Consider the following 72089-nt stretch of genomic DNA (forward strand, 5'->3'; position numbering starts at 1 on the left):
GAAGTTGCCTATCGGAATCAATTCATGAACTACCTACCCAAAAACCAGAATCATTAGCCCTCAACTGTGCAACTGTGCAAGATCAAGGCTCTATTTGCCAAATTCTGTGTCATATAGCCTTCACGTCAACACCCCCATTTATATAAAGGGGTCTGAAAGTCGTCATTTGGGTGGGCTTGGGCCTTGTAAATCCCAACTCAACGTAAGTTTTAGGTTGGGCTCGTAATAATTTGTAAATCGGATAAAGTATAAAAGGCCTGAAATTTTGCTGCCAAAAGAGAATAATATTTCCGAACATGGTTGCATGGCAAACAACCGTAATGAATGGTGATTGGTGACATAATTGTTCCTCCCCCTCTATTCATTTTCCTTGTTCTGCCAGCTCCTTCGCCCATAGACATGGGCCCTGAAGGTCCAAAGGTTAAGAATTTATTATTGTTTCTTCACTAGACGGAAACATCAATATTGATAAGATGACACGTGACTACTGATTTTGAATTGAAAGTAAATAAATAATCTAGGAATGTGCACAGAGAGAACTATTATTTTTCTCACAAAGATTCGAGGGGAGATTAGAATTAGCATGAGCATATGGGCCAGGCTCCAAGCCTTGATTTGTCCAGATTAGTGAAAAGCTCTATGATCTGTATTTCAGTTGAGCCTCACAGGCAGGGCAACTTTTCTGATTAGAGTGGAACTTATGGAATTTCCATTTATTTAACCTCAACTGCATTGGTACAAATCCCATCTCAAGGGACACAAACTGAACCAGAATCCAAAGGCGATTGAGAACCCTAAACGATCCCTTTGCTTTTTCAGGTTGGGTGGTTTTGGTTTGTAAGGAATGCCAACTTGGCAACTTCCATCGTCATCATCATCTGGGCCTTATGAGGTTGGCTTTAGCGCTATGTCCATTCCATTGCCCAACTTCCACCAATCCAATGTATAAAAGTAATATTTTCGTTGAGGACTCCTTAGACATGGTACCTTTTGATGCTATTCTTTCACCTTATACATCGACATTCACGTACTCACTTGATTGGCTCTTCTCCTTGATAGAACCATGCTTTGACACCATATGAAACCTCTCCTCCGAGTTTCTTTTTGAGAGGTTTCATAAAACCAAAAAGAAGTTAGAAAGATGAGTATAATGTATGTACTAGAGAAATCATTAGAAATTAGAAACTTAGGTAAATAATTGATCTGAAAATACCTGGTTGAATTAGGATGCTAGAACTATCTTGGATCTGGACACAATGTTGACATAATGAGGACCTATCAGTATGTACTATGTGGGAACCTCACAGAAAATTAGCCATGTTATCTACATGTTTCTTTTGCAGATTTGGTTACAAGAAACTACTAATATCAAAATTGAATGTTTTAAGAACATTTGTCTAGTAACATATTCTGACCATGTAGACCTGTTAGACAGAACAAAGGCACTAGGGCATAAGACCAGTTAACATGGGTTGTGTTTGGTACCATTGATGTTTCTACCTTAAGTGTTTTGGATTGATTAATGCAAATTGGTATGAAAATGTGTTGTCATATCACATATGAGAGTCACTTCAACTAGAAACATGCATGTGTGGGACTGATCATTGATGTTTATAGTTAAGACATCAAATTTGATGTTTCAAGTAGAAATAACAATTTGTATTGATCAACCCAAAACAATTCAGGTAGAAAAAATCTCTCCCACAATCAACCCAAAACGTTTCAAGTAGAAACAGCAATCCTACCAAATACAACCATGGTCCAGCATCACAAGTGCAATAAGCCCACATGATCAGGTCCCAGCAGTGGCCAGCACTGAATTCCGACCTCAAGGATTAATTGGAATGAAAAAAGGCTAAAATCTATTTTTTTTTTATGCAAATATTTGGAACTTTAGGTGGGGAAAAGTTCTAGAACTCTTTGATCACTCTGAAAATAAATGCAAAAATCAAATGGTTTAAAGGCACAGGTAAGACCATGTTGATTTTTGGTGGTCTTCTCTTGGATGGGATCCACCTAATGTGTAGAACAGTGTATGCCAACTTTCATAATGGTCAGCCTTGATCATATACTGGATTAATAATGGGTAGATCTAGCAGAATTTCCCCAACCCACAGGTCCCATACCAATCATCCTCTCAACATTCCAAACATTCCAGAGATACTTGCAATCTAAGGGAGATCCAAACCAATCAAAGGGATCATCATATGTCTGACCATGTTCAAATATGTAGCTTCCATGTTTTCAAACCAAATATCTGAATGCTGTAAACTAGGATTTGCTCTGCCATTTTTTCATCCCGTAAGATCCACAAGGGTAAATGGATACTCCCTCAAAGGTCATTTTTTTCAAAATAATTGCATGCCATTGATAGTGGTCACTAATGTTTTCTGAGAGATCAAAATAAACCAAGTAAAGAAAACAATGCATAATGCAAAGTACAGTACATGAAGGGTTTCTTTCTTTATCAGTAGTTGTGATACAGAAGCAATAGGTCCAGCTTCATAGGAAGTGTGCGAATGCAAATGGAATGAAGAATGAGGCCCCTTTATTATAGATAATAGATCAACTGAAAAAAAAATACTAAAGATGACGATGAAAATCAGTATATTAGTGACCATAAAAAAAATTAGTATAATTGTCAATTCACATAAAACAGAGGGAAAGACCAAAACAAAAACTTACGCATGGATGTAATAAATTATCAATCATATAAATGCATGGTAAGATTAGATGCAGGCACAAGTAGGATGAATTTGTACATCTGTTCCCAGGGATGTGAAATTAATTTCTCTTATCTATATATAGGAATAATTAGGTATGTTATTATATTGTTGGTGACAATATTAGTTCTGGTTTTTTAGTTATTTTAGGATTCAGTACAGCTGTACCAAATTCATAGCAACACGTACAAACACTACTGAGAGCCTCAAATAGAAAAGCCTCCCTACAAGACTTGCTCCCTCCTAATTATGAAATATGAAATGTCTGAACTTCGGAAGAGTGAGAGACGAGAAACAAAGAAGAGACAAAGACTGTTCGGTTGGTCTCAATGGACCCAACCCAGAAACAACATTTATATTAAAAGAATAAAATGACAAAACGTCAAGATAAACTACAGTGAGGTACAATGGTGTCTAGTGTATACACTACAATAATAGTATACAATAGAACACATAAAAACAAAACAACCCCTTCTTTCTACGTTACCCCTCAAACTGATGTTGGGGAACACGCTTCAGTTTGTCTATAAGAAACGTATGTCTGGCCCAAGTTATACCTTTGGTAAATAGATCTATGAGCTGCAAGCCAAAAGAAACGTGGGGAAGAGAAATATGGCTAGCAAGGAAAAGAGCTGTGATGAAATGACAATCCATTTCTATATGCTTGGTACATTCATGAAAAACCAGATTGTTTGCTATCTTGATTGCACTCATATTGTCAACAAAGAGAGGAATGGAGGAGGAATGATCAATGTCCATATCAGGGAGCAGAGCTTTGAGCCAAACTATTCGACTGCAGACAAAGACATTGTTTGATAGTCTACTTCAGTGGATGCCTTGGACACTGTTTGTTGCTTCTTACATTTTTTTTATTAATAACTGCATCAATTCAATTTATTAATGAATTAAAAAGTGTACAATATATAAGAATTACAAGAGAAATCAGTAAATGAGAGATAAAACCACTTATCTCTCCCCTGGCTTTCCTTCAATTACAGAGTGCCCAAAATAAAGATTCTCCCCCACCCCTTGTTTTGCTAATACATCAACTAATGAGTTGGCACAATGTTTTAACCAATTGAAAGAAATTTTCATATCTCTTATCAACCACCTTATTTTCTTCTTTTCATTGTTATAGATCCAGAACTTTGAATCTTCTCCTTGTAACCAGCATACTACCAGTTTGGAATTTCTCTCAACAATCAGCTTCCTAATGTCCAAGGGAGTCCCCCTCCCCAGCTGGTCCCGAGTAAAGAGTTAGAATTTTGCCCTCCTCATCTCTAAAAACCCCACCAATACCTGAAACTGAAATACCTAGGTTTCCCAAGCTTCTGCCATCAAAGTTAAGTTTAATAAACCCTCTTCCCAGAGGAGACCAGTAGTAATTGGTGATGGGCATAGTTGAGCAGGAATCAGCTACTTCCTTCCACTTTCTAAAGAACACATCCATTAACACATTAGAAAAATTATTCTAGAAATTCAGTGAATATACTACTTTGAAAATGATTATTTCCATTAATTCTTCCTTGCTTCTCTCCTTCTCTAACAAAAATTCTAGAGTTCCTTTCTTCCCAAATTGTCCATAGTATTGCTGCTCTTAAGCATCTATCTCCACATAATTCTTCTCCTTTTCTTTGGCCAAATAAAGAAAGGAGCAAGTAAGCTTTGAACATTCATTGGAAGGATCCACCTGCACCCAAACAAGGCAAGAGACCACTCCCAAATAAAAGAAGTAAATGAACAAGAGATAAGTAAGTGATAGCAGTTCTCACCATTGGCCTTGCACAAGGTACACCAATGAGGGGATAAACACCAATCTGATCATTTTCTTTGGAATAAGTCACAAGTATTAATCTTTTCATGAGCAACTTCCCAACAGAAAGCGCCAATCCTAGGAGGTACAGGCTTAGACCAAACCTCCTTAACTGGAAAAGAAGGCAAAGAGCTAGAGGAGGGTTAGGACAAAGCTTTGAAGGAGGAACAAGAGAAGGAACCTGAAGGGGTACAAGTCCAAATTCGGTTATCTAGTTTAGAGGGATCAACAAATACATTTTCCAACATCTGTAGTAAGGTGAGTATGCTTTGGAGTTCAGAGTCTCTTACACCCCTCTGGAATCCCAAATCCCAACTGAATCAATTACTCAAATTTGAAGGAACCAGGAATCTAGAAATGGTTTCATTTTTGGAGCAAGAAAGAGTAAATAATGATGGAAATTATTCCTTCAATGATGAGGACCCAACCAAATATGTCCCCCAAATTTAATTTTGTTACCACCACAAAGATTGTATTTGATAAAAAAGAGTGGTAGTACCACATTGATGGCTTTCCAACATCCTAGCCGTTGTCCAAGACCCCTAAATTCTCACTATCACTTTTGCCCACAATTTATCCTTATCTTGTAGCATTCTCCACAACCATTTCTCCAAGAGAGTTGTGTTCCTCCTTTGTACATTACCTATTCCCAGCCTCCTTCCTCTTTTCCTCTACTAACCACCTCCCAGCTAATCCTATGGTCCCTCTTCCCTTCCCTTGATACCATAAAAAATCCCTCATTAGCTTCTGTTTACTCACTCCTAATAGGATTTTGAAGACAGACAAAAAGTAAATTGGTAGGTTGGAAAGGGTCGATCTAATCAGCATTATTCTTCCACCTAGGGAAAGATACCCCTTTTTCCAATTTGCTAATCTCTTAGAGAATCTTTCTACAACTAGGCTCTAGAACCCTGCTTCTTTTGGATTCGCTCCTAGAGTTAATCCTAAATAAGTCAAAGGCCATTGAACAACATTGCACCCTAAAATGTTAGCACACTCTTCAATCTCCCCATCATCCATATTTATCCCAGCTATGCAACTCTTATCAAAGTTGATTTTAAGATTTGACATTCTCTCAAAATGTTGCACCAAACATTTTAGGTTCTTACCCCAATCTAACTCATCTCCCTCCTAAAACAGAATGGTATCATCTGCAAACTGCAAATTAGTTATTGGCATATCGATTCTTGGGGATTCCGATTCCGATCCTAGACGTGAACCAAACAAACTTTAAATAGTACAAACATCAGTGTATAAGATGAAAAGGAACAAAAGCATGTTCAAAAGAAGTTGGAAAAGGAAAAACATGACTTTTACTATAGCACCAAGTCAAACAGAATTTATCAACATTCTTAAATGAAGAGCTAGTAACAGGTAAATGGCTAGAAAAAAGCATATAATTCAAGCTTTTAGCATGAGTTTGACCCAAACATCTATGCTAAAGATCCACACGTTATTACAAGAAACAAAGGGAGAACTATTAAAATTCCAAAGCAAACAAACGTTCCAGCCTATACCCCTTCCCCTTCAACTTTCCAGTGTGTTGGTCCTAGATAAAACAACCCTCACGAGAAAAAAGAACATTGTTACTATCATCGACACTTTGCTCAACAGAAATTAAATTAGTCAACTTAAAAAACAAAGTGTTTTAGGAAGATGAAAGGGATTAGATGGGGAGGTGGACAAATATAAATCATCATAACCACAGATTGGAAGAGTTTTACCATTAGCAATAACAATGTGATTATCAGTAAGACATGGTTTGGGAGATTGACCAAAGGAAGCCCCAGTCATGTAATTTGAGGCTCCAAAGTCAATTATCCACAAATGAGATGGAGAAGAACATAAGTAGATTTACCAACCAGACCAATAGCATAAAAGGTAGAAATAGTTGACATCAGTTGTCGAATATTATATTCAGTAAGAGAACCTTGAGAATCTACCTTGGGAGTTGAAATGGAGGAAAAAGAAGCATTTTGATGGTTCAACCGAAACTTGGAAGGCTTTATGTTGTCCTTTCTTGGGAGGCTAAGTGATGCATTTAGCAATAATGTGCCACTGTTGTTTGCAATATGTGCAAAAGTTCCTTTTTCTTTTTTTTTTCTGATAAGTAGGTGCAAAAGCTTTTCTTCCAGTGAGATGCCACAGGTCCAAATTCTTTACACTCATAGCATTGAATCTTCGAAAAATCTTTTTTCCCCTTTTCTTTGGTAGCCAGAAAAACTCCATCCATGCCATGCTCCTTAGTATCAAGAGAGGACTGGGTAAGAAGTTGGGTTTCCTCTCTTAATAACTCACCAAGAATGGCATCCAAATCTGGCATTTTCTCCCTACCGAGAATGTTTGGTCATATTGTCTCATAATCAAGTCGGATGTGTATCAAAAAATGCATAACTTTCCTCTTATCAAAATATTTCTTCATAGTCTTCACACAACAATTCGTAGATAAATCCCCTAGGCGAACCAACTCATATATATCAGCAAAAGGATTTCACTAATACAATTGTTGGAAGAGATTCCAACACCCATCAGTAACACCATTTACAAGTTTGCTCAAAAAAGACTTGGCCTATCTACTCTCTTTTTAGCTAATGCATCTGCTACCCTGTTTACAGTTCTCACCCAGCTGAAGTTTTTTTTTTTTTTTTATCAGTATGAAAGGAATTTAATAATTTTAAAAGAAAGCAGAGAAACAAAACATTGTAGAAGAAACAGAAGACATCAGATGTCTAAACACCCCAAACATTACAGTTGAGCCCAACTCACCCAGCTGAAGTTTGAATTTAATTTCTTTTTAATCACATCAATCTCCCTAAACGCATGTCTGTATTTCCAAGGTGCTTCTTTGAGTTGCTTTTCCCAATGAATTACCAGTTGCGTATCACCTTCAACTTCCAAATCTCCAAGACCAAGCTGTGGTGCTAATCTCAAACCTTGTAGAAGTGCCATGGTTTCTACCTTGACTGAATCTCCCAAGTCTGATGGAACTGAATACATCACAGCCACCAAACCTTTACGCTCCCTCATTGACTCAGCCATCCACATCCCCAACTTCAATGCTTTCCCCTTCCCTGCTTGCAATAACTATGGATATATCTTCTTCATAATCACCCAAATGTAAATAATTAGCAAGAACTTCAGAAACATCATCCATCCTTCCTAGTGAATGACGAATAACACAAAGTCTACCCTTTAAGCCTTTCCTTTTGTAGACCCTTTTTAGAAGGACCAGCCCCCTACATAGGCAGATACCACTTTTTAGTCTAGAGAATACTTTGGTAATATGGACCAAAAGATGGCTTTAGAGCTCTTAACCCTTCTAACTTCATTAACACTCTTATCTTTCAACACAATTCATCATTAGTTGAAACCTAAATGCCACCATTAACAACATTTGACACAAGCATGGTTTAAAATGTCCCTAATTTCCCTAATATTTCCACGACATATTTCCATTTCCATGGGTAGCGACATAAATTTTACTGGAATCAACATTTCCCCAATAAACACTATTAGCACTATATGGAGTACAAGAGATAGTTTCCACAACATATTTCCATTTCTACTTCAATGGGTAACAACATGAAATTTTTCTAGAATTGACATATTCCCCAGTGGACACTACCAATACTATGTGGAGTCTAAGAGATAGTATTATAACATTAGTTGGGGACAATACTTTAGGTATGTGAATTGACAATGTTATTTTCCGCCTAACTTACATGATTACCACTTTGGGCTAGCTCAATATTCTTTTCAAACATGAAGTATTGATTTTTTTGTTGGTGTAATAGATTATTTGGTTGATCTATTACAACCATTTACATTTTCTATGAGTTAAAGTTTTGCTTTAATTCATTCTATCATGAAGTTCTAAATCTTAAGGTTTACAGGGCAACTTTAGAATGCATTCTTTTGTCTATAACCTTAGGCCATGTTTGGTTCATTGCTCTGGGCCTCATTCTTTTAATTCTTGTTCATTCTAGGCAAGAATGAATAACATTAGAGTGTTTGGTTACAAAATTCTTGCCATGGGCTACATTCTTTTTAGAATGAAAAATCAGCCCCATAGCACAAAAATTGAGTAGCTTGCAACATGAAAAATAATCATGCCCCATCTTTCTCATTTTCATTCTTTGAGGAAACTCTGCCCATAAAACTGTTGCCATAGATGTTTACTTTTGCGAAAGCACTTTTACAAAAGTACTTTTATGAAAGTACTTTTACGAAAACATTTTTATAAAAGTACTTTTACATTAAAGCACTTTTATAAAAGTACTTTTATGAAAGCACTTTAATAAAAACACTTTTACAAAAGTACTTTTATAAAAGCACTTTATGGAAATACTTTTACGAAAGCACTTTTATGAAAATACTTTTATAAAAACACTTTTTTGGATGAGCACTTTTACGAAAAGTACTTATATAAAAGCACTTTTAAGAAAGTGCTTTTACAAAACATCTATGTCAACTCATAAACATTGACTATTGGAGACCTAGGTTGGCTGTTTATGAATACTGGCAATTTTTTTTGAAGAATAAAAATGAGCAACATAGGACACGTTAGTTTGAAAAGAATTCATTTTTAGGAAAAAAAAGCATTTGGTTCATAGCAATATTTTCTCATTCTGCCTATTTTTACCCATTCTTGTCTATTTTAGAATTTCATCTTGGGTAAGAATGAGAATTGAACCAAACATGGCCTTAGTTTCTTAGCTTTGTTTAATGATTTGAAACAAGTAACAATTTAAAAAGGTGTGCCCATGCTTCTTTTATCATTTCATACAATATCGTTCTATATTTTGCATATTTTACAATGTTTCCACCATGTCTATAATTTTTACAATATTTCCAACATTGCCAACATGTTTCTTATATTTTGGTGACCAACATTTCCACCAACATTGACATTTTAAACCTTGAACACAATTCATTATGACCTATTCCATTACCTTAGTTCAATAATCCATAACAAAGGAGAGATTTAGGAAGATGTCACCCATATGATAAGAGCAAGATAAGCAAAAAGGATTTGGAGGGGTGTATCAAGTCCTTTATGATAGGTGAATACCAGTATACCACTCAGGCTAAAAGGAAAATTTTATAAAATGGTTGCAGGGCCAACAGTGTTGTATGGAACAAAGTGTTGAGCAGTCTAGTGCAGTCTTGGGGTTTCCTAAGAAATCCAGATGGACAAGCAAGCTCAATGTAGTTCATGTCATGGTCTTTTCAAGGCTGAAGTGGGAGCAAGGCCGACCAACAAGTATAAAAGAATCTATAAAAGAAGGGGAGTAAAATTTAAAACCCAGAGTCTTGTGAATCCTAGCTAGGAACTTCCTTCATCTTCCGGAGAGGCTGATGGTTTGATTGTTCCAGGGGCTCCTTAATGGGAGAAGTCGAGAAAGGGTGATTATTCAGGGATTTCTTGCAGAGTTGAAACTGATGTAGATGAGGCATTTGGTAAGTTGGTGCTGGAGGAAAAGGAAATGAAGATAGGAAGTGTGGACTTGAAGACTCTAATTGATAGGGAGGTAGAAGTCGACAAGACTTTGGGCCTGTTCTTCCTAGGAGGTGAAAGTTTTGCCAGGAAAGCTTTTGAATGGTTCGAAAGAAAGAGAAAGTAGGAGAGTATGAGAAAGTTTCCTGAAGCCTTAGGGGGAGAAACCTAGGATGAGGAGGGAGGTGTAGAAGAATTCGATGAGGAGGGAGATTGATCTGCTCCCAGTAGTTGTTGCTTGGTGATGGTGCTTCGGTGTTGCATCTGTGGCTTCTTTTCTATTTTTATTTCTTTGTGTTGGTTTGGAGAGTAGTTGGATCATTGATGGTTTAGGGGGTCTTGTCTTAACACCTGCCTTTAGGATTATATCCATTTTTTATTTTTAATAAATTTTTTTTGCTACTTATCAAAAAAACATAACATGATTGATGTAGCTGATCCTATATAGTTGGGACAAGGCTTAGATGATGATTAGACCCACAACACAATCAGTTAGTTCCAATAACAATTAACAAAATATCAACTTGTGCATTTACCACAACACTTGTCATAACCTTAACACACCCACTTCTTTGAATAGCTATATTGCCCTTTACGTCTAGGCCACCATGAAGGAGTCAAAGAGCTAACTTTGGAAACTTTTGAATTTTTTATGTTTTTTTTTTAAATAGGGTATTTGGTCAACTAAAATAATATATACGAGTCTGGTCTAATAGTTTGATTTGTTGTCTAGTTTCTTTTTTTTTTATGATAGTGGCAATTCTATAATTTCAGTTTGTCCTGGTCCTAGTAGGGTTTATCATCCCTATAGTGTATATATATGTATGTGGAGTTACAAAATCATGGCTAATGAATTATGGGGAATATTTTCTGCTTATATGATGGTAAGTGATTTCCAAAGCATAAGAGTAACTCTAGAAACCTTAGGAGTGATTCCTACTCTTGTCTTCTCTTTCAAGTTTTTTTGAGTTCAACCACCAACAGCCATCAAATACCTAGAAATAAACAATCATAAGCCATCATTGAACATCATACACACACATTGACAATTTCCAGTGTTGATTTGACATAACGTAAATATATAGGCACCAAAAAACAAGAAACAATAAGGATAATCAGATATTCTGGAACCTTAGTATCAATAGAAGGTTAATGCTACCTGGATGATCCAAAGATGAAATCATTCCTATATATGTAGTATATGGTCCTGATGCAAAAGGGTATACATTCACAGAGGAAGGTCCTATGCAGGTGCTTTTCATGCTATATCCAGTGTAAAGTTGGTTAGACATATGTTATAAAATGTGCCCCCGATGTAATAATACTCTTGAAAGACGAACACTCTTGAACAAACCAACAAACACAGTATACGCGTATCACTTGCTTCCACACGCCAAAGCAGTACACAGAGAGATACAGTAGATTGGCCAATTATCTAATAAATCTTCATATTCCTTTGTGCGCTTTTCAGATAAGATAAGAATGCCCAGAAAGAGTACTGAGGTATCAACACAGTTAAAGGATAGATGCAACTTCTCAGAGAAAAGAAATTATACAAAGAGATACAATTTTTTTCTCGATCAGGGTTTCATAAATATAACCATGATGCAAATTGCTGTGCATACAACAATGCGATTGATTAAGTCAAATGAACCCGTTTCAAATGTAAGAGAGAATCCACTAACCCAACAAATCAGAGGTGCTTATTCTTATCAACTTCTTTTCCCTTCTTAGCCAACTTCGGCCTTGGTTTCAGAGGCTTCAAATAACCAGCCTGGAACTTAACCATAGCCCTCAAAACCGAAATCAATCTCTGCTCAATCTCAACCCCACGAGGCTCGAGAACCCGCAAAGACCGAGCAACGGCCTCCATCGTACTCATACACCCATGAAATGGCTCCTTTCTAAGAACCAAGTCGGAATCAAATATAGTTCCACCCTCCACGCCAGTATCATAATTCAAAGAAACTTGAGTCGCAAACATTGACAAGAACGGAAGACTCGCACTTACCATCTCCTTAGCATGCTTCCAAGTACCATCAAACACAATCAAAACCAAATCACTTATTCCATCTTCTTTTGAAGAGTTTAACGAAACCCAATCGTTCAGTTCAACCGAGGGCGACGAATCGGTACCTGGAAAGAGATATATCGCTCGACGAGGTCGACTGGGGTTGTCAACAGAGGCTCTGTAGAGGGAGTCGAGGAGAGGGGAAGAGCCAAGACGGAGGCGGCGGCCGACGATGGTTTGGCAGTTCCGGAGGCATTTGGAGAGTACGGGGACGGTGGCGAGCTTGTGGCGGAGCTCGTGAGGATGGTGTAGGATAAGGATTTGGGTGGAAGTTAAGAGGGGTTCAGAAGGGAGTTCAGAGCAGAGGCACACGTTAGTAGGACGGCCACAGCCATTCAAGCATATTTCCCGCCTTTCCTGATGACTGGTAATACCTTCGTTCTTCCCGCCCGTTTCTTCGAATACAAAACATGTCAACATTCCTTCTTCTTCTTCTTCCACTCTTCCGCCATGATCCATCATCCATGTAAAGAGTTTCTGCTCGCCCTCACCAGGGTGAACTCCTGGTTCGAGTTACGTGGTCGCAGTGCTCCCTCTGCGACCTTCCAATGAAACACGTTGACGCTGTAGTGGCTGTTGGAGAATTCCAAATTTTCAACCGCTGCTCAAAAGACCGCCATGCCCTAAGCCCCTAACCAAGGCGGGGGTCCATCCGAGTATTACGAGTAGAACTGTAGATGGTTCGAACTCGTCAACTCGGACGCTCCCCTCTCTCTTTCTCACGAGGAGTCGAGGACAATTAAAAAAAGGTCAGATGGGGCATGGAAGGAGAAAGCTCCAAAAAGTTTGAGCAGAGAAAGACAGAAAACCAAAAGCATGACGAGCTCCACTTCGGCCCTCCCTTCAGCCATCGATGTCTCCACTTTCGATCACACCCCTTCATATTGGTACTCTCTCTCTCTCTCTCTCTCCACTTATAAAGAGCAGCACAGACATTACTAGTTATAAGGAATTTGGTTTAGCACATCCTAATCGAAGCAAGATTTGTAGTATGATTACATGTATTTAGTGGAATTGTTCTGGTTCTGGATTGAGATGTCCTAATTCTTATTATTGTTGTCTTGTCGAGCAATCCATTATTGCATATGCTGAACTTGTATTTTAGCCAAGCTAGTTTTTGGGTTTCGACGCTCAATCTCGGGAATCTTCTCAAATCTCCATGCTCAATTTCAGGTGTTAGATGTATATATGCTGCTTTATTTCCGGAATGGTTTCAAATGAGGAAGGCTCTTTACAGCCATCAAAAAATAAGAAGATTATTTACTGAAACGGTTCATACATAATTATTTTTTTTAAAACAAAGAACATATATGTTAAAATCTTTTGAGAGGGCAAAGTAATTCCTTCCAATGTTTAGTGCTTCTGAAATGGAATCTCTGTTTTGATCAGGAGAAGATGCTTAAAAATTAAACCATCTGATGTAGAGAAATTTCATATACCCACGATTTTGAAGATCAGAATAATAAGTAGTTTCATTTCGATTTTTGGATTTTGGTGTCAAAATATTTTATTTGTCTGTACATTTGTTTGGCTTAATTCTGTATAGTGACTGGGTTATCTTTTAGTTATTACTTTGTTTGTTAATGTTGTATTGTTGCATTGGTTATCACTTGTGAATTTGACATTTTCCTTGATTTTTTTCATATTCTTCACATGTTTAAGTGCTGTACCTTTTTCTTACAGTGAAGAGAATGTATACTACCTTTGCAAGAAGTTGTGCATGATTGGGGCTGCAGAGACAAATGGTTCTGATCTTTTTGTTGTGTTCATTTCCAACGAGAAGAAACAGGCATGCATGTCTTGATTTCCTTACATGAAATTACCTTTCCAGGTAGTTTGTTTCAAGTTGAGTTTTATTTAATTAATTAAAATAAACTTTATATTCAACTTACCAGAATACATAACACAGATGCAAATGCACTCCCCACAAATTCTAAGTTTGGTTAATTTTCATGTGTCGTTAATAGAACTAAAGATATTCAAGTTGCAGGCAACATTTGATTTAGTCATATGGTTTGTTAAATTGACTAAAAGTGTCTTATGACTTAGCTTAAGTATTTTGTGCTCTTTTCTTCTTGGGTTGCATATTGTGTTCAACTGACAAGTTTTTATAACACAAATGCATTAGGTCATCAATTTCTGAATAGGACAATGACAGAAGGGAGGTAAATGCATGATTTTTCAAAACTACAGGGGAGGATTTTGTTAAAGTGAAAAGACGGGAGGGTTTTATGATTGTCAGAAAACTTGGGGGAGGTTTTTATATTTTACTCTAAATTTAATAATAATAGGAGTGCAAATTAGGGTTCACATAGGATTGGAGACTAAGAGATAATTCAATGTGACTTTTTTCTGGTACCTTGGTTTGATAATCATAACAAGGGAAAGATTGAAGATGTTGCCCATAGAATTAGAGCAAGATGAGCAAAATAGAGGGGTGCATCCAGAGTGTTATATGATAGGCAAAAACCATTTAGATTAAAAGGAAAATTCTATGAAACAGTTACAAGGCTAACTATGCTTTATGGCACAAAGTTTTGGGTAGTCAAGAAATAACATGCCCATAAAATGAATGTGGCAGAAATGTTGTATGTTGAGATGGATGAGTGGAATAACTAGAAAGGATAGGGTCAGAAATGAAGTCATTCAAAAGAATGTAGATGTAGCTCAAATAGGTGATGAAATGAGAGGAAGTAGACTAAGATGGTTAGCACATGCATAGAAGACACATAAAACCTGTAAAAACAAGTTATCCGTTACAAGTTGAAGGGGCTAGAAGTAGATGTGTCAATGGGTCGGGCCTGGTTTGGGACAGGGGTGCACCAGTCCCGAACAGATTAATAATTGGTTCCATATGATAGACCTAGAACCATCCCAATTATTAATCGGGACAATTGGTCTGACCCGATTAGACCCAATTATATATAATTACCTATGATAATAACAACTTAAAACTTTATTTTTGATAATATAACCTTAATAAAATGATAGTAAAATAGTTAACTGTTTATATGTTGATAAAACAAGTGTTAACCAAAATTATCCCATATACTATCTATGAAATTTACCCTTTTAGACATTAAATACAACAAAAGTTACAAGAAAAACAGGAGGCCTTTATGTATTATTAACTACACAATTAGTTCGGATCTGAACTGGTTTGGAGAAGCAAGAGCCGCTCCCAACCCAATTATTAATTGGGACAAAATCATAAAATCAGAACTGACATACTGTTTTGGTTAGTTCAGTTCTGTTGAATAGACCCAACACCCAACCCATTAACAGCCCTAGGTACAAAGGGCTAGGGGCAAAACCAAAAAGGACATATGACTAATCAAAAAAAACAAAAAGGACATGGGTTAAGGTGGTTGACAATGATTTAAGTTCTCATAATTTAACAATGGATTAAAGGACTTTCAGTCAATGATATTAGCAGAAATATTCACCCCTTTCTGTTTCTGCCTCATCCTCAGCAAACTCCCTTGAGGCATCCCATATCCATCAGTGAAGGTGTGATAACCCTTAATTTTGACAGTTGTGCCTTAGGCAATCCGGGCTTTGCAGGTATTGGTGGTACAGTAAGGGACAAAAGGGGCAATATCTGCTGGACTTTTAGTGGTCCAATCGGTTGGGCCGACTCCACAAAGGCTGAAGTGATGGCTGCTCTCACTGGAATCAGGATAATAAAGAATTTGGGAATTCAGAATTTAATCATTGCAGGTGATTCAGCAAATAAGCTAAAATGGTTAAGAGACAAAGGGGGCCCTTGGAGACTATATCACTATCTGACTGAAGCTTGGGATTCTTTGGATGGTTTGAATGTTAACGTAGTTTGGATTCCTAGGGAACACAATCATACTGCAGATGACCTAGTTAAATTTGGTGTGTATTTGGAGCATCTATATAGCGACAAGCTTCCTCCTTTGTAACTTGCAGGGGTTCCCCCCCCCCTCTGCTTTGTATATCTCCTCTTGTTCCCCCCCCCCCCCTTTTTTCTCAATAAATTCTGGTTAAATTTTCTCAAAAAAAATTTAACAATGGATATGTCATTAAACTGGAAAACAGGATTCATGTAACCAATCGATATAGTTGGGATAAGGCTTAGATGATGATGCTCTTCAGAAATGCTCATAAAAATTTTGAGCCAGAAGATAATTTTATAGAAGCAATGTTGGCTTATGCATAATTTTATTGATGCTTCTATCAGTCATTTGATACCAGAGTGGTTATGCCTTTTCTGATCAAGCCCCAAACTAAACTTCAGTGAGATTATTTGTTTAGGGATTCGGCCTACTTGGACATGAACTGTATACAAATCGAATTTATTTAAGCCCTATCTAATGCTATTCTCCATTTCTGTTAAGATTGCCAGTGTCACCTTTTTCTATTGAGTTCTTCTCTCCTGGATTGGCCCAAGTATTGATGTGTTTGCAACCATATTGTTGTCATAATAATCTTATAAGCATGGCTTCTTATGGCAGCTATTAGTTTGAAGACTATCAAAAATGAAGGAAATCACTGTTAAAGGGGATTTTATGCTGAAATCAAACGAAAGATCAACCTTGCCATGTTTTACTGAACAAACATTTAATCCTTGTTCAATAAATCATCATAATTTAGATTTCTTTTTGGTCATTGAGGCAATTAATCTGAAAGCTGGAATATGCTATCTAGATTCCACTGTGGCATCAGAAAGCTAGTGCAAGAGCTGATGGAATTATTCTATGGGATTATCATGTCATCTGCATCCAGGTCAGAGCCAAATTTGTTTAATCTACTGATAATTGGTGCATCAACAGACAGTAAAATCAGGTTTACTTGGACAGTTAGATGGTTTAAATGCGTCTAATTCAGTTACATTCTTTTGTGGTATGTGATGTGATCTTAAAATCATAATGGAACTCACAGAGAAGTGGAGAAGGCAATGCACCCCATAAGGTGTGGGATCTGGATTCGTCTCTTACTTTTCCTACTCCTCTGGATCAATATGTCTCAGAAGCTATCCGTCCATCATTTCAGCTATTTCCTGAGTATAAGAGGTAATTTCTAATCTTTGCACCTTTAATCTTGGTGACTACCTAGCACCTAGAAGAACCATGAAAATACACTTCATTTTGTTATATTTGTAATCACTACCATCTAAAGTTTCTTATATAATCTTCAAGATATGCACCAACTCTTACATAATGCTATGACGGAAGTATAATTTTTAAGTAGCATAGGTCTCCTATGTCTTGTATTCTGACTGTTAGGAGACTTAGAAATTCATCTGCTATCATGGAGATTTATTTCTCATTTTTCAAGAACACTTTCATTTTTATTTGATAAGTTCATTTTTAGAAAGTTTTTAGAGAATTTGTTTGTATTTATTGCTGATTTTGATCATATCCTTTCTATTGGGATTTACAAGTGGTCCAAATTTTAGGCCCTAACGAGGTTGACAACATGCATTTGATTAAAATATTTAGTGGTTAGGATTTTTTGGACCAGATGAAGCCAGTTTTAGAGTTTTTGTTTTTCTAAGTCATCTTTGTAGAGCAGATGGAGGGTAGTTCTGTAATTTTACTCTCTTTATTGTAAACTAGTAGGCATGTATATTAGTGTACAGCCCTGTACTGATCAACCCTAACAGATCTGAAGTCTCTTGGCTTTCTCCTTGTCTTCTCTTTCTCAGACAGATTAACATGGTATCAGAGCGGGTTGTTCTCTGATTCATCTCTTTTTTTTACTGTTTGAGGTTTCTTCACTTCTGCGTTTGATTCTGGACTGTTTTGATGAATCCAAGAACTAGTCTTCTCTATTCTGCACAAGCAACAACAGAAATCTTACTGGATCTCTCTTGAAAGGCCTCCATTTGTGGTAAAACTTGAAAGGAAGTGTTGTCTGGCCCTATTCTGCATATTCTGAAAGTTACATCAAGTTTGGACAAACACTGAGAGAGATCTATACATCTCTTCTAAGCGGCAGCAGGTAGTCTTTCCTTTTTTGGACTGTGTTCTTAGATCCCAGTCTTGTTGTGCTTTGGACACTTTTACTCAACTGTAAGAGGTTTCTTGTCTTCCCTTTTTGACTCTCTTGGATTGGTTCTCAGTTTATATTGCTTGCTTCGGCTATTTTTGTTCTGTGTTTTACTCGACATGGGTCTTGAAAAGAGTAAAATTACAGAACTACCCTCCATCTTCTCTACAATCTTTTCTAATGTTTTGGGACTTGGGAGTTTGATTTATTTTGCTGACCCATCCCCATATGGTTGGGATAAGGGAGTTTAATTCATTACTTATTTAAACACTTTTTTTAATCATTATTGGATTACATTTTCCTCTCATTTTTGAATACATCATACTTCTATTATATTAGCCTCATTTGTCATGTTGCACCTTATAAAAGCCCCTAATATAGATCTAGTATTGTTCCACACACTCATATATGCTTCGTTAGATTACATCTTTCAATTAATTATGAGAACCATTAACTGCATATAAATCTACTTGTATGATGTTACATAAATATTTCTTATTCAGTACGTGTTTAAGATTTTCCACTGAACAGTTTTTAGTTTTCGTTGTTCTTCATGAAGAAGATTCTTTTTCTTCTAACTTTTAATGATCTCATATCATGGAGCCCATGGTGCCTAAGCTGATACCCAAGTGACAAGTTTACATGCATGTTCAGTGCCTTCTTAGGCAAGGGAGAGGGCAAGGTGGAAACCTTATCATATATTGTGTACCATGTATTTTATATGTGCTCTATGACACAAAATCATATAGTATATATGTGATCTGTTAATTTTTTAATTTGCATGGATTAAATGTTTTATTGTGGTACTTGTTTGGTTGGATTAACTATTCTATGACTCGTTGCATTGCTTATATGTTTGGATTCTTGTTATATGAAAATTCATTATTCTAAAATATGTCTTTCTACTTTGTTAAATGGATTTAGAAGAAAAACAGTTTCAAAAGAAATAAGATATCAGATTAGAAAGAAGAAACAAAAAAGTGACACCAAGAAGAGAAGAAGAGAAAGGGAACAATTGAGAAGAAAAGGGTGAAAGAGAAGTCTTGTTTGTACCTCTCATCCTTTCCCTAATCCTTTTCATTAAAGAATAATCACTAATGATCAGAAATTACAAGTAAATCCTCAGTAATTACAAGTAGGTCCTTAGTGGGGCAGCTAGCTAATTAAACATAAGAAAACTAAAGTTAACAGGACCATAAGAAAAAGGCCCATTAACAAAAGATGACATAAACATTAAATTAAAATACAATTGTGGACTACGGGCCATTCGGCCCATCTTCTCTACAGATTTGATTATATTATTTACATAATATTGAAGTTTATGTATAACAATTGAAAATATAGCACATGTCAACATGAATCATACCCTAGTAATCTTACAAATTATGTCCCATTTCTTTAAAAGCCACCACCTAACTGGCATCTAGGTAGCATTTAATTGACTAAGTCCTTAAGCAACAAGACATTATTCTGTTGCCCAGTCTCGCCTTGCCACCTTGATGACTATGATGGACCACATAATGGATTCTGAATGTCCTTTGGGGTTTTCCTGATTTACTCAACTAAATACAACCCCAACCGTATGGGGTCAGCTACAAGAATCTTGTAAAGCCATAAAGCCATTTTTCTCTATTAAGAGCCATATTTATTTGTCAAATCATACGTCATTAATTCATTTCTTACCACTTCGACCCATTTGCTCTAATTTAGCAATCTACAATTTTGCGGAAGTTTAACCTATTTGTACTCTATCACAGCATGGACTACTGCATTTATTGACTCTATTGTCAAAATTTCTGACACTTTTTAGTATCTTTTGGCCTTCCATCTTCCTGATTTCAACATCTTTGAATTTAGAGATTTTTGTAATTTTTTATTGGTAAAAATATTTGCAGTTTTTAGTATCAAATTCTTTTTGGTTCCTATTCAGATGTGTAGGTTGTACTGTTTACCTTTTAAATGAGTTATATGCAAGAGTTGTATATTTTGGTAAAGGGTTTGCTTTTTAGCACCTCATTTCTTTTATTTGCTTCATTTTACAGCCTGGAATTATTTGTCAACTCTATTAAGTTTTTTAATATCACTGCAAGAAACCTCTTCTGTGATGTCCAGGCTTTTTAGGGTGGTGCATGCTCCAATTTTCCTTCGCTTCTTTGCATCTGATAGACGACACATGAGGGATGCTGTTGGAAATTGGATATCTCAACCTCCTACTTGGGAACCCATAGTTGCTGAAGGTGAATTCCAGGATCCATCTTTGCTAGAATTTTTCTCTCCAACTTTATCTCTTCCTTTTTGTAGTTAAGTTGACATATCTATTGGGAGAATTGCTTAGCAGGTTTTGCCCTTGTTACTGTTGAATATCATGTGCTAAAGATTATCGGAATTATGCAATATTGGGTAGTATTCAGTTGAAAGATAAGTGTGGAAGTATGTTTCTTAAACAAGAACTCCAATTGCATGCCCCCTCTATTGACCAATTTAATCCTACAATATCTTATTCTGTTAACTCAAAATCCTATCTAATGCCACCAAAATCATGCAAAACTGACAAGTTTGGACTCTTTAAAAATAGGCTGAGAGAAATGACGTGATTACAACTTTAACTTGTCAAAAATCTAAAAACTCTAGAGATTGCCTATGCTACTGGGACCATAGGAGCCTATTGGGTACCATGCGTGAAATCCCAGCTTTCCATTTTCTTTTCTTTTTCTTGGTTTGCATCAGATTGCTTTTGAAAGGTGCTTTCTGTTATTGTTAGTTTACTGACTGCTTCTGTTGCTAAGGATTAAAATATCAATATGATATGCCCATACTGGAGTGTATGATATCCATATCACTGTACCTAGATACACTTGGGTACACCAATACAGAGGTAACCGTAACTTTTATTTATTTATTTTTTATTTGTAACCGTAACTTTGATGAGATAAATAGATCACAAATGTACAAGAATGCAAGAACATAAATAGGCCAGTCAAATACTTAACAGTTCAACTTTTGCAATTGTTCCCAGAAAGTTTCTTACCTGTTAATCCCATTTTTGGTCGATACATCTGCCAATGGTTGTCCTTGGGACCCAACTGAATCTGCACACCATTCCATTACAGACTCCTAAGTTCACTTATTATATATCTATACTGCCACGGTTCTTCTTTGCTCCCTTGCAGCCATCCCACCACTACCCATGGGTCCCCCTCAACCAACACACTGCTGTAGTTTAGAGATCTTCCTAATTGGAGGCCTTGTAGAATTTCCAGCAGCTCAGCTTTTATAAAGTTCCTTCCTATCCCCTGTTGGACCTGAAAAAATGGCTTAGTATTCTCCCAAGTCTGCCCCCAAAAGTCACCCCTATACTTGACGGGCCAGCATTTCCCAAACTACAGCCATCAAAATTTAGTTTTAGTTGATCTCTGTTTGGTGGTTGCCAAGAGAATGTAATGGCAAATCTCATTAAATAGAAACTGCCAAATGCAAGTTTAAGCTTTATTGGACATATAGATTGGCAAATGTGGTGGAAGATGTAATGCCAGACAAGGGGTGAATTGGAGACAACTGTTTTCTGTAAGGGAAGAGGCAAGAGCCAGCCATCATCAAAGATTGTGGGGCATTCTTTTATCATATGTAGTTAAACCATTCTTTGCACTTAATGAAATAAAATTACAGTTTCTGATAAAAAAATAAATTAAAATAGAATAAAGCAGCCAAAAGTCTTCACCCAATGCATCACTTGAATAGAAATATTTTCAGTGATATTCTCCGTTGGCCACACCTTCCTTAGGAAGATTCTATCATTTCTTTCCTTCCAAACATTCCAAAGTATTGCAGCTGTCATGCAACTCCATAGGTTCGCCCCCTCATTCTAAGAAAGGTGAGGAAAGAGGCTGAAAATAGGCTTCCCAAGCTTGTTGGCAGAGTTCACCTGCAAGCCAAGAGAGATAGAAACCTGTCCCAAATACTAGCCACAAACACACAAGCAGTTAGTAAGTAGAAAGTGGCTTTGTCACCTATATTGCAAAGGAAACAAATATGTGGTAAAATAAACCAATTGGGCTTTCTTTTTGAATATTTTCACAAGTATTAACTTTTCTAAAAACAAGTATTGATTTTAGAGTGATAGACCTCCCAACAGAAAGTCTAATTTTTAGGTGGTATTGTTCTACTCCAAATTTCCTTAACGGAAATGTTTGCAAGGATGAGGAAGAGGAGTGCATAAATTTGTTTGCAAGGACGAGGAAGCAAACGTACATATCTAAAATCAAGAGGCTTGAGCTTGGCGAATAGGTGCTGTCTTTGTGAGGAACAAGAAGAGAATGTCAGACATTTGTTTATCAGATAGTATGCTGATTTCCTATGGAGACCGTTCACCAAGATGTTTGGGGCACATTTCTGCCAAATTCTGCTTCAGAAATCTTTTCAGCTTGGCCAAAGTTAAGAGGACCCAAGAAGGCTAAGGTGTTTTGGAGCTGCATACCTTTTGCAATATGTTGGAACTTGTGGAAGGAAGAAGAGGCATAGAAGAATTTTTAAGCCAAATTCTATAACATGGATAGGATTGTGGCTGCTGTAAACAAGTCAGTTTCTGATTTGGGTTATGGTTCTTCCAGAGTTCAGACATTGGTAGAAGGGATCTGGGGGAAATTTTAGGGGAAGTGCTGGAATTTCAGATCTGTAATCTGGAAAATTTGTATTGAGTCTGGATTCTACATTCTTGATTGTAAGGGGTGATGCCTCATCACCTTCTTCTTGTATCCTCTTTTATTTTAATAAAATCTTCGTTTTTTACCTATCAAAAAAAAAAAAAAAAAAACAAAGGAAGCAGCCTAGAAATAGCTTTCCAAGGAGATGCAAACATTGCTTTTGAGGGCAGACTGGCATCCCACCCACTATTTTTTTTAATCAGCATTTAATTTAGTCTCCAAACACTGTTCAACTTCAACCTTGGGTTGGTGGGTAAACTCAATATCTGCTACATGCTTTTGTGAAAAAGGTTGAAGATTGAAAATTCTATGGTGGGTTATGCCCCAAAGATCAAAAGTAGAGAAAGAATAATAATGAAACCCTGGATAGAAGAATACTTTATTTCTTATCAAAATCTAACCCTATGGCCAATCTTTACATCTATCTTATAGACTTCTTTTACCATTTAATTAGAATCCCAATAGGAAAGAAACAAAATATGTTGAAAAGCCTTAGCTCACTTCGTTAGAGCATTTTGCTATTAATATGAAGGCTTTGATCTTGTAGGTTTAATCAGTCATATTATATTGGCCAAATTGTGTAAATTAGATAATCAAAATCAAATTCAAGGTAATTTCATTAATACATGGTTAGAAGCCAGGTAAGATGCATTGTACAAAGCAAGCCTCTCTTGTGACCAATTGGATTGACCACAAGATTTCTTCATGTGAGTAAAAGAGACTAAGAGAGTACCTAGTATAGTGAAGCTCTGACCCGATTAGGGAACCTTTTTCCTATTCTATTATATTATATTATTCAATATTCCTATTCATTGTATAAAAGTTGCCTATATCTTAATTGTTTGGGAGTAAACCAGATGAATTGTCTATATTAATCTTCTTCCTCCATTTTATTCCATCTGGAATCATACCTTTGTTAAAAAATGAATTGTTAAATCTTCTTCCTACCACCTGAATCTGTCCTTTACTCCTTTTTGATTTCCACTTGCATAGATGAACAAAAATGGCATCTTTTTCTAAGTTGGCCTCTTGGATTGCCGTCCAAATATTATGCACCAGTCAGCTAGTCCTAAACCATGACGGTTGCACAAGTTTCACAGTACAATATAATGTTCAACTAGAACACTCAGCTGGTGTATAAGCATGAAAATACTATCAGGCTATTACCACCCCATCTACTCACCTCTCTCTGAATTTTGATTCTTCTTATGCATACTGAAAGAAATAAAAGAAAATTAATTTTTAGAATTATATGTATCATTGAAGTTCTTCTGTTTCCTCTCTTGAATGTTTTAGATGGAACTGTACACAACCTGGATGAGTATATTCGAGTTAGTACCACGGATGTGTTGACAGATATTGAAGATGATTCAATCCAATCACTGTTCTCTCAAAAATTTGGTTTGGTAGCAAGTGAAAGTCAGTTGGAGGACTTGTTTTCTTTTATTTCTTGATGGTTACCAACAAATCAAATGGAGGCTCAAACAAAATCTAGATACTGGTTTATTCTTGAATGTGCCACTGTAAATACGTTTTTAACTGGTTGCCCTTATATCTTGTTTGATAAATGGATTGATTTTGTGGAATGATCAGCATTTAGGGTTTGTAAACTACTAAACTATATTGTTAATGGATTCTTTTAGATGGTTCAAGTCTTATTAACTGCAAGATGGATTCTTTAACAAGTAGAGAGAGAGAGAGAGAGAGAGCAAGATTTGAAATTCCATAATTAATGGTGTTAATGCCTTGATGGTAGTATTAATGCCTTTAATTTTGAAATTTGAAATTTGAATTCTAAGATCATAATTAATAAGCTAGAAAGTTAACACTTTTAATGGCATAATTAATTTTGCACAAGTTATATTAAAAAAAAAAAGTGGTTTGCATCTAGGGATGTCAAATGTGCTGGATTTGGTCCAATCCGATCCAGTCTAATGCGAGTCCATTACAAATGGACCAGGTCCAATCCAATCCAATGAATATTTTTGGACTGGTCCAATTCAATGTCTGGACCGTCCAATCTGTTCAAATTTGTTTTAATTTAGATTAATTCTAACTCAAACCTGGTCCATTAACACCTATATTCCTATCTTCTATCAATGGACCAGATATTGGTTGAATCCAACCCAATCCAATATAAATTCATTATGGATGGACCAGGTCCAACCCAAATTTGATACTTTGGACCATTAAGTTTGGATTGTTCAATCTGTCCAAATTGATTTTGGTTCAGACATGATTTAATCCAAAACTAGTCCATTGGCACCCCTATTTGTATCTCTGTGGCAATAGTGGCATTATTATTAGCTTTGGATTGGTCCATGTCAATTTGTGAGAAATAAATGTTCTCACGTCGTGTCTGAATATTATTTTAACTAGAAAAACCCATGTGATGCACGGGATTATTTAACCAAATTGTAAATTAGAGTTAATGAGCTTTTAAACAGCCCTATATACTTACAAACACTTTATCACGAAATTTCATCATAGATATCCCCCATTTAACCCTTTATCACATTAAGATTTTAATTTGGGTTATCTCATTGGCCAAGATATTCATTTCTTAAATGCCCTTGATCATATCATTATGGAACAATCAAATCCCACCAAATGATCTAAGAGATCAATACCTCTACAAACTCCATTGTCAGCACTTGATTTTTGCTCAATTCGTCATTGAAACCCCAATTTACCTCGAACACCCAATTAAACCGCTCTGATCCTTTTGAAGTACCTAAAATCCCCAAACACCATCATCAGACCTAGGACCTCCTAAAATATCTACCCCTGAAATTTCAATCCAAGATTCCCTTTTGTTTATTCTTTTATCAAACCAAGATTTCCTTTCAAACCCTTTCGTTAGCCTGAAGCATACAACCCAAATCTCCTTGATCCTAACACCTCTGAATCAATTAGACCATACAATTGAACCCTATACACACCAAAAACATCTGCACATAAATTTTCAACGTAAAATTCTCTCATCTGCCCTATCATCGAACAAATATTCCATTTCATATGCTCTCATTGACCCAAATTTTCATGATTCTGGCCCTCCAAAACCAATCATATGTTTCAATAAGATCCTAGGCACCCTAAAAACTCTACCCACAAAAATTCAGCCCAAAATACCTTTGTTTGTTCCTCTATTACAACAAGATTCTGTTTCAAAGCTTTGCATTAACTGGATCAAGTCCTTTTTTGAATTGCCTAATCTTAGCATAATTAGGCTTATTTGACCCTACCAATCAATGCATAATCCTCAACACCACACTTCCAAATTTCAACAAAAAATCCCCTCATTTTCCCCTCCATCACACCGAGATTCTATTTCTAAGTTAATAAATTAAACGAATCACTATTCCTCTAGATCTGCCTAGTCCAAGCCTAATTAGAACAATCTGGCCCCACTAATCGGTTCAAAACGCCTAAAAACCCACCCTGTAACCGCTACGTGATACCCACAATTACTCATGCCTATATAAAGGCACTTCTTTAACTAGAAGGTACGTGTGATTGTGCATTCAGACTCTCTAGCTTTCTTGTTCTCTTATATTTTTCACACTTATCGCTAACTTAAGCATTAGATTGTCCACCCCGGATATTTTGACTGCTCTCTTGCAGCTCAACTAGCCGACCTCCTCGGCCCGATGTCCAAACTGTCCTCTAGTAAAGAGCTACCAGATCTTACTCCATCAGTCCTCATTTACCAACTCAGAGGTGCGTTAAGCAAGAAATTGGGAGTTTGGGACTGGGGGAATTGGTGGAATTCTCTGATACCACTCTCTGGGCCGTTAATGGTCTGGGTCAATCCAAAAGATCCGACCCATACCTTCTACACAAGGTCGGGGTTTGCATTTTGAGTCCCCCAACCCAACTTTTTTTATGTCTTAAATTATTATGTTTATTTGATAATTGAATCTTATTAGGTTGAAGCCGGTAGGTTACACACTGTATATAGTACGTACAGACCCTATAGCTATAGGGTGGTCCGAGTATGTTTTGTTCAACACCCTATCTATAGCCGTAGGGTTTGAGCTTGTTGAATATGTTTTAGCATATGTGTTTTTAAATGGCTAATGCACTTCTGCATCTCAATTCCCTACCCAATAGTTTTTTAAGTGTAAAATATTCCCAAATTGAACTTTTTGTTAAAAATTCAATGGCCTAGCCTAAAAGTTTGGGTTCGATGCAAGGTAAAATCTTCAAATCAAGTACCCGATTTGCACCCCTAGCTAACGTCAATTCCAACATCGGTGCTATTGTATTACAATTGGGTTTGCCAATCATCAAGGCCAAAAAAGTCAAAGTGAAAAGGGGTTTAAGAGGATTCGACCATTTTAATAAACTAGTAATGGGTACATGCGTTGTACATAAAATTTTAATATTATAATTGTAATTACATATCAGGGGGTGGATTTGAGCTGAGCCGAGCCAAATATTTGGTTATTCGAGCTTGAATAGTATTAGGTTTAAGTTTGAGCTTGAGTTCGATTCGAGTTAGAGACTTGAGCTCAAGTTTGGCTTGGTTCATAGTTCGCAAGTTCAAGTTTGGCTTGACTCGAGCTCGACTACAAGTCAAGTTTTGAAAAATAAAAATTATTTTTTATTTTTTAAACAAAAATTAAAAATTATTTACTATTATACATGAAAAATAAAAATATTATTATATATAATAAAATAATTTATTATATATATTTATATGCATGTTATGTATGTATGTATGTATGTATAATAAAAATTATTTATTTAATACTAAGCTCACAAGCCTCACAAGCCAAGCTTCACTAGGTTCAAGCTCGGCTTGATTAGCAAACGAGCCTATATATCTAGCTCGTGAAAGGCTCGGCTTGTGGCCACCTCTACATATCATACTTATATTTGCTTAGTATAACCAATATATATTATCAAAGATATGCCTAATCTTTTTATTTTCTTGTATCTTTATATTTTATCTCTCTTTCTCTCTCTCTCTCTCTCTCTCTCTCTCTCTCTCTATATATATATATATATATATATATATATATTTAAATTTTATTATTAACCCATTTAACCTAAAATGATTGAATTGTTCATCCACCACTGAGTAGGAAGAAAATGGTTTTTATAGATTAATTACTTTTCTATTAAAACTAATATTGTAGATTTAATTAGTAGAGTTTCATAGTGAGAAACAAGTATATCTTAAATATAGGATTTAATGAGAGAATGAGAGTTAATATCTTATACGTGGGACTTTATGAGAGAGAAGTTGAAAATTGTTTCATTTCTAGTGGGTTTTAAATTTAATATTTCATCTCCCTCATTAATAAAAATCTTTTTTTTATCATCAATGTGCCCAAAATTTTATATAATTTCTTTATATTTTATTTATTTTTGAATTTTATTGTTTAATTATGGCATTGTGGGCTGGCCCATTTGACTCAAAATGTTTAAACTTCTTATCACCATTTAAACAAAATACAATTTTGCTTCCTTATTAAAATATAAAATTTTATATTATTAAATTATTATCTATTGATTTAATTAATAGAACTTAGTGATGAGGAACAAAAATGCCTTAAATATATTCAGTGAGAGAAAATGGGAGTTAATACTTTAAATTTGGAACTTAATGAAATGGAATTGAATGAACTTAATAATAATATTTAAATTACTTGTAACAAAAAGAGACTATATTTCAAAAATAGGGGTATTTTAGTCAAGAAAAAAACTAAAAATGTAAGACTCTATTTGTACTTTTTATAAAAAACAACTAACTCGGTAATTACTTTCCTTCAATCCATCAGTTTAGTATTTCAATTTGAGTGCAAGGGTATTTAATTGAGTGTATGAGAGAGATTGACTACTATTGTGATGAAAATGGTTAAGGGTTAGGGTATTTATAAGGGCAAATTTCTTAAAATATGCTTACTATTTAGCTAATTGACTAACTCTACCCTTACCATTTACATATTATCTTTGAATATCCTTAAGTTTTCTGACAATTTACTAAAACCTCCCTTGCCATTAACTTTCTGTCACAGTGTGACCGATACTTTTTCCAAAAATTCCAAACGATTTGATGATTGTCACACTCTCTCTCAATTGCTGAAGGTACAACGAGAGAGAGAGAGAGAGCAAGAACACTGACGAGGAGGATGGCTGAGGCAGATATTAAGGTTTTTCTTTTTTATTAAATCTGGTAGAGGATTCAGATGGGGATTTAGTGGAGAGTAAGAAGGAAAGGGGTGGTGCTGGAGGTACATGTCGAGGGAGAGGGAGAGGGAGGGATTGTGTACGGTGGAACAAGGAAGAGCAAGGCAAGGAGAGAACGAGAGAGGCGTAACATCCAGGAGCAAGAGGTCCTGAACCTTCTCATTACCCTCACCACTCAAGATAGCAGCGCCATAAGCAATGGCTTCATCAGGGTTGATACTCTTGCAGAGCTCCTTCCCATTAAAATAGTCCTACAACAGTTATAAGGATCTCAATGAAGGAGACAATTGAGGTGGGAAACTGAGGAAGGTCGATTTCTCCAACTTTCTCACTGATGTCAAGAGTGACATAGACAATCAGATGGATGGATTTTCATCGAACAACTAATGGAGATATCTACTGTATCGAATGTTGTAAACAGAGTGAGAAAGTAATAGACTTCCCTCGTGTAAATACTGAGAAAGTAACAAAGGACGAGGCTGTTTAATGTTGGTCCCATGTCTGTTGTAGACAGACTTCCCTCGCGTTCCGATCGAGGTGGCTTCTTTATCCTCTCTCATCTTCTCAGGACGAGGCTAAAAGATTCTCAGATGTAACATCGAGCGAGCTTCTCTATCCACTCTCATTTCTTCAAATCCTAAACCCTAGTTCAGATCAGGTTAGGTCAAGGTTGAAAGTATTGATACGTATCGGCCAATACGTATTGTTTTTGGACCTTTCCAGTATGCCCTTACACTGGATGTATCGGAGGTTCTGACCGATTTAAGGGGTGGAGAATTCCTAAACCGGCCCCCCTAAATCGATTTTGAAAAAAATAAATAAATAATAAAAAAACAGTATAGATATCACCCGCATATCAGGCATATCAATATTTTGAACTTTGGATTGGATATCCACATGAATTCCCAAATTTAGAAATCCAGTCGAATGAATGAACAAAATTAGCAGCGGCAACAACCACCACCCTGGAAGCAATGGTCTTTGCAAGATTTTGATATCAGAAGGCCTCTTGAAAAAGGGAAGTTTGGGAGAGTCTATCTTCCCAGAGAAAAGAAGGTACTCACGATTCAATTTTCCAACATTTCCATTTAGATTTCTAATTGTAAACGCAACGTAGGAAGTAGGGCTGCAAATAAGTCGGATCAGATCCGATTTGAATCCGATACCGATTCGTTAAGAGGGATATTCTTGATCCTAATAAATCGGATCGAATTGAAAAAGTTGATCCGTTTAACTTAATGATCGAATTTGGATATTGGCTTATCAGATCCGATCCATTAATTATGAAATATTATATATTATATATGCATATTCTATATATTATTTATATAATTATATTTTATACTTTAATATATTACTATATTATATAAATAACATAATATATTATTTATATTATATAATATAAATATAATTCTTAACGAATCGGATCGGATATACCCTTACCGAATCCAATCTCATCCGATCCATTTGCAGCCCTAATACGATAGAGTAGTCGTGTTTCCTTATCATTGGCTATAGTTGATCGTGTTGCCATACCCTAACACAGGAATATGTTGTACCAAGATCGATTAAAATCGTTGGACCTTCACCGTTACTACCATTCTTTAAGAACCGATTAAGGAACGGGAAAAACAAATTACAGACTACACATAAAAGAAAAATTGAAGATTGCACTATGGTCAGACGATTCCGTTCAGTGACGGTGATTATTCAGATTCAAGTACATGATTCCAGTCTTTGCTCAATGAATGTAACTGGTGGCAACTGCAGCAACGATTCCGTCGGTTGATGTTGTCAAATCACTGGTTGTTTGGATCGGACAATGTTTTATTTTGAAAACTTGAAGGAGAATAATGGGTAAAGTAGTCTTTTTCGTCTTTCCATTTTGTATAGGTCTCCTTACCTTTGCCTTCCTTTCCTTTTTCCTTCAAACCAAACATAACCTTAAGGGTAGAGTTAGTCAATTAGCTAAATAGTAAGAATAACTTCAAAAATTTGCCCTATTTATAGAAATTGAAAATGATTGAATTGATCAAAGTACTCCTACTAAAGACTAAACTAATTGTTTATAATTGTTGGAAAGATTTTTTGATTATTGATAAAATTTATTAATCATTTAACTTATACTTGAACTACCCCTAAATTGGTTGTTTATATGCACTGCCTTTGGCAAAATACATAAAATACCCCTAAATTGGTTGTTTATAAGTGTTAGAGGGTGTTTTTGGCATTCAATCCCCCTTTTAACAGCTATATAACAGTTGCAACAGTTGTTTATAGCTGTTATATGCACCGTCCAGTCCGTTTTACACACTACAGGAAAAACCATCTAAGGTGGCGTTTTAGAAAGACCGCCACCACAGCGAGAACTAAAGTGGCATTCTCAACAAGACGGTTGTACATTTGAACTGGATTTTGATCCGACCTAAACCCCATTAAAATCCAGGAACGCCCCTTAAATGGATCTGCCTAGAAAACCTATTTGCATCATATTTCTCCTATTGAACAAACATGTTTCCATTCCACTGATTGTCCTCATTTACCAATATTGAATTGAACCACCATTTTTTCATAGAGCCTTCATGCCCCCTATTTGAATTTGAAGGTAAATACAATAGATGGATAGTCATTTGATGAAAAATAATTTGAATATTTCATTTCCTATAACAATAAGCATATAGATCCAATCATTAAGGATCATTAACTAATAACAAGTGAGTGTTGAAAGAAATGATTCTATTTTGTGGGAATGTGGGGTACCACGGTTTTGTCTTTTTCGTTTAATTGGAGGAAAACTAGCCATTGATTTGAGATTATTTTGAGAGGTTTGAAATTGAGTTTTTCGTCCTTTTTCATCTCATCTTTGTGCAAAAAGACACACTTCCAACCAAATGGTTGTTAGATCTTTATATGAAAGCCCACTACGTCTTTTGCTTGTTAGATCTTTCAAAAAGCACTTGCCCAATGGCACCTTGATGGTGTGATGACCATTGGACAAAGTAAAAAATTGGCACTCAATTATCAATAAATAAATAAATAAAATTAAGTAGTGTAAGAAATTGAAACCATGGGAATTGGTGCAATTCTCTTAACTCGATTTGGGGCTATCAACAGTCTAGGTCAATTAGACAAATCACAAGACTGGGTTTGCATTTTGTGTCACAACACAGGACTAGGTTTGCATTTTGAGTCATGACATTTTTTAAAGGGAAAATCCCCGATTAGTACGATGTACTTTGGGCTTAATGTTACTTTGATCCCCAAACTTTAAAATGCGACAATTCAGTACTCAAACTTTCAAAATGTAACAATCCAATACCTGTCATTAACCAGCTATTTACATGTCGTTAAGTGACATTTGAAAAAGATGCAAATACCCTTCAAAGTGTTATCTAATTTTTATCAACCATCCAAACATTGACAAAAAATTAATAGTCCCAAATCCTTGCCTCTTCTATTCAAGAAAGTTGCGGTCATTCTGGTGACCCCAACTTTCTTGAATAGAAGAGGCAAGGGTTTGAGACTATTAATTTTTTAAATGGTTGATAAAGAAAATTAGATGACACTTGAAGGGAATTTGTATCTTTTTCAAATGTCACTTAGGTTCAATTTGGAAGGAGTACAAATACAAATTCGTAGAGTGCATAACCTTGTATTTTGTATTATTTTGTATGTATTTACATTGTACATATTTGTATTTGTACTCCTTCCAAACTGAGCCTTAAATAATACAAAATACATAGTTTTGCACTCTACATATTTTCATTTGTACTCCTTCCAAATTGAGCCTTAGGATGTGTTTGGAAACAGTGCAAATGGAGTGTAGATCTCGGTTCAGGGTAAATTTGCATTTTGTTTCACTTTTGTCTATGTTTGGCAACATTACATTTATGCATTGACAAATGACAAGCCAATGCATATTTACATTGATAATAAGATGTAGGGTTCAGTTTTGAAGCAGTACAAAAGCAAATATGTACAATGTAAATACATACAAAATAATACAATATATAAGGTTTTGCACTCTACATATTTGCATCTGTTCTCCTTCCAAACTCAGCCAAAAGTACAAGAAGTAAATTTGCATTCAAATGGGATTTTGATAAAAAAAAAACATATTTTATATTGGAATTCATATTTGCATCCATTACAACTAAAAGTTTATTTTATAAGAAGGTAAATTTATCAATGCAAAACTAACCCAATTTTACAATTTATATAAACCATTTTACACTACATATTTACATTCACACTTATTTGCATTATTCCTAAATATAATCTTAATCGACAGATTAACAAATACTAAATTATCACATTTTAAAAATTCAGATACTAAATTATTGTATTTTAAAATTCGAAGAGCAAAATGGCAGTAGCTCCAAATTACAGGATACTAATTGTAGATGTATCGTTTAATCAAATTGTCATGCATATTTGATAATTGGATGTTATTATGCCCGAGTATGCTTTCTTATCAGTACGGACTATCCATACCCTTCCTAGCCCAAACCCGACCCATTAACATCGCTAACTATAACTGACTCGTTCCACCCCAACGGGCCAGATATTCGACGTGCTAGTTCAGGACTTTTCCAAGTCAAATTTGAATTTCGAAACTCAAAACCCTAGCAAGGGTATAATCGTCAAACCAATATCCTAATGGACAGTTCAGTTTCCTATAAAAGGGCATTTGTCGATCTCAATGTCATGCCTTGATCTAGAAACCCTAGTGCATCGTGGTTGAGAGGAGCTAACGATAAGGTAGCGAAAAGGAAATCATAGCTTCCAACTTTCTCACTGTTTTCATTTCCTCCATTTGATGTTTTCAAAGGAGAAACCAGGTGATGAATTTGGATTCAAAATCTCACGACGGTCGTCTGAGACGCTACCGCGTCGATTTTGATGCAGATGTTCCAAAATTTCTGATGGTTTTGTTTCTTTTACTTGCTATTGATTTTATTGCTTTTTTGGCTTTTTCTTTTTATTTTCAGCAATATTAATCGATGGAGCGTGATGAGGATGATTCTAAATTTTCAGATTTTAATGATCGGAAATCAATACTTACCTCCTACTCATTCTGAGCGCTCGCTTAGAGAAAATTCGATTTTCTCTGTGTTGTAGTGTTTTAAGCTTTAATTTCGGCACTGAAGAGTTTATTTTGCAACTTGGCACATTGAGGAATTATGTCTGAACTAATGTGCCGAGTTCGACAGATCTGTGAGGTTTGTTAGTTAGATAAAGTCCTTTTCATTCTGAGTGCCGCTTGTGTTATTGGCCTGTTTGGGACTTATACGTCACTCCTTTTGGCTTGCTTCCTTTTGATGCCCTAGGGATGAACGAGTCCCTGATATTCTTCCATCCTATTTTCTTTTTCACTTGGTCAGACGATTATGTTGATCATCTTTTAGGGATGGGAAATTATTTTCTGTTTCTTTTATTCTTTTTATCTAGGGTTGCTGGAAGCCTTATTTTTTCTTCTTTTATCTTGAATTCATGGCCGATGATGACAAATGGAAAGGCTTGTTTCTCAAAACATTCGCAGTGGCCGCCTGAGAGCTTTCGCCTTCGCCGGGCTTGAGAGCTTCTGCTGTTTCAATCCTTCCTTGGATGTCTGAGGCTTAAGTAATAACCCTATCATAAGTTCTTTTAGTCTTTCTTATTTTTGTACTCTAGCCACAATCCAAAATTTTGTTTCTCGTAACGGTTTTACCTCTTTTGGTCCCTGGTTCGAATTAAACTAAGTAGCCTAGAGAAACAAGGAAAGCAATAATCTTTCATTCTTTTGTTTAGGAAAGGATATGTGTAATAGATTAATGTTCTGAAGCGAAACAAAAAAAAATGAGATTTACGTTGTTGCTTTACGGGTACAGAACATTGATATGTTAATTCTTCAGCATCTATATCCAAGACTGAAATTAGGTTCAGTTGCAGAATACCTAGCGTTCTCTGTTACCCCCTTTAATCGTCCCAAGTTTGGAACCTATGGTTCTCCAACTCCTTGGGAGCAAGAAAGCAGTTATAAACTTGTAATTTTAAAACAGATAAAATCGTTAGAACCATGAAAACAACCCCAGCAGTTAGATCCTATGGTTCTCCCAACTCCTTAGGAGCAAGAAAGCAGTTATAAACTTGTAATCAAAACAGATAAAATCCGAAGAACCACGAAAACAACCCCAGCAGTTGGATCCTATGGTCTCCCAACTCCTTGGGAGCAAGAAAGTAGTTATGAACTTGTAATCAAAACAGATAAAATCCGAAGAACCATGGAAACAACCCCAGCAGTGCCCATCAAATCCGAAGAACCATGGAAACAACCCCAGCAGTGCCCATCAAATTCGAAGAACCATGGAAACAGCCCCAGCAGTGCCCATCAAATCCGAAGAACCATGTTCATTCTTCATGCAACAGATCATCGGAGTAGCTATTAGTGACCCATTTTGAGGACCCACATTGGATATGCCTAATTTATGTTTTGTAAGCTCAAAGCCCCAAATTCTAGTGAACAGTAACATGATCGAGTAAGTAGAAAAAGTCTACAGGAATTTCCTGTTGATAATTCAAATGGGTTTTAATTTAAATTATAAAAATCCACTTTCAAGATGCTATTGAAAATGAGAATTTGTGATGATTTGCCGTTTCGGACTCCGAGAGAAACATTTGGAGTCGAAATAAAGTGACAAATCTAGTTCTAAATAATATGTGGACGAGTATTAAAACTATTTTTAGATTTTCTTAAATCATACAACTATAGAATTAGAGGAATTGATACTGATGGCGCTTGCTTTGTGGAGAGATTTTGCATTTGGATAATATTGTCAATAAATGCTTTACAGTAGACAAAATTTGGCAGTTTTTGAGTCCATCTATTACGGATCCAAATGGTCCAAAATTGGAGAACCTTCAACAACTCTTCAACAACTCTTCTTAAATCATACAACTATAGAATTAGAGGAATTGATACTGATGGCGCTTGCTTTGTGGAGAGATTTTGCATTTGGATAATATTGTCAATAAATGCTTTACAGTAGACAAAATTTGGCAGTTTTTGAGTCCATCTATTACGGATCCAAATGGTCCAAAATTGGAGAACCTTCAACAACTCTTCTGGGCTACCCAACACCACAAGGTCATTGAATCTTATTAGTGGCACTGGCACCCTCTTGAATGTAGCCGTAGAAGTTTTGGACCATAAAGCTTATTTTTTAGGTTTCATAACCATTGAGGTTTGGGTAGCTTGTGAACTTGACAATTTGTTGTGGTGGCGATTCAAAGGTGATTTCACTCATTTTGCAAAATCTTTATTAAAGATAATAATTATTGAATTGGCCATGACTAACTTTTTCTCCAAGGGGAGTAAAGCCAAACTTTTTAAGAAATTGACAATCATTAAGACTCTGTTTGGTTTGAAGGAATAAGTGCAAAAATGAAAAGAAACCTATACAAAACTTGTATAGGTTTTCCTTTTTCTTTCCTTCAAACCAATATATCGTAAAGAGATATCACTGATATGGTATGGCATTTGTCTTTAATAGAGTTATATTACAAGGTAATGCATAAGCCAAGACACCCCGTCACCCTATCCCTCTAAATGAACATCTTGTTCTTCCTATGATATGGTATGCATAAACCCATCACTCTCCTTTGTATTTTTCTTTGGACTAATATACAACTTATCAACGAAGTATCCAAGTCCAATGATCTCCATCATGTCTTATGGGTTTAGACCTTTTTTTGCTTTCAGGCCCAACCGCCTCTTCCCCTAAGTCTTGTTGAATTCCTTTTCTACCACCTCTCTCCTTTATAAGCAATTGTAGTTCAATCCACCCAAACTTCAATACTTCTAATTCTTTAAGCTCCCAAGGAAAACTCCTCCACTTGTCACAAACAAACATCAAAATCACTTTTTTTTATTTGTAATTGACGATGGAAGTTGTATTGAAAGGCATGGTTTAATAGAAGGATGGAGTTCAGGAAAAACAAAGATGGCCTGGAGAGGATTTTCAAACCAAAGTTAGTTGGAAACATGAACTATAGGTGGAAGCAAAGAGACTCTTTTTCGAGTAGGGAAAATCCAAAGGTGTGGTTGTGTAAAAGTTTAGGAAAGATAGATGAGCTTACATTCTTCTTCCTAAGGTTTCCATTATTTGGCTAACAGGTTTTATTGATGGTGCGATTAATACAATCAAGATAAAAGGTTGGAAAAACTCCATGCAATTGTTAGAGAAAATTTGAAGTGGAGATAAGGAGGAATAGGAAAGGATGGTTTCTAGTTACTGTGGAACTTTTTGGAAAGAATAGAAGACAGATGATTTGCTTACCGAGGGAAGGAGAAAAAAGGGTGGACCATAGTTTTAGAGAAACTACAAGACTTTCTCATTGCCTTTTCCAGGGGGTGTAACAAGGAAATCTGTCTTTTGTGGAATCGAGGAACAATATGTTCCCGATTCTCTAAATATGAATGAAACATAGGAAATGGATGAGAGTTCCAAGGCTCAAAACTTTTCGAGAGATACTTAAAAGTTGTTGCTTAAGGTAGAGAGAGAAGTCTAGAACCATGGAATGGCTCTCATGATCAACAAAGAGGTTAAAGATTGGGGGTAGATACTAGACATAGTGGTAGTACGATTGGGGTTTGAGAACAATGAGGTGCTCTTTCCTTTTGATGAGAGGAAAGTTGTTCTTGATATCAACAAGAAGAAACTAGGTCAATACAAGTGTAGAGTTGAACTCCTTTGTGCAATGAAAAGGTTGTGGTTGTAAAGATCTACTGGATTAAACTTTTGGCGTTCCTCTTCTATTTGTGGAAAGAATCAATTGTTGATAGAGTTGTACATGCACTTGGAGGTATTCTTGAAGAAGTGAAGCTGAGAAATGTGCATGTGGTCTTTGCTAGGATTGTGGGGTGAAACCTAAAAAAATTGCCTCCCATTGTTGAAAATTTCTCTGATGGAGTATGGACTTCCGTCTGTTTAATCTCTAAAGTTGAATCATCGTTGTGGAGGTTGAAGACGATGGAGATGTGGCAGTGCAATACACACGTGGAGAGGTGGAAGAGGAGGAAGCAAGAGAGTGGCCGGGTTACTCTCCTAAGGAAGTTGAACATCCTTTTTTTGGGCCCTTACAAGGTGGCCCTCCTTTAAAAGAAACTAATTCAAACAACTTTGAAAAAAAAAGAAGGCTGGGATAGGCACCTTATCTTATGCTGAGGTGGTGAAAAGTGGACCCCACTTTCTTTGTTAGAAGAGACTCAAAGAAAACTGTAGCAGCCCTCCTCGAACCAGCTAGGGGCTTTAAGGGGTTGAAACCAAGTTAGGCCAGGACCCAGACTGACCCAAATGCAATCTTAAGTAATCACATGACTCGGGTCCAGCATGTGTTGGAAGACCATACATCTTGTCTATCATCGTCCCAATTTGGTCCAGAAGGCCGAGACTTACCTCCTAGGAGGTGAAAAGAATCTGAAACATTGGGGAATCCTATTGATCATCCAAATCCAAGATATTGTAGAGTTAGTTCAGGAGAGGAAGAAGAGGAGGATGAAGGCTAGATAGCAGTAGTGAGGAAAATGACGATGATGATTTAGATGAAGCTTCAAGTATAGGGAGTATAAAATCAGAGGAAGATTTCGACGAGTCCATAGGGCAGACATTGGACCTAGAGTTGTTGTTTATAGGCGCTTTAGGAAAGAACATGATAGTAATGCCTCCAGCATCAACCATGAAACATTTAGGTGGATCAAACGAGAGTCATAGTAAGGTGGTTGGGTCATGCACTCAACTCTAGACAAGGACCCTATTCTAAAGCCAATAATGATACAAGGGGGGATAATGAAGTACCTAATGATCATCTAAGATCAAATAAGCTCTAGCCCAGAAGGGACATTCCACAAGTCAAGGAAATCTTCATAGGGAAGATCAAGTGAAGGGTACGCTTCCTAAAGAACCTCAAACCAAGGTGGGTGGTGAAATCCATGCCCTTAAATAGGGAAAGAATCTTGAGCATTTGTTCCCTTATTTAGATCCCTCCTCAAGCTAGAACCTAGGTACATCTGTTAATTTAGTTTTCGATACTAATGTCTATTCTATGTCCAATGCTGCCTCTCCAAGTTCTGTCCCAGCTTCATTGCTAGCAACCCAGTTAGGTAAAGATAAAGCTCTAAAGCTAAAGAGAGTTTAGGAGTTTATTGAGACATGTATAAGTGAATCCAAAGAAAAGGTTCTATGTGGAGGGGGTGAGGGTAAAGTAAAGAAAGATTACTCTATAGATGAGGGTGCAACAAGGAATAATAGTGAGGATTCTATAGTAAAATTTGTTGAAAAATTAGGTTGCAAGTTGAAGGACCCAAATAAGCTGAAAGTGTATATCCAAAGACGGAAAGAGGAAAGTAAGATGAGGAAGAAGCTAAGTGATGTTGAGAGGTTAAAGCTGGAGGTGGAGGGTGATAAAAGCTTTTAGGATAAATTGGGACAAGAGGAAAGGGAATAAGTAGCTCAACACTAGGACTTGAGGGGCAAGACAATAAGGTATAAATCAAATTAGTGAGATGGAATGTAAGAGGTTTGGGCAACGCAAGAAAACTATCATTAATAAAGGATGTTTTCTAAAGGTTGAATTCGGATGTGGTATTAGTGCAAGAAACAAAAAAGATTAGCTTTTAATTGTAAATGGGCAAGGAGTATATGGAAGGTTAGAGGAGTTTGGTAGATAATGTCACCTTCTTGGAGGTCCTTGGGTGGTTTAATGACTGTGTGGAATAATGAAGAACTAGTGGGCATGGAAGAGTTGGTTGGCAAGTTCTTAGTAAATATAAAGTTTAAGTGTGTGAAGGATGGATTCGAATGGGTTTTGACAAATGTTTATGGACCAACTAATTATAGAGAAAGAAAAGAATTTTGGAAAGAGTTGGAGGACATTAAAGGCTCATAGGAAGGACCTTGATGCATTGGAGGGGATTTCAATACAATAAGATTTTTGAAGAATCCAGCAATCCAAGGCAAAGGGTGACAACCAACATGAGGAAATTTAACATTTTAGTGGATTCCCTCGAGCTGAAAGAGACTCCACTACTACATAGCAAGTTCACTTGGTCTAATCTTCAGTCCAACCCTAGGTGCTCCAAGATCAATAGATTCCTTTCACTACAAATTGGGAAGAACATTGGGGTAATTTGACCTCTATGGGCCATTTCAAAAGTTACTTATAATCATTGGCCCATTTTGATTTGTAAAGATGAGTTCAAAAATGCTAGACCTTCCCCATTCAAAGTTGAAAATATGTGGTTAGCTTAACTGGGTTTCACTAGGAGAGTAAGGGATTGGTGGGAGGAATGTGAGCCTTGGGTAATGTGGTAAGGAATGAAATTCCATAAGAATCTTAAATACCTAAAAAATAAAATAAAAGATTGGAGTGCCTTGGAGTTTGGGAGATTGGAAGAAGAAAATAGGAGATCATTGATTAAGTTGAATAGATTGATTTGAAAAAAGAAAGGGCTAAACTTAAGAAAAGGGATAAAGACATGTGGAGATTAAGGAGATAATCAAAAGATATTTTGGTGAAAGAGTAGAAAAGTTGGAAGTAGAAGTCTACATGCAAATGGTTAAAGGAGAGAGATAGGAATATCAAATTCTTTCATGCGGTGGCAAATGTCCAAAGAAGGAAAAAACTTTATTTCCAAAATGGAGGTGGGAGGGTTAACCCTGACCCAACAAGAGGAGATTGCCGACACTTTTGTAGATCATTTCATATCTTTATTTAGAAGACTGTTGTATAATAGAGTTTGGCTTGAAGGTATGGAGTGACCAAACCTAGGAGTTTAGCTTAGTAGGTGGCTGGAAAGAGAGTTTGATTTGATTGAAGTGCAAGGGGCAATGTTTTCAATGGATAAATCAAAAGCCCCGAGCCTTGATGGACTTATAATGGCTTTCTACCAAGGTTGTTGGAACATTGTGGAAAAGGACATTATGCTAATGTTTGATGAATTCTACAGGAGATAATTAATTTGGGTTTGAACTCCACCTTTATTGGTTTGTTACCCAAAAAATCTAATACCACCCACCCAAAAGACTTTCAACCAATTAGCCTAGTGAATAGTTTGTACAAAATCATTTCTAAGGTGTTATCTCAAAGGATTAGGCATCCTTCCTACCATCATTTCTTCTAACTAAGGGGCTTTTGTGCAAGGGAGGCAAATTGTGGATCAGATTATAATAATCAATGAATGCGTGGAAGATGTGAAAAGATCTGGGAGGAAAGGAGTGGTGTGTAAGCTCGACCTAGAAAAGCCTTATGATATGGTAAATGGGTTTTTCTTGAAGGAGGTGATGGAATGCTTTGGGTTTGGAGGTAGATGGTGCAAATGGGTGATGGGGTGTTTGAGGACTTATCAATATTTTATTTTGGTGAGTGGGACAATAGTGGACTTCTTTCTGGCCTTAAGGGGTATCAAACAAGGAGACCCTCTCTTTCTTTCCTTTTCACTCTAGTTGCAAATGTGTTCAAGAGACTGGTTTCAAAAGCAGACTCTAGGAATCTAATAAGAGGATGAGAAATTGGAGGGAAAGGGATACTAATTACTCATTTACACATTATTGACAATATAATTCTCTTTTGTTATTGAGGAAACTTGGGCTGAATTAGGAATATCAAAACTATAATGCAACTTTTCGAGCAAATGTCAAACTTGAAGGTGACAATTAGTGGCCTTTATTGCACATGTTTTGTGTAGGTCATTTTAATTAGGTATACTTTAGCTAATTTACCAGTCTACATTTTTTCGATACTCAAAATTCCTAGTGGAATAGCTAGGAAGTTGGAGAATCTAATGAGAAACTTTCTTTGGGAATTGGGGGAGGAAAAGAATGATCATAGAGTGAAGTGGGAAGAGGTGTGTATGAGCAAGAAGCTAGGGGGTTTGGGAACTGGGAATGTATGGAAACAAAATTCAGCTCTTTTAGGTAAGTGGCTCTGGACATTTTTTTATGAGAAAGAAAAACTGTGGGCTAAGGTAGTGATGAACATTCATGGGTCCACGGAAAATGGTTGGAACACTAGAATTAGAGAAAGGATTACAAGAGCATCCCCATGGAAAGCCATCCTTCCATTATTTTCGCCTTGGATCAGGTACGAATTGCACTTTGGAAATTGTATTAAATTTTGGAAACAATGTGGTTGGGGAGTCCTCCTTTTAGGGGCTAGTTCCTTTCTTTGTTTACCTTGTCTCATTATAAAAATGAGCCTATTTCTACATTGCTAGTTCCTTCTAATTCTGGTTCTAAGTTTGATTGGGATTTGGGTTCAAGAATGGGTATTAGGGATATTAAGGTAGATAGTATCATGTCTCTGAAGAATTTACTTGGTGGGTTATTTTTGGACCCCCTTCAAGCTGATAGAAGAGTTTGGACTCTTACATCCCATGGGTTTTATGCTTGTTTTTCTTCAACACCCTAACCCAACCGACAAATAGTGGGGATCTACCCTTCGTTGTTAAATAAGTGTGGAGCAAATTAATTCCAACAAGGGTTGGTTGTTTTTGTTGGGAAGTCTACCTAGAAAGAATCAACACCTATGATTTGCTTCAAAGCAAAAGACCAAAAAGATGTTTGTCTCCTTATTGATCTTTTGTTTCTTTGTTAAAGGTTTATGTGAATGGTTTTCCTCTTTATTTGGAAGCAAATGAACCCTGCCATCATATGTGAAAATTTTATATGCTCCTTCATTCTTCAAGTTGCCAAAGAAAAGGGGAAAAATAATGTGGGGTTGTGTAAGGGCTGCCGTTATTTGGACTATTTGGGAAGAGAGAAGATGAACTATTTAGGAAGCGATTTGCTTTAAGGCATTCCATTGGATTAAGTCTCTAGATATCTTCAACAATTTTTCTATAGATGATCTATAAAGAAAGTGGAAAGAAATTGTTTTTTTTTACCCCTGACTTAGGAGGCTTTAGATCTAGTTATGTCCCCCAAGTGGATTTTACAAAATGAATTTTGATGGGAATAGTATTGGTAACCCAGGGCCCTCAGGTAATGGGGGTTTTTTTAAGGGATGGGATTGAGATTACAATTGCCTTATTCTCAAGCCCCAATTGAAGAGGGTAACTCTCTTAGAGCTGGGATTTTGGCGGCTTTAGAAGGTATTTAAAGAACCAAGGAATTAGAGTTAAGGAAGATTTTGTTTTGGGTTAAGAGATGAGCTAGCAAAGCATGGGGTAAGTAGGGAGATTTTGTTTTGGGCTCAAATGTAACTTTTTCTATTTCTTTTTTTCTTGGGGGGAGATAAGAGAGTTTATCTCCTACCTTTGTAGACCTCTTTTTAATTAATTAATGAAATCCTTTGTTATTGATAAAAAAACATGAAAATCACCATCCATTTACATAACATACTATGTTTTTTTTTCAGCAAATACTTATTTTCTAATACCATTTGGTTTAATTGTTGATACAAATACCTTAGGCTCAGTTTAGAAAGAGTACAAAAACAAATATGTATAATGTAAATACATATAAATAATACAAAATACAAAGTTTTATACTCTATATATTTCTATTTGTACTCCTTCCAAACTGAGCCTTGAGAACATTGGACGTAACGATAGCTTCTTCCCTATTGCTAATAGAGTAGCCATCCTAACCTACACAAAACATGTGCAAAAAAGGCCACCAAATGAAAACCAATGTCTGTTTCTAGCAACTCCTCTCATTACACTAATACTTAGCCCAATACTTAAATGTGTTTTTTCCTTTATAACCATAAAACTAGCCAATCCAGTCACAAAACACTATGAGTGCTTTCTCTAGCTCCTCAAAAATCACTTGGACCAACCCATCCAACTTGGAAATCACTGCACGAAAAGTAGAATTCACCTTCCTAAATGCTAACAGACCCAACAAGCGCACCACATCCTCCAAAGTTAGATTAAATTCCCCTAAACAGAACAGAAAGTATGGATGCATTAACTTCATTTACCAAGAAAATAGTCCTTAAATTTGCTCAATTTCCTTGTGCCTATTCCTCTACTGTCTCTCACTCCACCTTCTTGTTAAGAGTCACCCATTTACTTAACCATGTACAAAGACAAAATCTCCTTCCTGCTCATCATCTTGTACTAGAAAAAACTGCTAGCAACTCTTTCTCCAACAAGGGATAGTAAACATTGCTCACCTCCACCTTCAAGACACTAATATTAGTGTCCAACCTTTCCATATCAATAACCTTCACCATTTTTGTAAAACATCCAACTGTAGGTCTTTTAACTTGCACTTGAACAATTGCAACTTTCTTCCCGGGCTATCTCATATCTAAAAACCTTGGAACAAAAAGAAACCCTAAAACTTGGATGCACCAAACACAACACTTAGTACAAAATCACTCAAATGTTTTTTATCCTCTTCGTTTCCCCCTTTCATACGTAACATAAACAACCCATACTAACACATGAAATCTCCTTGTCTCTTTGGCCCTTACTTAACTTAAATTTTGAATTCTCGACACATTTTAAGCACATGACATGTGCCTCAGGCCCACTACAACATCAAAAAAACTCACTCCATTATAAAATTACGTCATGTAGCCACCACTCTCACATTGATGGTGCATAAATCCTTGGTTTCACAATTTCAAACCTCATTTAATTTTTGGGGACTAAAATACCCAAGTAAAATGTTTTCAAATTTTTATAGGTTAATTAAGTAATTTTTTTTTAAATTTTCGGGGGCTAATATTCCTTGCCAAACATGAAAAATTGAAAATTGCTAACTTAGGCTAACTAAAACTCATCTTGCAAAGTCACCGTGCATCACCGAATTCCGCAAGATCATTCTATGAACACGCCCTATAAAAACTTTGTGCATCGCCTGATCTTGCAAAATTTCTTCATGCATGTGTCCCCAAAAGCCACTACACATTGCTAGATCTCAAAAGATCCTCCTATACACCAATATTGTAAAATCATTCTACACCAAAGGATATCTAGCAAGCAGTAGGAGTGCAAATGGATCAGATCATGATTTGATATGAATTTAAATCTGATCTTATTTTGCCAGATCCATATATCTCCTATCGGATTTTTTGATTGGATCGGGTCGGATTATAGGATCCAATTAAAATTTAGAACAAATTTGGGTCACCCCTATTCAATCCAATCCTACATATATGTTATTTATTTATAAACATGTTTATATCGAATTCTTATATATTTTTTTAAAAGGACATGTGTATACATGATGAAAGTAGTTGAAAAAACACTTGTATCTTTTTTCTTTTAATGATTTATTAAAATTTTCAAAATTAAATCAGATCATATCTTATCTAGGATATTCGACATCTTTAACAAATTCAAATTTGAATGGACGCTTGTAAGATCCAATTGGATCTCTAGATTGAAATTGTAGGTTGGGGGTGGTCAGGCAACTCGGGAATGGTCTAGTCCCCGTAAGTCTAGAGAAGACAACAGGGAAGAGAGTAGGAGAGCAGAGAGAAGGGAGAGTCCCCTTGAGAGAAAACCCTAGGTATGAAGTTATTGTTTTTTCATCGGGGTCGGGCCTATCAACTTTCTAGAATTTCTCCATTTCCGACCGCCTTAGCTCTCTATACAGTTCTTCTCGACTCTCATGTGTGAATTTCTCTCCCTCGTGTGTTAGACAATGTATGCCCTTAGCTCCAATCAGATTGATATACTTATTGTCATTTATTGTAAATGAATAAAGTGCATAATTGATTCAAATTATTATGGTATGTTTTTGTGTAATAACCCTTAAACTGGACACTAATGAGACTCGCGTTAGATTAGAATATTCACAGTGGTTGGATAGATTTGGGGAGATTTATCATGCCAAGGCTAAAACTGATGTGCTGCTAAGTTGGTTGGGGTGGCTTGTCTCAGCTACCAGGGTGAGACCTAAGATACATGCAATGTGGGTTTGATTGAAACCCTGAACTGGACCAAATTCCAGTATTGCCCTAGACCTTGGAGATAGATGGACGAAACTGAAATGTTATACCTGACCCCTAGACTCGATTATGGTACTATACTAGGTGTCAGATTGGGTTGTCTTTGATATGCCAATCAGTGAGATCCTTTACCGGGTCAAAACCTGGGTATGTTGGGGCAGTTCGAGAATTCACCTGAGTGGGTGATCATAACCACAGGATCAGCCTCTTTGTCGGACAAAGTGTATGATCGGGGAAGACACTTTCTCTTATGGAAGCCTAAACAACCGGCAATGGATTTCAAATGTGTTTGAAATTTGGTTTTGCAAAATATATTTATTTAGAGATATACTTATATATTATGGTTTCACAAAATGTATATAGAAGTTTTTGATTCCCAGGATCCATGTGAGTAGAGAGTGCAACACTATACCGTGCAACCGAGGGAGTGGTTCTCTCTTATCGGACAGTGTTTGAGCATTAAGGGCTGAGAGGTTAAGTGTAAGACCATTGAGGATAATACTTGATGGGCTAATCTTGTATCTGCCCACAGTCCTTGGGCCTTCACAAGATGGCTCAACCCAATGACCATTCAGTGTAAGTGTTGGGCCCATTAAGAGCCCATGGTGATGGACTCAGGGGTTTACTATGACTTATAGTGATTTCGGCCAGGCCTTGTAACAAAGGCTGGGCTAAACCCATGTGGTTGATGTGTAGATCAATGCTAGGGTCCGACAACATACAAAGAGAGCCAAGGTAGCCAACATATTAAAGGGTAAGTGAGCTATGTGACTTAATGGGCCTAAATCCCATTTTGAACTGGGCCAAAATCAGTTAATTAAAAGGGGGCAAAATATGATTTACAACCTGATCAAGATTAGCTGAAGGATAATATAAGTCTTATCCATTTAAGAGTCCAGATCCAAATATCAGATTTGGATCAAGAAACTTTCTCCTAATTAGATTAGGAGGCTGGTCCAAAGAAGGGTATAAATAGGGGGCGAATTGCTCAATTTAGAGACATTCAACAACCTGCAGAGTTTTCCCCAGTTCGATTTCCACCTGTGGAGTTGATCAAGAACGGTTCTTGATATTGTTTCTTGCTAGAAGAAACAATCTGAATTCGTGCTCACCAACCCTTGTTTGATTCTTACTAAAAAATTCAGGCTCTTGCTGAAAAACCATCCTACTGATCCTACCTCACCATACGCTGTGTCATCTCCAGTGGAGGTGGGTTTTGGTCATCTCTTTGGGTGTGAACACCTACATTGGGAGTTACTATTACTTCATATCAAGTATATCCCTCTCTTCCCTTTTGGTTTCAAATCTAGTCTGGTTTTGATTCAAGAATGATCATTGAAAATGTAGTTTTGTAAATTAGGGAATACGATTACCGAATGGGAGAGAAATGAATTTTTGAAATTTCGCCCAACCTTCCTGTAGGGTTCGACCATCCATATGATCGATCCTCAATCCTTTCAATGGTACCAGAGCCAGGTTCACATTCTTAAACCAAAATCAAACTTGATTTGAACCTGCACAAATAGGCATAATCGATTTTACCCGATTTGCACTGATTAGGGTTTTCTTTGTGCAATTCGGTTCTCAGTTATGGGCAAATGATCTGAAATTAATTTTTTATTTATCTACAATATTTATAGAAATTTTCTATATTTATTTCTTGAATTATAGGTTGTTCGTATGGTAGAGATCGAGATATTTTTTGACACCAAGAATTTGCGCATCCTGGTGTATCATTCTATTCAATTTAGTTTGTAAATAATTGTTTTTTATTTTTTAGACGGAATGTATAGGATTTATTCTGATGTAAATTAATAGAGAAATTAGGTTTTTTCTATTTTTCATTAGAAGATGTGCTGGTTCGCGTGGAGGAGAAGAAGACACTTGTACAGATAAAAGATCTGCGATCTACGATTTGCAGAAAACAAATCTGCAAACTATGACTAACCTCTTTCTTACAGGTTAGCAGCCATACGAACAACCCACTGTTATGTTTGATTTCTGATTGTTGATTATCATTTATCAGCCATAATTAATTTCAGATCATCTTCTTGATTTGGATCTTGAATTAGACACCAAACCCTAGACCCATTCGGCCTATATTGGACCAAGTTGGTTGGACCGAATTTATGGCTCAATAAGGACTGCTCACAGCCCTAAAATTTGATATAGGCCAAGGGTTTGATGGATGATTGCAAGATGCAATTTGGCCCAACTTGTAAAACCCAGTATTGTTAAGTTAAAACTACATCAACCCTAATTCAACTATATGGGCCGAACTGCTTTTTGCAGTTCGGCCCATGTACATAGATAATGTTATATGAAAATGTTATGGGCTCTAATGGGCTGATACTAATTTAACCTAACTATTTTAAGGTTTTACATATGATTAAATTGATTAGATCAATTGTGGTTTTATTTCATGCATGTGATGTGTTGCGTACATGGGCCATAAGTACTTGGCCCATGTTATTTCAATAGTGGCTCTTTCGCACACCATGGCTGAATGCACATCATTACCATGGCGTCCTTAAGATCATTGGATGATCTCCCTTCTTGATGGGCCCCACATTAGCTTCCTCCTCGAGAAGAACTTGCAGAACCCTAGTCGTTTAGGGCCCATCTAAATCTGACTTTAAGAAAGTCAATGGAGCCACTTTGGTTTGACCTAAATAAGAACTAGGGCGTAGTTATTCGTTCCCTCCAGTAAAACTATAAGTGCATGTGATAGGGAGATTCATATGATAAACTTTCTAAAGGCCTTATATCATTAACATTAAGATGGGTCCTTCAGTAATGAGGAGATGCACCATAAAATTGGGCTATCCATTTGCTGTTGGGTCTGTTGGATTGTTTCATAAGATGATAGGGGCGTTATAAAGCAATGTGGGAGGGTCCTATCCTAAAATGGAAAACTCTCTCACGGTACCTTGGTGTTCACGAATATGATGGGTAAACAATTACTGGACATAAAGGTTTAACCTAAAATGACAATGAACCTTGTCTGACAATGGCCAAAGGGAAAGCTCATATGATGAGTGGATATGAACTTTCACAGAAGGTGGTGGGGTTATGCAGCTGAAACAGTTGGCTCCATGCATTGTATGGGGTTTCCCACATTTCTAGAGACATATTTCGCAGTCTCCATCACTGAGATATGAGGGAAATCTCAGAGATGAACAAATGGAAATGGAACATAGAGATTAAAAGCCATATCTATATAGTAGACATGAATCAATTTAGGTTGTGGACTAATAACCTGCCTTTCCTTTTATCAGAAATGGAAAATGGACAATTCACGAAGTTGATGGACAATAACAAACTTAAGGGCCCAAACTATGCTAACTGGGTGATAGAGCTTTTGAGGCACGTAGGAGAGAGTATCAAGAATGGGAAGAGAAGAACTCTTTTGCCCAGTGCTACACCATAACCTCCCTCAACAATCCAATACAGAGATAATTTGATGAGATCGAAGTGTCCAAGGATATCCTGGATCGTCTGAGGACCATGTACAAAGAGCAGAATCGTTCTACTCGGCAAAAGGTTTTAAAGTTGTTTATGACCGCAAAAAAGACCGAGAGCCAGATGGTTCATGACCATTGTCTAGAGGCACAACATGTCACCAAAGTGGATGCCATCCTAAACTCTTTGCCTCCCTCCTTCAATCAGTTTATCATGAATTACAACATGAATAAGCTAAATGTTAGCCTTCAGAAACTCAACAATATGTTGCAGAGGGCTGAAGAACTGATTAAGAAGGACAAACCGATAGCCATGCTTGTTGAAGGTGGCAATTCGGGTAAGAAGAAGAGGAAGGCAAAGAAAAAGCCTCAGAAAAAGATTAGCAATCCGAAAAGCAGAAGAAGGAGAATGCATCATATCCATGTCACTTTTGCAAACAAGCTGACCATTGGAAGAAGAATTGTCCTCAATATCTGAAGATCAAGAAATAAGGTAATTTCGAATCCTTTGTCATAGAAACCAATATGTTGGGTACTTCTGCATCCTATTGTATTGACTACAAGGGTTCAAGACAAGCAGAAGGCTGAGTGATGGGAAAGTGATACTTTAATGAAGGACTTCTGCAAGTGTTGCAACTACAACTATAGGAACTATAAAATTGAGTTTCATAGAAGAAATTATTACATTATAAGATTGTCTTAATGTACCCAATTATTATAGTATGCCATGCTATGCACTCGGCCCGACATTGCTCATGTAGTGAGTGTGGTAAATATGTTTTAGTCTAACCCAAGTCAGGATCATTAGACAGCTGTGAAACACATTCTAAAATACCTTCGAAGAACAAAAGAGTTTTGTCTGGTATTCGGTGGTAGTTCATTACAAATCCATGGGTATACTGATGTTGATTTATAGTCAGACCCAGATGATAGAAAGTTTACATCTAGTTACATCTTTACGATGGGGTCCTGTGTAGTTAGCTGGAAGAGTAGCAAATAGGGGTCTATTATAGATTCCACAACCAAAGCCGAGTACATTGCCGCAAGTGTAGCTGCCAAGGAAGCCATTTGGATGAAGAAGTTCATTCAAGAATTAGGAGTAGTTCGTAGAGGGGACATCACCCATTCCACTATTGTGTGACAACACTAGAGCCATTGCTCAGGATAAGGATCCACAAGCCCACTCGAAATTGAAGCACAACGAGAAGAAGTACCATGTAGTATGGGAGATAGTTCGTAGAGGGGACATCCTAATTAAGAAGGTAGCATCAGTGGGAAATGTAGCAGACCCATTGACTAAGCCACTGACATAGAAAGTGTTTGAGAAACACGTGGGAAGTATGGGATTTCGGCTTATACCCGATTGGACTTAAGTGCAAGTGGGAGATGTTAGACAGTGTATGCCCTTAGCTCCAATCATATTGATGTACTTATTGTCATTTATTGTAAATGAATAAAGTGCATAGTTGATTAATGTTATTATGATATGTTTTTGTGTAATACCCTTAAACTGTGCACTTATGAAACTTATGTTAGTTTAGAATCTTCACAACCGTTGGATAGACCTGGGGAGATTTATCCTAGTAAGGCAAACACTGATGTGCCGCCAAGTTGGTTGGGGTGGCTTATCTCACCTGAGGTACATGTAGTTTAAGTTTGCTTGAAACCATGAACCGGACCAAATTTCAGTAATACCCAGGACCTTGAAGATAGATGGGCAAAACTAGAATGTTACACTTGGCCCCTAGACTCGATTATGATACTACACTAGGTGTCGGATTGTGTTGTCTTTGATATGCTAATCAGTGAGATCCTTTACCAGGTCAAAACTTGGGTATGTTGGAGCAGTCCGAGAATGCACCTGAGTGGGTGATCATAGCCACAGGATCAACCCCTTTGTTTGACAAAGTGAACGATCCGGGAATGCACTCTCTCTGATGGAAACCTAGACTGTCGGTAGTGGATTTCAAATGTGTTTGAAATTTGGTTTTGCAAAATATATTTAAATAGAGATATACTTATATATTATGGTTTCACAAAATGTTTGCAAAATGTTTTAATTCCCGGGATCCATGTGAGTAGAGGGTACAACACTATACCTTGTAGCAGAGGGAGAGGTCCTCTCTTGTTGGGTAGTGTTTAAGCATTAAGGGCTGAGAGATTAAGTGTAAGACCGCTGAGGGTAATACTTGATGGGCTAATCTTGTATTTGCCCATAGTCCTTGGGCCTTCACAAGATGGCTCGACCCAAGGACCATTTAGTGTAAGTGTTGGGCTCATTAAGAGCCCATGGTGATGGACTCAGGGGTTTACTGTGACCTATAGTGAATTCGGCCAGGCCTTGTAACAAGGGCTGGGCTGAGTCCATGTAGCTGGTGTGTAGATTAATGCTAAGGTCCCACGCCATACAAAGAGAGCCAAGTTAGCTAGCATTTTAAAGGGTAAGTGAGCTTTGTGACTTAATGAGCCTAAAGCTTCGAACTGGGCTTAAATCAGTTAATTAAAAGGGGGCAAAATCTAATTTATAACCTGATCAGGATTACCTGAAGGATAAGATAAGTCTTATCCATTTAAGAGCCCAAATCCAAAAATCAGATTTGGATCAAGAAACTTTCTCCTAATTGGATTAGAAGGCTAATCCAAAGAAGGCTTTAAATCGGGGGCGAATTCCTTAGTTTAGAGACATTCAGCAACCTGCAACATTCTCCCTAGTTCTTGCCGCCCCTATCCAGTTTGATTTCCTCCTGTGGAGCTGATCAAGAAAGGTTCTTGATATTGTTTCTTGCTAGAAGAAACAATATGAAGTTGTGCTCACCAGCCCTTATTTGATTCTTATTGAAGAATTCAAGTTCTTGCTGAAGAACCATCTTGTTGATCCTACCTCACCACACGCTATGTCATCTTTAGTGGATGTGGGTTTTGGTCTTCTCTTTGGGCATGAACACCTACATTGGGAGTTACTGTTACTTTGTATCAGGTATATCCCTCTCTTTCCTTTTGGTCATAGATCTAGTTTGGTTTTGATTCAAGAACGATCATTGAAAATGCAGTTTTCTAAATTAGGGAATACGATTCCTAGATGGGATAAAAAGAAATTTTTGAAATTTCACCTAACCTTCTTGCAGGGTTCGGCCATCCATATGATGGATCTCCCCTCCCTTCATCATGCTCAATGCACTAGTTTGGACATTCTTGACAAAAGGAATCATAGGACGCGGGAGGTGGGCAGATGAAATGCTTCTGAAATTTAATGTCTGATTGGGTTTTTGCCTAAGAATGGTTGGTGCATGAAGACGGGACACCTTAGACAAGCTTTGGCTTGAAAGAATTTAATCGGGTGTATGACTGATCGCTCTTGGATCATGAACTCGACTTAGACTGAGAAGGAACGCTGTTGGTGTTCACTGCCACCACTATATTTGGTGTTGAGAAGAAAGAATCAGTGAATAGTTGCTCTGACGGGTTGGTGAAAACGGCAAGTGATGAAAAGAGAGAAAAAGACAGAGACAGATTGTAGCGGCAATGGAAAGAGTTGTAGTAGTGGGGCAGTGTTTGTTCTATTCGGTCGAGAGAGAAAAGCCAAGTGAGTAGCGCTTCCCCCACCAATGTAAAGTCGCTCAGTTTCTGACACGCACTCGATGAACTCCGATCGAATGATTGAATTTGAAAGATCGTTTTAATTCCCTCTTCTTCCCCAGAGAACAGAGACACAACTAGAGATTCTACTATAGGTGGGGTGAAGATTGGATGGAAGTGGTCTCTTTGAAAGATAGAGAGAGGCCGGTGAGTAGGGAGGTTGACTCTTGTGGTTAAGAGTGTAGGTACATAGTGGTCATTAAGACCCTCAGAGTACAAAAGGTGTCAAACCAACACTACACAGATGCCTGCGATGAATCTAGAAGTCATTGCACGTTTCCAACGAGTTCATCGTAGATTCGCAATTGTGATGAACTCATACCCGGGACAGGTCGCAATGAACTTCGATTAGCGCGAATCTGCGATAAAGTTAACTCGTGCATGTTTGCGATGAACCCCGAACACATGCGGATTTTCGATGAACCCGAGCATGCGTAAAGCTACGATGAACCTGACACCATTACAGAACCGCAAAATCATGGTAAATCAGCAACAAATGCCGGTTATAATGCGCCTTTAAATTATGCATGCGGGCTCAATAAAAGAATGCCCGCTAAACGATGACCCACACCACGTTAGTATAATATAGTCACATACAAAGAGAATTCGGAAGGGATAGGATTCTCTAATAATGATCCCTTCATAGTCAAATTAAAGGAAATATTTCTTTTCCTAACAGAAAAGATTCACTTTTCTAACAGGAAAGAACTTCCTTAACATCCTCTGTATAAAAGGGAGAGAGGAATTCTTCCCCAAAGAGACAATTCAATCATAACTCTGACCTAGGGTTTCTCATAGGGGGATTCTCCCTTCTCTCTTCTCTTCTCTCTTCCCCACATCCTCTCTCTTTCCCGCCGCCATCTCCAGACCTTTGGAGACTGACCAACCCCCGCCTTACCATGGTGATTACATTAGAATCTCTGGTTTCTCTTCGATCTCTAGAGTGGATGACAACATTGAGATCTGATGAAAATTGAGAGTTAAAATCAGAGCAGATGACAGTTTGGCTACGAATCACCATTTTTGGATCTATCACCATCGACGATACAAGCTACATAGGTTTTCTTAGGCGAGCCACCCGCAACAGTAGGAAATGGAAACCCATTATCTCTCAACATAGTGACGACGGGGGCAATCGCTCCACCTCTGACCCCTCATCCCTCGTTGTTTTCTCACTATTTATCATCTTCTGTAAAAGGAAACCAATGGCAAAAAGAGAAAACAACGACTACCCAAAAACCGTCGTTGTGATCTCAAGACTCTGACATCTATTTCCATTTTTTTCTTCCAACCCTTTTATTTTCTTTTTCCCTTTTTATTTTCTTTTTTTTTTCCCTTCATTCACGCCGCTGCAACTCTTGAAAGCGGAAGTCCTGCGTCTTAGTTGCCTTCTTTCTTACTTCATCTAACTCATTTTCCATCCTAATTCCCCTGTTCAAAGATTATTGGGTTCTCAAATAAATTGGGGCAGAATCCCCAGATCTCTATTGTTTGCCTTCCGGCTCTTAGCACTGAACAATGGCGATTTAAGCGAATCCTCTCTCGACGTCGGCCTTGAGAAAATCTCTGGGTTTCATGACTCTTGTCTACCATCACCATGGAATCTCGACCATAGCAAGGAGGTGAGTCACTTCTTTCCTTTTTCTTTTGTTCGTTCATTTAGTTATACTTTATTCGAAGTTCCTCTACAACACCCACAAATTGGCCTACCAGTGTGATGAGAATAAAAATTATCATATTTTTATCCCTGAATATTCAGTCCTTTTACACTTAATTAACACTTAATTGGACTCATTACTCTTGTATTTCGATTCAGGGCAAGCAAGAAGGTGTCAGGAGGAAAACAAGGCTAATCGGATGATTTTGCACAGTTTCAGCACCATTCAGTAATCTGGTTATAACTCGCACATCCGAACTCCGATTGAAATGATTCAAGATGCATTGGAAAGATAAGGAAGAACTCTACAACTTTCATGTTTTGAGTTTCGATACATTCGGATTTAATCAAGGTCAAAATCGAGCCCAAAGTCTAAGCAGATTCGTAGAGAAGCCCAATTCACGGAGAAGCCTTGCAGCGGCCCAATTCGTTAAAGAAGCCCAATATGAATGCAAGAATAAAGAATCCTATCAGATTTAAATTTCTGATGTAATTCTAGAAAGATAAAGAAGATTGAGATTACTAGATAAGAGATAGGATAGGATAAGATTAGATCTAAACTAATTAGGACTTTCTATTTTTGAGAGAGAACTCCAAGAAGGAGTTGGAAACAGCCCCTCCTCCTAAAGCTATATAAAGGGGGGGGGGGGGGGGGGGACTAGCATGAGGCATCAATCAATCATTCAAGCCTTCTCTTAAGCAATCAAGGAGACATCATCCAAGAAAGCTTCAAGAAGGAGATCAGCTCCAAGAAGGAGAAAAGGAAGAAGGCGGCGGCAAGGAGAAGACAAGCTCATAGATCTCAGCTTCAGGGGCGACATCATGAGTTATTTCTTACCCTTGTTTGTTTTATTTCCTTTATCATGAATTAATGTATTTGTAGCTAGGGCTGTGGAAAGCCTAACCACGACAATGGATTGATTTTTATTTTGATTTATCCAAGATTGTTATTTTCATATTGTCTGAGTTATTATGCATAATGCGATTAAGAGCTTGGCCACCTCTTAATTGATTTGGTTTATGTGAATGAATCGAGAGAGAAATTCATATAGTGGACTGAATAATTCATAGTGTGAATTGAATGGTATATAGGAATATATATACATGATTCATCTGATGATATAAGTTTTTCATAGAACTGAATGCATTTCTATCTCGAGAACTCTAGTCGAGAGATCGAAGGGTTACTTGATAGAAGTAGATTTGATATATCCTGAGAGGGAATATTAAATAAATTTGGAAAAACTTCAGCTTATGAAAGTAATAAATTATCTTGGTTAATCTACTAAATTGATATCCATTGGAATGGCTAGGTGGACCAATAGTCCTAGCGCTTCCAATTAGATCGTTGCAAGTTTTGTCATTAATCGCCCTTATTTTTTCTTTTTCTTCTATTCTTAATTTTTGATAGTTCATATTGTTAGATCTGAAATTCGGTTGTCCAAATAATTAAGGAAGGGTATAGTTCTAATACTTGTTTTGTTAAATTCTTGTGGGAACGATATCTTTATACTACTTGATTACTAGTGCACTTGCTAGGGTTATATAATTATAGCTATCACAGTGTTATCCGGTTTCATATGTTTTTTTTCGTTTCTCTTTTGGAAGATCGTTTAACAATTGTTCTGTATATCTTCCGTTGGTTATTTCTTTAACATTTGTTGGTCTGGGGACGAAAAGAAGAGGATCGTTGATTGATTGGTGCAATTGAAATCTTCTAAAATATTGTGGTGTTATGATTTTAGATGTGCAATTAATAAATGGATAAATGTGAGCACTTTGTGAAGTTTATGTGTTTAAATGGAATAATGTAAGGTTTGACTAATTTAATTTTGATTGATAAAAGAAATTACTTTGATTGATTTAATGTATTTTTGTTTGTTATGCTGTTTTGCTTTTGCGAAGACGTCCTTACACATGTTTTAGCACAAACGATAAAAGTGGAAAAAAACTTATTTGGGTTCTTTTGTTCTATACAATATAGTAAATAACTAAATGTCCTAATTATATTATAGATTTTTTAGATGAACAAATAAATGAATTAATAAATGATTCATGAATGCACTAGGGGGTTCTTTTGCTCATGTATGCTTAGATTCGCCCAGCTCAAACTAAACAAACCTTGTCATATATATGGGTTATAGACCTCCAAAGATACATGTTGTTCAGCACAAGGTTGATGCATATATCATTATCTTGCGTTTAGAATTTAACCAAAATTAGATAATTGTTTTTTTTCCTACCTCTACCTCTTGTTGCAGAGCTTAATGCCATGAAAATCTTGTACAACCTTTCTCCTTCGGATGATTATTACATTTGTTACTTTCCAAATATTTGACAGACCCAACCAGATTAAAATAAGGGGTACCTAGATTGTTGTAGTATTTTAAGCCTTCTAAATTAATAAAGTTTTTCATGTTCCCAATAAGAAAAAAGAAGAGAAAAATTAGGTCTTGATTTCAGTTATGTTGGGAAGCATATACAACTTGGATAGATTATGTCTTCGATGTTAATAAAGCTTGGTAGTTGGTCAAAAATACAAAGAAAAAGTTCAGTAATCTATCAATTATAAGATAATAAAATTAATTTAGTAAATGATTTAATAGTAGCTTCTACACGATATTCACAAAAAAAAGAGCTTTCTTGGTCAAATTTTAAAAATACGTCTTGACACAAGGGATTGAAAGCCCTTCCTTTTTTTTTTTCTTTATCAGAATTAATTTGAATAAATACAATGAAAATGCGTCAATTTTAAATGATGACCCTGATTCCTTAAACTTTTAACAACGAGTTTATTGAGACGTCAATTTTTTTTCTAAAAATAGTAGTTTTCGCGACTTTACCCTGATTTCTTAAGTTTTTTACGTAGGAATGATCGTTTTGCCTAAAATAAGTCCTTTTTACATGTTTACCATGATTCCTTAACGTTTTTACCTAGGTGGGTTCATTTTTCCCAAATAATAATATTTTTCATGAATTTGCCCCGATTTCGTAAAGTTTTTACCTAGGAGTGGTGGTTTTACAAGATGACCCTAATTCCTTAAAAATTTACCAACGAGTGGTCATTTTTTCCAAAAATAGCAGTTTTCACAAGTTTACCTAAGATTTCGTAAGTTTTTAACCCAAGAGGGATCATTCTTCCTAAAAGAAGTCATTTTTACATGTTTACCCTAATTCCTTAAGGTTATTCACATAGAGGGTTCCTGTTTTCCAAAAAATAATATTTTTCCCGAGTTTACCCAGATTTGGTTAGGTTTTTAGGTAGGAGAAGTGATTTTCCCAAAAAGAAGTCATTTTTACAAATTTTCCCAAATTCCTTAAAGATTTACCAACGAGAGGCCATTTTTTCAAAAAGTAGCAGCATTCACAAGATTACCTTGATTTCATAATTTTTATACCTTGGAGCGGTCGTTTTCCCAAACATAAGTCATTTTTACATGTCTACCCTGATTCCTTATGATTTTTACCAAGGGGGGGGGGGGGGGTCATTTTTTTTTCAAAAAATAATATTTTCTCGATTTTACCCTGATTTCGTAAGGGTTTTACCATGGAGGGATCGTTTTTCCAAAATGACGTAATTGATACAGGTTTACACTGATTCCTTAAAAACTTACCAATGAGTGGTTATTTTTTGCAAAAATAGTTGTTTTCACGAGTTACTCAGATTTCATAAGTTTTTTACCTAGCAGGGGTCGTTTTCCCAAAAAGACATCAATTTTAAAAGATGACCCCGATTCCTTAAAGTTTTAACAACGAATTGTCATTTTTTTCTAAAAATAGTAGTTTTCGCAACTTTACCCTGATTTCTTAAGTTTTTTACGTAGGAGGGATCGTTTTGCCTAAAATATGTCATTTTTACATGTTTACCGTGATTCCTTAATGTTTTTACTATGGTGGGTTCATTTTTCCCAAATAGGATTCTTTAATAATGATCCCTTAATAGTCAAACTAAAAGAAATATCTCCTTTCCTAACAGAAAAGAACTTATTTCTTAATGTCCTCTTTATAAAAGGGAGAGAGCAATTCTTCTCCAGAGAGACGACACAATCATAACTCTGACCTAGGGTTTCTTACAGGGGGATTCTCCCTTCTCTCTTCCCCACATACTCTCTCTTTCCTGCCACGATTTTCAAACCTTCGGAGACTAACCAACCCTCGACTTACCATGGTGATTACAAAGAGTATTAGGGGTAGGGAATTCATAAACAAGGTATGCTTGAGTACTGAGTGTTGGGTGTTGAGTGCCAAATGCTAAGTATCGAATGATGATCCCTTTTAGTATGAGGAGGATCTCTATTTATGAGGGAGATCCTGAGATCCTAAGAGGTATAAGATAAAGGTACTTGTGACATACTGAGAAAGGGAATATTGGATTTGCTATCAATTATTAAATGCACCATTGGGTTTTTGCCATGTGTCTCATGAGGATCTTCCCGAGGATCGGCTTTCCTTTTGCTCAGGATCCCTCATTACCTACGTGTGCTACTACCCCTTGTGTGCCCTATTTAATTGACATGGCACTCAGTGACGTCATCGCTTGGCGGGCAGTGTCTTGTTAACCCTACGTGGCGTATCACCACATCTTTTGGTAGCATAAGTTCCATGTGGCTCTAGGCACACATAGGCCTCGCCATGGGCTTAGCCCGGAATTCTCTTGGTTTAAGTCGCAAATGGACTCATAATTCATGGGTTCATTGCACGTTTAGCGGATCATAAGCTTATCGCGCGTTTGAATAGGCGTGGGACCCTGTCCTGGGTTCAACCGTGGTTTCTTTTAGTTCGAGCACCGAGTGGGCTCGGTAAACTGTGGGACTATCGCGGTTTTGCGATACACGTTGTGAGTTCATCGCAGAACTTGCAATGTTTTGCGGGTTCATCGCAACAGGAAAGTTAACTGTAGTCTGTATGCATACAACCCCGTGGTGTTAATTTAGTGTTTAATGTTCTCTGAAGGTCTGAGTGGACACTATGTACCTACAGAAATAGATCTAAGATTTATATTATTGAATCGGATTCAAATATACCTTGATTAGAGTCCCATCCAATCCCTTTGCATCCTAGAAAGTAGGCCCTATATTGCAAACTATCTATTAGATAGACTTGTTCCTATAACTCTCCCTTTTGCAAAGAAGATGCTCAATAGGATAAGTACCCCCAATCTTGTTGAGTAGGGTGCTAATGTAGGGGCACCATTTGCAAGCCCATGTACAAAATGTTTGACTTAGACCTCAAAAATCTAATAAAGGCCTTCCTTAGTGAAATCCCTCTAGCTAATGACTCGTGACATGTGTGGGAAAGGGAAAGTGCATGGCGTGTACTACACCACCACACATGTTAATCCCAAGACATTAAAGGAGATAATTGATACACCACTCCACTTGTAGAGGGGTTTGTTGGGCAAGAGACCAAATTTCTAGTAAATGCTTGTTGATGCAACTTTGACAAAAAGGGTGCCTCTAGGTGAAGGCAAACAAAAGACAAAAAAGAGAGGATAGGATTGGATTAGGAGCCCTCATGAAAGGGAGACTATAAAAAGAGAGTGGATTCCATTGGTGGATAAACTTGATGTAACAAAAATGAGAGACTTCATCCCTTTGCCTCTCTCTCTCTCTCACCCCTTACTTTCCCTTCTTGAGACTTCTGAGCTAGGACCATCTATCCGTGTAGCGATTCACTCAAACCTCAAGAAGACCAGATCATTAAAGGGTACTTGGTGCCTCTACACATTCTCAGTTGAAGCCTGACTTTTAAGAAATTTGGATTGAATCCTTTTTGTTTTCTCCATTTGTTTCTTACATGTTGCTCCATTTGAGCGGTTGGCGATGACTTTCACAACTGTAGTAAATTGTGAAAGTAATTGTAGAGAAGATCATAATTTTAAAGAATTTCAAGAACAATGAAAAAATAAGGATAAATTTGCAAACCTCTTGCTATGACACTTTATAACCTAATTCAAAGCTTCAAGTCAAAACCTTTTAAATTCAATAATTGATAACATATAAATAGAGATATTGCACAGATGCAAAAGAGAGAAATGAGCTTGAAGTTAGTGGTGTGCAACTACAAGTAGATTGCAAAGCCGTTTTTGTAGTGTGAATTTCATTTGCTAGTGTAAATGCATGGGAGTACAAGTACGTTGAGTGTAAATTCTGATTTACTTTAGACGATGACTTGACTTTATTTTATTTATTTGTAAGAAGTAAAATAGGGAGTAAAATGATATATTCCTTGGATTATACGAAAGACAATTGAGGTAGGAGAAGGGTTATCTATTTCAAAGTGAGGTAGAAAGCAAGATGATGGGTCCCCACCTTATATTAAAGAGAATTAAGGTAAGATAGTACAAATCATGCATCAGTTTTTGGGATGCAAGGTTCACACAACCATTGAATGGAGTCCAGATCTACTCTTCACCAAGAACTCATCGCACCAACCTCACAGCATATCGTAGTCACACATTTGGAACATCTCTTATACTTCTATGTTGTCATTCATGGGGGATGCTCCCAATGCATAGTGGAATATGTTGAAGTTGGTGTGAGAAATGTTTTGTAAGGAGCAAATCTAGATTCCAATGAATAAATGAGACAAAATGTATAAATTACATCAGTTAAGAGTGCAAATCATAGTTACGTACAAATAAATGCAAAATTGAATTGGGTCCAAGTTTTATGTTCAGTTGAGATTTCCAATGCAAGCAAACAGAACCTAAAAGTTGAAAGATCCGTCAAATTTTAGTTGATTAATGAGTCAAAGGTTCAACCTTATTTCAAAGCAGATGATCCATCAACCAATTAGCACCTAGGGCTTATTTGGCACATATTCTAATAAGGACATATATTGTTTAAACGGCGAAGTGTCATTAAGAGGCAAGTTCCATTAATTTTGAAAGCTGAAGACATTAAACAACGTGGCGGTCCTTATTGTTAGTGGAGGATCCATGTATGCGAGTTCAAGAACTAGAAGGGAGTGTAGAACTCAACAAAACACATACCTCATTCCTAGTTGTGGAAAAACCCTAATTCCTCCTTTCCCATGCTCAATGTAATCAGAACCCGCAGAGGTCATGCAGCTGAGCAAGCACTCGATGCCCAGATTGGTTTTAACTTCTTATCATCATTATGACATTGGCTCGGTTTGGCGCTATAAGTTCCTGCCAACATAGAGTTCAATTCAATCTCTTATTATTCTCAAAGATTCAATTTTATCTTAAAATTTTCTTTTTCTACTTTTTACACCTCAACAATGAAAAGGTCCAAGTTTTATTTGCAATCCATCTTGGCTTTCATGTAAGGGTATTCAAGATTCAAGTTTCGATGTTAATACAAGTCAAGATTGTTCGCCATGATTCAATCTTTATCTTTGCATCTATTTCTTTTTAGTTCTCAACAGTTTAAAATCTAAATTCCATGGTTTACATCTGTTGAAGATTCGACAAGTCTTATGCATGTAATGTCGAAGGACCAACAGTCGTTGCTAAAGTTCATTACCATCCCTTCATCGATGCTCGATTGAATGAGTGTCTCAGTCTTGTTATTTTGGAGGTTCGATGGTTTCGTAGGAGGAAGGAGGTGAATTGCCTTTATTTGATATTTTTTTCAAAAAAGTTAGTTTATTCTAGAAATTATATTAAAAATGTTATTTTTATTGATGTTTGGGCCCAAAAATTTCCCTTATTGGCTAGAACCCCAAAATTAAAAAGTTTATGTCTCTCTACATTTAAAATCTTTCATCATTTAACAGTTAGATAGACCGGGATAAATTAGGATACTTACTAACAGTATTGATTTTTAAGACAACACCCAATAACTCGATATATCTTTTTTTTTTTTTTTTTGTAAACCTCAGAAAGCTTCAATTACTTAAAGCGAGACATTACTTACATTACTCTGATTGTTCATACGTTATTATATTTACAACTACGATATTATATTTATACTTCTATTCATACTTCTATTTACATGGGCTATTACAGTTATGTCAAAAAATGGATAAGAGGTGTAGAATATTGTGCTTGATGTTGTGAACTTGCCATTCCATTTCTTTATCTATGTAGATACTATTTACCACGCTTTTTGAGTTAGAAAATATAGTCACTCTCTTCATCTTCATCTTTATGGCATATTGAATGTCATGTAAGAGGGCCCACCATTTGGCTTGAAGGGGGTTTGCTGTTGTGACCCTTCTACTGCCTAAGAGGATCTCCTTATCATATGTTGTGATGACCCAAACTCCTGTTCCTGCCATGACAGATGAAGGGTTAAAAGACCCGTCGATAAACAATTTGAATTGAGCAGCTAAGATGATATGGGAATGCATGAATGACGGGTGGGTTGGCTGTACTACATCATTTGGTACTATGTACCAGCACGTGTGATTGATTAAACATGTTGGGTTGATGATTTTCTTCTTGTTCTCTGCTGCATTTCTCATATCCCATATTAATCTGAATATTATAAAGAATTTTGCAAGGAATTCTTGTTTTTCTTCCTTGCGTAGGCAGCTTAGTTTAGAAGACATCCATTCATGTATAATTGTATAGAGCTCCTTGTCTTTTATGAGTTATGGGTTTATTCCCAGATTTGCTAATAGCCAAACTGCTCGAGCATAAGGACACTCAAAACACATGTTGCCAAGTTTCTATTTTGATCTTGCACTGAGAGCATTTTCTCTCATCTTCTGCAATAGCACGCCATTTGTCTTTGGTGGAAATACCATTCAACCATGCCTTCCACATGAATATTTGAAATCTCATGGGAATTTTACTTTTTCATATGAGATTCCAGTCCCATTGGTATTCAGAAGATGAGGCATGTTTTGACATGAAGAAATTGTAGCCGGTCTTAACCTCGTACTCACCCGATTTTGAACTCTTCCAGATGATTTTATCAGAAGGTAACTGATGAGAGATTAGGGTCTAATGAATTTGACTGTGACATTCCACCTTAAAAATTGATTCAATTTTCCTTTATCCCATTCTCCCGACATGGTGATGATTTCATTCACCTTTAGACTCCTTACAAGAGTGGCAGTTTTGGGTTTTATGTTTGGGATGCCATTAATAAGAGAGGGAACCCAGGGATCTAAAATAAACACTTGTGCCCCATTTTTAATCTACCATACTGTATTTGGTTTTATGATATCCCATAGTTATAGAACATTTTTCCACCATTCCGAATCCACCTGCATCTTTTTTAGGGAGTAAATGGACTGATTTTTAATATATTTTGTCTTTATTGCCTCCCTCCATAGTCTTTCACTTGACCATAATCATCAAATTTGTTTACAAAATAAGGCTTGGTTAAACTCCTTCATTCTTCTGAATCCTAAACCACCCTTTTTTGTTGGGTTGGCAGAGAGTTCCCCATGGTATGGTGTCCATTGCTCTATGATTTGCCGAGCCATCCCACCAAAAGTTTCTCTGGACTTGCTCCAATTGTTTGAGTGGAGCTTGAGAGAATTGAGGTTCCCATGATGTAGTTTGGCACTGATTGTAGAGTTGCTTTTATCATGACTGTTCTTCCAGCCTGTGATAGTAACTTTGCCTTCCACAGTCCTAACCTTGCATTTATTTTTCCTAGCATTTCCAGTTGATTGGTTTTGCTTTTTCCCCCAAGAGCCAGTTGAGTCCCCAAATATCTCTACTCTAATTTTTTCATGTAAAGTAGAGCAAGGAGAAATTTTACCTTTTTCTTATGCACCCCTGGACTGAAATACCCACCAGATTTTATTTTGTTTATTTTTTGACCTGAAGTCCTTTCAAATTCTTTCAATACTTCCAATATTTCTTGTACATGCTTAACCTCAGCTTTGCAAATAATGAGATAGTCATATGAAAATAATAAGTGAGAGATACTTGGACCATTCCTATTCAAAGTGTTTCCCTAGATCATCTTATGCATCTCCTTTTTGAGAAGCATTCCGAAGAGTATTTGCATTCCCATAATGAATAGGTATGGAGATAGTGGATCACCTTGTCTTAGTCCGTTATTGAGAGAAAAGAATTCTTTGTATATTCCCTTTATTTTGATAGAGAATCTTGGTGTTTCCATACACCATTCAATCATTTCACACCATTTGTCTGGGAACCTTATACACTGAAGAACTTTAGTAATGAAATCTCTCCTCATTCTGTCATAAGCATTTGACATGTCGATCTTTATTAGGATCCAGCCTTTTCCTTTCTTTTGCTTTCTCATTTTATGTACAATTTCTTGGACTAGGATCACATTATCTATACACTGTCTTCCTTTTATGAAAGCTGACTGATTTGGAGCAATTAATCTATCCAGGTGTTTTTGCATTTTGAGAACCAAACATTTTGTTATTATTTTGTAGATGACATTACATACACTTATAGATCTGAATTGACTAATTGCTTCTAGATTTTTTACTTTCGGGATGTACATTAAATTTGTGGAATTTATTTCTTTTGGAAATTTCTCGGATTCGAAGAAATCTCTTACCACCTTGCAAACATCTACTTTAACTATATCCCAGAATTTTTTGTAAAATTATGGAGATAATCCATCTGGGCCCGGGGCAAAGTGAGATTTTAATGATTTGACAAATTGTTCAATTTCCTCATTTGTGGGAGGCCTTAATAGTTCTTAAAGTCCTCCTCCAAAAGTTTCTCCTGTATTAAATCCTGTATCTCGGGAATATCATCATGAATATTGTTGCTCACCTCCTTTGCTTGGGCTTTGAAGGCTTCGATTACTTCTTCTAAGGTCATTTGCTTCCCATCAGAAGTCTTTTTGATAAATTCTAGGGCATTTCTCCTCTTGTTAAAATTTGAGATTTTATGAAAATATCTTGTGTTTTTTATCACCTTCATTCAGCCACAATTCCCAGGATTTTAATTTCCATAACTTTTCTTCTGTCAACAGCCATCTTTCATACTCCATTAATATTGTTTTCCTCTGCCAATCTTCCTAATTCCCACTTTCCTCTAATTCAAAAATGTTCTTTTCTAACTCTTTGAGCTTTTCTTCAATTTTCCCGAAGCTCTTTTTATTCCACTCTTTCAGTGCCTCTTTACATCTACACGACTTGCTTGGTAGTGATGCCTATTGAGGGGGAGAGAACCATTGGTTCTCTATGATTTCTTTACATTCATCTTCCTCAGCCCACATAGGCAAAAAATGAAATTGCTTTGGGCCAGAAATCTGTTGTGGATCAGTATCGAGGAGGAGTAGTGAATGGTCTGACATGATATTTTTTATGGAGGTAATTCTAGCATTTGAAAATACAGAGTGCCAATGGATGGTTGCCAAACCCCGATCTAGTTTTTCTTTAACTTTCCTATTCCCCCATTTTTTATTGGACCAAGTGAATTTGGACCCAATCATTTCAATTTCTAATAGGGAGTGCAAGTTAATTAGTGTTGCTAGTGAGTTTGACATTCTGTTTATTGAAGCTCTAGCCCCGCTGTATTCCCCAGAGTGTAAAACCTCATTCAAGTCACCTAAAATGACCCATTGTTTGTAGTTTACCATTTTGTCATGTAAATCATGCCAAGGTTGGGATCTTTTGCTTTTCATCAGGTGACCATAGGTTAAACAGAGATGCCAATTCTGTGATTTCTGGGGCATGACCACCGAGATAATGATGCATCTATTAGAGATCTCTTTTATAGAAATAGGCAAGTCTTTCTTCCATCCACAAAACAAACCCCTTAATTGTCCCTGGACTGGGTTGTAACAAATCTGAGGGTACCCTAGCTTCCTTCACAAGAGTTCTGATTTTTCTTCATCTAGTTTTGTCTCCGACAGGAAAATTATGTCAAGGTTTGAAATTCTAATTTGTTTATTTAGGTATCGGATGGTATGGGAGTTATTACAACCTCTAGCATTCCAGCTTATGATTTTCATGATTTTTGACTGACTGGGAGTTAGTAGAAAATTAGGGTAGTACACTAAGTGAACACAGATGAAATTATAGCAGCAGATACAGGAAAGGAGAGTTACCTCAGCTGAGAGAGCGTGGAATTCTAAAGATGATTCTGATGGGGAAAGTGAGGGTGGTTGAGCTTCGTCAGTTGCTTTCAACCCCATCCTGATGAAGCTGAAGGTGGATCCACATTTGTTTGCAAGTAGTATTTCTGCTAGTTATGTCATTTGCTCCAATCTGCCTAAAAGTTTGGACAGTTCATCTTCATCCATGCAATAAGGTTGACATCCATCAAATAGAAAGTTAGACTCGTGAGCAGAATCAGGGTTTTGGAACCGTTTGCTGCAATTATTTCTAGCTGGTTCTCACAGACTTGTAGAAGAGATTTTGATTCCAGGTCCAAGAGAGTTATCCTAGGCCTGCCCCTTTTTTCAGGTCCAATTCTAGGTCCACGTACCCGAAACCGCCCGATTTTGTGATATAGCTGGTCCAAATCCGATCTTGGCGCGTGCATAGATATGGGCATGTTGGTTTTGATTCAAGTGAGCTTGAACTGATGCTACCTATTTGTTATTGACTGCAATGTTCGCTTTTCGGCTAGGAGAGGTGCTTGAAGAGTTTCCGAATGCAGATTGCATGAATGCCGCGTGGGACCCTGGGTTCTATTCTTCAGAGGTGATAATTGTTTTGGCCATCTTGTGATAGTTGTTACCTCCAGGTGGTGCGTGAAACACAAACGAGTCCACTCGGTGATGCTTGGATGAACTGCGAGTTAACTCATCCCCTCCACCGATTCAATCGGAATCTTTAGCTGTGGCTGTTTTACCGGTGACGCAGGTTGTCGTTGATATATGGTCTGCCAAGCATCTCTTCTTCTCGATGAAACCCTCGTCTTCGTCCGAACCGGTATCACTCGTACGAATTAGGGCTGCTTTACAACCTTCATCTGGTATTTTGTAACTGGGGAATTTTATAGACTTCTCAGGCTTGTATTCCGCTCTCAGCCATTCTCCCGGTTGGTCTATTGTTCTGTTCTCTAGTTCAAGTTTTGCTTGTTCGAGGGGTACATTTATTCTTATGCATTTTTGCCAACAATGGCCTAGCAGTCCACAATAGGCACATACTTTGGTAAGAGCTTCGTAACATTAGCGAATCCATGCCTTTTTCCCATACACTATGACGAACATGCCCGTGAACAGTGGTTTCCTAGTATCCATAGTCCTCTCATTAAGGCCCCCGTTTTAACCCTTGGTTGGTTCTGCACCACTTCCCCTGCCATCAATCCAAGTGCTTAACTCGCGAATCTTCCACAATACCTCTAGGGATTGAATGAAGCTATACCCATACTTTTTTGAGCAAAAGCTTTTCCACCGTACCATCTTCACTGTCAGACCATGCTCCTACCATCAGCCAACCAGATCTATAAAACCAATGCCCTCCAATTTAGCACCTTATCCCTTTCAACTTCCTTCGATTGCATCTTTTGTGACATTTAATCTTGGAAATATCTATAGCTTCCTTACATCTTTCAAGTTCAAGCTCCACATGTGAGCCTTTGACCAGAGCCTTTTCCACCGTTAGCCGTGCCAATTGAAGGCTCAGAGTTCGTTCGGATTCCTCGGCCATCTTTTCTTTCCCCTTACTACTTGCCATGTCACCACATTGCTTGAGTCTTGGATAACAAATCTAGAATTACTTCAAGAGATCCTTTAGTTGGAAGAGGTCGAAAGGAACCAACAAAATCTCCGCCACCCTCAGGTTGCTGCATGACCGAGAGAAAGAGGAGACAATTAAATTTTGGATAACACTGACGATACCTTATAATCTTTAAGAAAATAAGAGATTAAAATGGTGTAAGAAAGAAAAGAAAGACAAGCTCACGGCTGATATTGTAAATTAGATGTCTTGACTCTTAAATCATGTAGTGCCTATTTTTTTCTCACTCGATATATCTTTTGGCCATATGCATGACACCTGATTTATAAGAACAAAAGGAAAAATTCTACCCTCTACTTTGGTATTTGGGCCTAGTGCCATTTTGTTCTCCCAATTTTAAAATATGATAATTCAGTATTTAAACTTTTAAAATATGTCAATCTAATACCCACCTTAAATGATATTTGAAAAGATATAAATACCCATTAAATGTTATCTAATTTTCTTTATTAATCATTTAAATTTTGACAAAATAATCCCAAATTCTTGCCTCTTTTATTCAAAAAAATTAAATCATTTATTTTTTATCAATATTTAAATAGTTAATGAATAATAATACTTGAAAGGTATTTAAATAGTTAATAAATAATAATACTTGAAAGGTATTAGTACAGGGTAATAATCAATATTTTTTCCAAAAGAAAATTAATTTGATGATCTTTCGTCTCCAGACACGTGCTGTTGAGGACGGGACCTACAAAATGCATGCACGCCAGCATAACTATGAATTTAGGATATCCTAACCGGATGAGCACATTATCCAAAATCTCTTAGGTGGGGCCAGCATACAGAACTTTATATACTGTAAATATGGTCTACTGGACCTACAAATTGTAGAAAATCCTTCTTATCTATCTTTCCTGTCGTTGGATGGCTTTGGCTGGCTGACTGTGAAGTGAGGATACACAGTAATGGCTTCTTCTTCTGTGATGCTAACACACAGTGCCACCACAATCCTTCCTTCCGAGGCACCTTCTCTATGCTTCAAACCCAACCCAATTTCCTCCTGTTCGAGTTGCTTTTCTGTCTTCCCGTTAGTGTTGCATAGCAGAGGAAGAAAGTCTTGTAATTGGGTTCAAGTTACTTCGTGGAGAGAAGCTAAATTTGAGTCTTCTATTTTCGTTGCGGCAGCCCTTGCTGCCGAAGCAGAGGTAGCTGAAGATGTCACGCAAGAGGCTGTGGAAGGCAGCGCTGCTGCTGCCGCGTCTCCTACGAAGCCTAAAAAGGGGAAAGCGGCATTGCCACTGAAGAGAGACAGAGTAATTCAATTGATTCTTTTCTTCGAATTTTGTTCTTTTTTTTTTTTTTTTGAACTATGGTGTCTTATGTGAACTGGTAACTGGGTTTTGCTTGATTCTACTATTCATTTCGTGGGTTGTTGGTATTGGGTCCTCTTGTTTTTATCTTTGTTGAATTCTCATGTAGTAGTTCTGATTCTTATATGATTTCCATTCTATTTGTTAATTAGCTTGATCTTTCTTTGTTTTTTGTTTTGTTTTGTTTCCTGCTACGCTTCTATTTTATGTTTTTTACAGCATTTTCTGATCAATTCTTCTCTCTGCTTTCTGGGTTTTGTTGGGATTTATGTAAGTTAACCTTACTTTTTATCCGCTTTCCGAAATTTAAATTCTTTCATATTGGTTTGAAATTCCAGACAAGGTCTAAGAGGTTCTTGGAAATTCAAAAGTTGAGGGAAAACAAGAAAGAGTATGATTTACCCACTGCCATATCTCTGCTGAAGCAAATGGCAAGCACAAAGTTTGTAGAGACGGTGGAAGTTCATTTTCGTCTGAACATAGACCCTAAATATAATGACCAACAGCTGAGGGCTACAGTAAGTTTTATTTTTGGATTGTTGGGAGTTTTTTTTATTAGGCCAATGACTATTAGAGGTGTCTAATATCTCTTCATCTGTTTTGATTCTTTCCTTGGTAGGTGAATTTGCCTAAGGGAACTGGTCAGACTGTTAGAGTAGCTGTGCTTACCCAAGGTAGGCTCTCTACTCATGTTAGATCCTTCTTGATTTAGGGTGAAACAAAAGAAGGAAAAAAAAAAAGAAATAATGAGAAAAAGAAAAGGAAAAGGAAAGTAGGAAGGACTATATCCAAAAAGACTGAAGCATAGGATTTTCAAGTCCTCAATTTTAAAATTATGAATTTAAATTTCTATGGCTCAGCTTATTAATGTGATTATGTGAATTAGTAATGAAAATTGTCTACGGGGGCAGATACATTGATGCCACTCTGAGTCTCTGAGTCTAAGTTGCCATCTTGCCAACTTTGCATCTATGTTTAATAGTTGACCTGAACATCAATCATTGATATTGTAGCAGGAGCATTAACCTACCAAGTTACAATAATATAGTTGAAGCCTCTTTGGCATTTATATAACAAGGTAGGAGAGTGGATCTATTAGGATTAGAGTTAATTCATTGTTCAGGAGGAAAAATATGGTGGAGATAGGTTTCTCAGTTTCAACCCACAAATCCTGTTGCCCTGAGTGTGGATTCTTTATGAGGAGGATTAGGATACAGTAGGTATATGTCATCTCTCTGTTGTATTTTTCTATCCAGTTCAATTCTGAGGTTGTTATGGAACTAGTGCTTGATACTTGATACTTAACATTAAAATCCCTGTTGTCATAGAAAATGTAAAAAGCTATAAAGATAACCAGAAAGGTTAGGTCTTGCCTTGCTTTCAATCAGGTGAGGCGTGCACTGCTTTTTTGGTTTAAGATGCCACTACTTTTGTATAACAACTATTTTATCTAAATAATGCCTTACAGACTGTCAGGAGTCATGACACTGTTAGAGTTGTTAGGCATTGTGAAGCATCGAGTGTCAACCATAATCCATAAAACTGTATTGACTTTTTCTGCCTCTCGCCTGCAATATTACTTTGCTCTGAAATGCAATTAATTTATTGCTTTGTTGCATCTTCTTGATGATCCTCACTATCTAACCTTGAATTTCAACAGGTGAAAAGGTAGATGAAGCAAAAAATGCAGGAGCTGATTTGGTTGGTGGAGAAGATCTGATAGAACAGATAAAAGGTGGATTCATGGATTTTGATAAATTGATTGCTTCTCCAGATATGATGCCCAAGGTGTTGCTCTGTTTATTTTGATGCAACTTATTCCTCTTCCTATTCTTGCATGTTCACCAGTTCTCAAAGGTCCAAATTTATATATTCACAGTTTTCCAAAGTGCTTGGCAGTTGGCAAAAGAAAGAAAAATGAACAGAGGAAAAGAAAAAGGAAAAAAAAGAACCTACCATCCACACCTATGGTTACACTTAAAAATTTTGTGCTGATTCCATAGTGTGACACTTGCTAAAACTTGTGCATTTCTTGTAAATCTGTCCAATTTTGAAGGAAAATAACTCAATAATCCCTTGGGAATGGTTGCACTCCAATGAAAACCACATTCTCAATCTCACTAATCTTGTTTGTGATCAATAGAGCTTGCTTAAATACAAGCACAAACACCTCTCTTAATTTAGATAAGAATAAGGATATTCTAAAAAAATTAATTTCAAGTACTCCAAAGGAGGGATTGACTGATATATCTCTATGGGATTCAAATATTGTTCTCACCTGTCACATTGGAGAAGTCCCCTCTCCACCACTGTACTATCCCCCCCCTTTCTGATGTATGCTTTCTTCTTGTAATATTCCATGTGAAATTTAAAATCTGTTAATCTTTTATTGCTCAACACTTCACTTCTAATCTCTAATTTGGTCCACAGTTTAGTTTACCCATTGT

At 36.9% G+C, this 72089-nt stretch overlaps 3 protein-coding genes, 1 long non-coding RNA gene and 4 other non-coding genes across 10 annotated transcripts in view; 7 read left to right on the plus strand and 1 right to left on the minus strand.

Annotated features, from left to right (window-relative positions):
• Nucleotides 1-11447: 11447 nt before the first annotated feature.
• Nucleotides 11448-12566, minus strand: LOC104606331 (DTW domain-containing protein). The gene has a single exon (XM_010271471.3). It carries the CDS (start codon nucleotides 12564-12566, stop codon nucleotides 11727-11729), a length of 840 nt encoding a protein of 279 aa, XP_010269773.1. The 3' UTR covers nucleotides 11448-11726.
• A 291-nt stretch (nucleotides 12567-12857) lies between these two features.
• LOC104606332 (amino-terminal glutamine amidohydrolase) lies at nucleotides 12858-24490 on the plus strand. 2 transcript variants are annotated; one of them, XM_010271472.3, is made up of 6 exons: nucleotides 12858-12991; nucleotides 13788-13893; nucleotides 16779-16856; nucleotides 17013-17143; nucleotides 20235-20359; nucleotides 24119-24490. In XM_010271472.3, the coding sequence occupies exons 1-6, from the start codon at nucleotides 12921-12923 to the stop codon at nucleotides 24274-24276; spliced, it is 669 nt and encodes a 222-aa protein (XP_010269774.1). In that variant the 5' UTR covers nucleotides 12858-12920; the 3' UTR covers nucleotides 24277-24490. The 2 variants fall into 2 exon arrangements, with proteins under 2 accessions (XP_010269774.1, XP_010269775.1); XM_010271473.3 differs by lacking the exon at nucleotides 12858-12991 and adding an exon at nucleotides 13029-13277.
• A 9246-nt stretch (nucleotides 24491-33736) lies between these two features.
• Nucleotides 33737-35632, plus strand: LOC104606333 (uncharacterized). 2 transcript variants are annotated; one of them, XR_016082259.1, is made up of 2 exons: nucleotides 33737-33861; nucleotides 34012-35632. It is a non-coding gene; the product is annotated as an uncharacterized LOC104606333 (long non-coding RNA). The 2 variants fall into 2 exon arrangements; XR_002023166.2 differs by having other exon boundaries at nucleotides 33738-33781.
• On the plus strand, nucleotides 33855-33951 carry LOC148802611 (small nucleolar RNA Z161/Z228). The gene has a single exon (XR_016083315.1). It is a non-coding gene; the product is annotated as a small nucleolar RNA Z161/Z228 (small nucleolar RNA).
• Nucleotides 34026-34101, plus strand: LOC148802612 (small nucleolar RNA Z105). Its single transcript, XR_016083222.1, has one exon. It is a non-coding gene; the product is annotated as a small nucleolar RNA Z105 (small nucleolar RNA).
• On the plus strand, nucleotides 34342-34441 carry LOC148802613 (small nucleolar RNA snoR99). Its single transcript, XR_016083310.1, has one exon. It is a non-coding gene; the product is annotated as a small nucleolar RNA snoR99 (small nucleolar RNA).
• Nucleotides 34516-34639, plus strand: LOC148802614 (small nucleolar RNA SNORD14). Its single transcript, XR_016083191.1, has one exon. It is a non-coding gene; the product is annotated as a small nucleolar RNA SNORD14 (small nucleolar RNA).
• Nucleotides 35633-69150: 33518 nt separating the features above from the next.
• LOC104606334 (large ribosomal subunit protein uL1c-like) overlaps nucleotides 69151-72089 on the plus strand; it is a 4928-nt gene continuing 1989 nt past the window's right edge. The window contains exons 1-4 of the mRNA XM_010271476.3: nucleotides 69151-69585; nucleotides 69981-70160; nucleotides 70262-70316; nucleotides 71303-71430. Coding sequence (XP_010269778.1) covers nucleotides 69238-69585; nucleotides 69981-70160; nucleotides 70262-70316; nucleotides 71303-71430 — 711 coding nt within the window. The 5' untranslated portion in view covers nucleotides 69151-69237. The remainder of the gene's footprint in view (nucleotides 69586-69980; nucleotides 70161-70261; nucleotides 70317-71302; nucleotides 71431-72089) is intronic.

The sequence above is a fragment of the Nelumbo nucifera genome, chromosome 2 (genome assembly GCF_055504915.1).
Source record: "Nelumbo nucifera cultivar China Antique chromosome 2, China Antique-T2T, whole genome shotgun sequence".
NCBI classification, from domain to species: Eukaryota; Viridiplantae; Streptophyta; class Magnoliopsida; order Proteales; family Nelumbonaceae; genus Nelumbo; species Nelumbo nucifera.

What these genes read in the sequence shown, in the direction of transcription:
- LOC104606331 (XM_010271471.3), bottom strand. Translation starts at nt 12,566, where the DNA reads ATGATGGATCATGGCGGAAGAGTGGAAGAAGAAGAAGAAGGAATGTTG.
- LOC104606332 (XM_010271472.3), top strand. Translation starts at nt 12,921, where the DNA reads ATGACGAGCTCCACTTCGGCCCTCCCTTCAGCCATCGATGTCTCCACT. An exon ending in GATCACACCCCTTCATATTG is followed by an intron (nt 12,992 to 13,787) that starts GTACTCTCTCTC and finishes TTTTTCTTACAG; the next exon opens with TGAAGAGAATGTATACTACC. An exon ending in ATCATGTCATCTGCATCCAG is followed by an intron (nt 16,857 to 17,012) that starts GTCAGAGCCAAA and finishes TGGAACTCACAG; the next exon opens with AGAAGTGGAGAAGGCAATGC.